This window comes from Triticum aestivum, chromosome 6D (assembly GCF_018294505.1).
Source record: "Triticum aestivum cultivar Chinese Spring chromosome 6D, IWGSC CS RefSeq v2.1, whole genome shotgun sequence".
In the NCBI taxonomy this organism is placed as follows: domain Eukaryota; kingdom Viridiplantae; phylum Streptophyta; class Magnoliopsida; order Poales; family Poaceae; genus Triticum; species Triticum aestivum.
Window position 1 is genome coordinate 422,094,063 of NC_057811.1, and position 72,089 is coordinate 422,166,151.

The following is a 72,089-nucleotide window of genomic DNA, read 5'->3' on the forward strand; positions in this document are numbered from 1 at the left end:
AAAATAAATAAATAAATACTAAAAATAATTCATAAAAATAAATAAATAAATAAATAATAAAAATAATAAATTAATTAATAAAAATGTAATTAATAAAAATTATTAATTAGTTAATTAGTAAATTAATTAAGTTAATTAGTCCTAATTAAATTAATCTAATTAATTAGTTAATTTAATTAAACAGTAATTAATTAGCTAAACGCTAATTAAGCTAAGAAGTGTACATGCGGGACCCACCCGTAGTTGACCCAGTCAAATGCAAAGTTGACTGCTGACGTCAGTATGATGTCATGCTGACGTCATATTTTACTGTTCTGGATAATGTTGAATAAATTAATTAAATAAATCCTTAAATGATTTAAATCTTTAAAAATTAATATAAATTAATCTGTAGCTCGAATGGAAAAACTTTGTATATGAAAGTTGGTTAGAACGACGAGACGAATCCGAATACGTAGTCCGTTTGTCAGCCACACGTCCCTAGCATAGTGAACCTGCAACATTTCACCTCCGGTTCATCTGTCCAAAAACGTGAAACACCGGGGATATTTTCCCGGATGTTTCCCCTCTTCGCCGGTATCGCTTACTACCGCGTTAGGGCATACCTAGCACCGCGTTTTTGCCTCCTTATGTTTTGTGATGCTTTGTTTGCTCCGTATTTACTGTTTCTTCCCCCTCTCCTTCTCCGGTAGACTACGAGACCGACGCTGCTGCTACCCAGTTCGACTACGGAGTTGACGACCCCTCCTTCTTGCCAGAGCAACCAGGCAAGCCCCCCCCCCTTGATCACCAGATATCGCCTATTCTTCTCTATACTGCTTGCATTAGAGTAGTGTAGCATGTTACTGCTTTCCGTTAATCCTATCCTGATGCATAGCCTGTCTTTGTTGCTACAGTTGTTATCCTTACCTGCTATCCTACTGCTTAGTATAGGATGCTAGTGTTCCATCAGTGGCCCTACACTCTTGTCCGTCTGCCATGCTATACTACTGGGCCGTGATCACTTCGGGAGGTGATCACGGGTATATACTTTATACATTATATACATGACACATGTGGTGACTAAAGTCGGGTCGGCTCGTTGAGTACCCGCAAGTGATTCTGATGAGGGGGCTGAAAGGGCAGGTGGCTCCATCCCGGTAGAGGTGGGCCTGGGTTCCTGACGGCCCCCGACTGTTACTTTATGGCGGAGCGACAGGGCAGGTTGAGACCACCTAGGACAGAGGTGGGCCTGGCCCTGGTCGGCGTTCGTGGTTACTTAACACGCTTAACGAGATCTTGGTATTTGATCTGAGTCTGGCCATTTGGTCTATACGCACTAACCATCTACGTGGGAGTAGTTATGGGTATCCCGGCGTCGTGGTATCAGCCGAAGCCTTCTTGACGTCAGCGACTGAGTGGCGCGCGCCGTATTGGACTGGAACGCCACTAGGCTAGGTCTGCTTCCGGCCGCGTACGCAACGTGCAGGTGTGCATAGGGCGATGGGCCCAGACCCCTGCGCGCATAGGGTTAGACCGGTGTGCTGACCTCTCTGTTGTGCTTAGGTGGGGCTGCGACGTGTTGATCTTACGAGGCCGGGCATGACCTAGAAAAGTGTGTCCGGCCAAATGGGATCGAGCGTGTTGGGTTATGTGGTGCACCCCTGCAGGGAAGTTTATCTATTCGAATAGCCGTGTCCCTCGGTAAAAGGACGACCCGGAGTTGTACCTTGACCTTATGACAACTAGAACTGGATACTGAATAAAATACACCCTTCCAAGTGCCAGATACAACCGGTGATCGCTCTCTAACAGGGCGACGAGGAGGGGATCGCCGGGTAGGATTATGCTATGCGATGCTACTTGGAGGACTTCAATCTACTCTCTTCTACATGCTGCAAGATGGAGATGGCCAGAAGCGTAGTCTTCGACAGGATTAGCTATCCCCCCCTTATTCTGGCATTCTGCAGTTCAGTCCACTGATATGGCCCTTTACACATATACCCATGCATATGTAGTGTAGCTCCTTGCTTGCGAGTACTTTGGATGAGTACTCACGGTTGCTTTTCTCCCTCTTTTCCCCTTTCCTATACCTGATTGTCGCAACCAGATGCTGGAGTCCAGGAGCTAGAGATCCCGAGGATGATTCTACATGGAGTTCGGCTTCGAGGAGTAGTTAGGAGGTCCCAGGCAGGAGGCCTTGCCTTTTCGATCGTTGTTACTTTTGTGCTAGCCTTCTTAAGGCAAACTTGTTTAACTTATGTTTGTCCTCAGATATTGTTGCTTCTGCTGACTCGTCTATGATCGAGCACTTGTATTCGAGCCCTCGAGGCCCCTGGCTTGTATTATGATGCTTGTATGACTTATTTATGCATTAGAGTTGTGTTGTGATATCTTCCCGTGAGTCCCTGATCTTGATCGTACACATTTTGCGTGCATGATTAGTGTACGGTCAAACCGGGGGCGTCACACACGGTGACCTTGGTCCTACCGTCCTGCTGGTCTTGGTCTCGTTACACCGATATGGAAACCTTTGCATGATGCCTCGGGACTCCTCGCCTGAGCTTGCCCCTTTAGCACCAAAGAGGAAACGAGGACACTGCGCACGCTGGCGCCTGCCCGGCTCCAGTCGTCATGGCTTGCATCCCAGGAACCTCGCGAGGTGTCCCTTGCCTTGATATCTCCGCCCCTCGTGAGCCAACCTGGTGAGGCCACTCCTGAGGAGGTCTTGTGTCGTCCGCCTCGCGAGGCTTGGCCCCTTGCGAGGGTCTTGAGTGTTTGCTGGTGAAGATGGGCCGTATAGGGCCGCTGGTGGAGCCACGCCGTGGGCCGCAGGCAGGCAAGTCTAGGGACCCCCGTTCCCAGGACGCCGACAGTAGCCCCTGGGCCCAAGGTGCGCTCGGACTTGGGCTTCGAGGCGAAGCCAAAGGGCAAGTGCGGAGCGCCGCGGGCCCCAACAGCCCGCGGCCTTGGTCGACGCGTGGCGATTGATTGGACGTGGGCGTCTCCGGTTCAACACGCTATCTCGGCAACTGCCCGACTTGACGAGTCCCTGCTGCATGCAGAAAAATATCATCATTACCTGTGATCGTGGGGATCGCCGGTTGGCCTTCTCTTGCTATAAATGAGGAGGGGGAGGAGCCCCCGTTGCTCATCTCTTCCTGCTCCGCTCGCTTCTTCTTCCTCGCTCCGTTGTTAGCAGCGACATCCATGGCGCCTGCGAAGAGGTTTTCGGCCGCGGAGAAGGGGAAGGCTCGCCAAGAGGGCCCCGGCTCCCCGCCGCCCAAGCGCGGGCGCGACCGTCCCCGTAAGCACACAAAGACCCCCGCCGTGGCCGGCCGCGGCCGCGGCGGCGCCCCTTCGCGCGGCGGGAGTCGCCCATGTCGTGGCAGCCCGATCGATGAGGGGAGACGCGCCATGGTCGCACGGCCTCCCCGGCCGTGCTGCCGGAGTTCGTCGTGTGGTCGGAGAACCCGGCCGGCACCTGGCTTCAGCTCCCGCGTTTCTTCATCGGCGAGCTGCCAGCGACAGGTCCAGGCGGGCTCTGGCTGCAGGCGGACGGCTTCTGCAGCAGAGCTTCCTTGGTCACGGTTGAGGTCTCCGTCGCGGGCAACGCAGCCCTAGCCTGCGGCTGGCAGACGTTTGCCCGTGCGCGCGGCTGGGCAGGCGGTGCACCCTCCACTTCAAATACGCCGGCAACGCGACCCTCTACGTGAGGGTGTTTGGAGAAGATGGCCGCCGCGTCGAGTGCTGCCCTGAGGACAACGACGGCGACGAGGTGCTCGGCCTTGGCGACGGTCATGACGAGGACGAAGGTGGACCCGCCCTCGGCGCCGATCACGGCTCGCCAAGCTATGATGGCTCTTCCTCCGGCGACAGCTCCACCAGCGGTGGCTATGACCAGCCGCCACGCCGCCGCGCCCGCTTCGAGGGCAGCAGCGGGTCATCTTGTCGTCGCGCCCCGGTGAAGCGCGAGGAGGGGTCTGGCTGAGCCCAGGAGAGCGTCATGGATCCATCCTCGCGAACTGCTGCAAGGCACACGTCGCTTTTGTTTCGTTCTTCCTTTCCTTCCTGCATTGAGAGAGAGAGAGACAAGTATGGGGCCCCGCGGGGGCGTGCAACAAACTATGATTTCCAAGTTGTTATGTTGTGTTTATTGTTCCTGTGTCGCGTCGCAATATCAATGTTTTATATAGGCACATAAGAATAACTTAGCTTGATGCGCTTGAAGTAGTTTCCGCCTCACGAGGTGCGCATTTCTCAGTACCTGGCGAGGCGTCTAGGAACTGCAAAAATTTGTTAGGAGATCCCGAGCCCTGGTCGCAGGCGCCGCTGGCCATGACCCAGCGCCTCGCATCGCGGTACCCGAGGGGCACAGATTGAGAGAGGTGCGCCGGCTTGCGGCTCGAACAAGGGTGCCTCGCGAAAAAATAGACAAGACGCTCACGAGGGCACCTGTCCAGCCCCCTCGCGAGGGACGCGCGAGAGAGTACAGGTCAAACAGAGAACCGAAGGCAGAAACAGAGGCAGAAGGCGATGGAACAAGACCGGCAAGGGACACCAAAAAGCAAATTTCGATTAAAGACGGGCAAGCCAACTACGGAAAGCAAATGAAAAGCCGCGTCCGGCACCTAGTCTTGTCTTCTCACCAGCGCAGAGCTAAGTGCTGCCACTAGGACGTGGGAGGGAGCCCCAGCGGCCCGAGGGGCGGCACTCCTGAGACTCCGGGCGTGTACAGCCCCACTCATTATTATGTGAGTGTCATGAGCGGAGACCTTCACAGGCATTGGGCCTTCTTCACAAGCGCTGGGCCTTTCCTCATGGGTAGAACTTCCGGAGGTGCTGGATGTTCCAGGCGTTCTGGATGGGTACCCCGTCCTGCGTCTCCAGGCGCGCGGCGCCAGGCCTGGAGACGTGGGCGACCCTAAACGGGCCCTCCCACATGGGTGAGAGCTTATGCAGCCCTTCCCTGGAGAGCACCCGCCTTAGGACGAGGTCACCCACCTCGAGCGTCCTGGAGCGGACGCTACAACAGTGGTACCGTCGCAGCGCCTGCTGGTATCTTGTCGCCCATAGCGTGGCTTCACGGCGGCGTTCCTCCCCCAGCACGAGGTCCATCCCCCGCATGGCGTCCTGCTGCGCCTCATCAAACGCCAGGACCCGCGCAGAGTGATGCTTGACCTCGTGAGGGAGAACCGCCTCTGCTCCGTAGACGAGGAAGAATGGGGTCTCGCCCGTTGGCTTGGTGGTGGTGGTGCAGATGGACCACAACACGGACTGGAGCTCGTCATGCCAGCCCCTGCCGCAGGCCTCGAGCTTCTTCTTGAAGGTCCTAGTCTTGAGGCCTCTTAGGACCTCCGCGTTGGCGCGTTCGGCTTGACCATTGCTCCGGGGGTGCGCCACCGAAGCGTAGCAGATCCGCGTTCCAAGGTTAGCACAATATGTCTTGAAGAGATTGCTAGTGAACTGCGAGCCATTATCGGTGATGATGCGGTTGGGGACCCCAAACCGGCTCACGAGACCTTTGATGAACTTGACCGCGGAGCTGGCCGGGATGGTGCGAACGGCTTCTACCTCCGCCCACTTGGTGAACTTGTCGATGGCGACGTAGAGGTAGCGGTAGCCCCCAGACGCTCGAGGGAACGGGCCCAAGATATCCAGCCCCCAGACCGTGAATGGCCACGAGAGTGGGATGGTCTGGAGGCCTTGAGCCGGCGGATGGATCTTCTTGGCGTGGAACCGACAGGCCTCACAGGACTTCACCAGCTCAGTCGCGTCGTTGAGTGCCGTAGGCCAGTAGAATCCGCTGCGAAACACCTTGCCGACGAGGGTCTGTGACGACGAGTGGTGCCCGCAGTCCCTGCCGTGTATGCTGGCTAGCAGCTCTTTCCCCTGCTCCCTGGAGATGCAACGCAGGGAAACGTCATTTGGCCACTTCCTGTATAACTCACCGTCCTAGATGCAGTATGCGGTGGCCTACCGGGCCACACGCTCCGCGTCCTCCTCCTTCTCCTGCAGTGTCCCTTGCGTCAGGTATTCCTTGAATTCCTTGGTCCAGCACCCCTCCTGAGGCTCGAGCGCCAAGAGTAAGCACACTCCTGAGGTCGGGCCGCAGACCGGGGCTCCCGAGGCAGGTGGTTGAGGGAGCTCCTCCCGAGGCAGCGCAGTTCTTGAAAGTGGTGGTGTAGCCGATGGCTTGAAGAGCCGCTCCTCGAAGACGCCAGGCTCTTGGGGTAGCCGCTTCGATGCTCTCCTGGAGATGTCGTCGGCTTCTTAGTTGGTGCCACGGGGCACGTGCTGCAATTCCAGGCCCAAGAACTGCTTCTCCATCTTGCGTACCTCCGCGAGTTACGCCTCCATGTGCTCGTCCTTCGGCTCATATACCTTGTTGGAGAAGTTGTTGAGGAGCTGCGAGTCGCCCTTGATGGTGAGACGCTTCACCCCCAGGGCCACCGCAGCCTTGAGACCAGCTATGAGGCCTTCGTACTCTGCTATGTTGTTGGAGACCTTCTCGCACTGCTGGAAGCAGAGCTGCACGGCGTAGTAAAGCTTGTCCTGAGTGGGTGAGATGAGCACTGCTCCAGCCCCGCACCCTGGCGCGCAAAGGCACCATCGAAATACATAACCCAGCCGTCTGGCGCTTCACTCCCCGGTGAGAGGGACCGATCCTCGCCTTCTTCAAGCCCCGGGGCGTCCGTCCATTCTGCCACGAAATCAGCGAGCGCGGCTCCCTTGATGACCCTGGTTGTGCTGAACTCTAACTGAAATGCCTGCAGCTCGATGTTCCACTCAGCGACTCTCACGACAGAGTCGAGGCTCCTGAGCACCCTCTCCAACGGGTAGGCCGAGACGACCTTGAAGGGGTGACCTTGAAAGTAGTGTCGCAGCTTACGCGAGGCCACCAAGAGCGCGAGCAGGAGCTTCTGAGGCATGGGGTACCGTGCCCTCGCGTCTCGCAACACCGTGCTGACAAAATACACAGGGTGCTCGACGAGGGCGGGTGCATTGACGAGGCTCACGGCTTCCGGAGGTTGGGGCACCTCCTGAGATGACGAAGCCCCCAAAGCCTGGTCGCTCATTGGGGCCTCCGCAGGCCCAAGTGCGCCGTCTTGCTGAGCCTGGTCCTTTGCTGACGTCATCGCAGCCCTCGCGGTGCCCTCTGGGTCTTGCGCCGGCTCGGCTGAGGGAGCGGCTTGGCGCGACGCATCCCTGACCCGGCGCTCCTCCCGGACCGCCACCAGAGCAGCGCTGGCGGAGTAAGGGGTGGCGGCAAGGTACAACACCAGGGGCTCGCGAGGTCGGGGTGCCACCATCACTGGAGGGCAGGTCAGGTATCTCTTGAGGTCTTGAAACGCTTGGTCGGCCTCCGGGGTCCACTTGAATGGGCCCTTCTTCTTCATCAGCTTGAAGAATGGTAGGGCGCACTCTCCCAGCTTGGAGATGAAGCGCCCCAAGGCAGTCATGCGACCGGCAAGCTTCTGCATCTCTTTAAGGGTTTGTGGTGGACTCATGTATTCGATTGCCTTGACCTTCTCTGGGTTGGCCTCGATCCCTCTGTGGGACACGACGAAACCCAGCAGCTTGCCAGAAGGGACACCAAACACGCATTTCTCTGGGTTGAGCCGCAAGTCCACCCGGCGCAGGCTTTCGAAGGTCTCCTCCAGGTCCTGAATTAAGGTTCTCGCCTCCCGAGACTTTACCACAATGTCGTCGACGTAGGCTTCAGCGTTCCTCCCGAGCTGCTGACCCAGGGTGATGTGCATCAGCCATTGGAAGGTCGCGCCCGCGTTGCGCAGCCCGAACGACATGCAAGTGTAGCAGTATACCCCACATGGGGTCAGGAAGGCCGTCTTCTCGACATCTTCTACCGCCATCTTGATCTGGTGGTATCCTGAAAACGCATCCAGGAAGCACAACAGGTCGCACTCGGCAGTGGAGTCGACGATCTGGTCGATGCGAGGAAGTGGGAACGGATCTTGGGGGCAGGCCTGGTTGAGGTTGGTGAAGTCGACACACATGCGCTCCTTTCCGCCTTTCTTGGGCACAACGACTGGGTTTGCCAACCATTCAGGGTACCGGACCTCGCTAATGACACCTGCTGCCTCCATCTTGCGGGTTTCTTGGACGATGAAGGACTGCTTCTCCGTGGACTGTCGTCGCGCCCTCTGCTTCACAGGACGTACATTGGGGCACACCTTCAAGTGGTGCTCAATCACTCCTCTTGGGACCCATACCAGCTGATCGGGCTCCCAGGCGAATACTTCCTTGTTTGCGCGCAAGAACTTCACCAGTGCCTCCTCTTGATCGGGGTCAAGGTTGGCACCTATGGTGAAGGTGGCCCCCGAGGACCCATCTTCCTCGACCGACACCTGCTTGGTTTTCGCCCGGTCTTGAGTGAACAATTGCTTCTTCTTGGTTGGTGCGGCTTCCTTAATTCCGGAGGTGTCTGCGTCGGCCGGTTGCACCGTCGCGGTGGTCTTTAGAGCAAGCTTGAGTGCCAGCAGAGCCTCCTTGGTATCCCCTACTACGGTGAGGACGTCCTTGCTCCCAGGCATCTTCATGAGGTTGTAGGCCGGATGGGTCGCCGCCATGAACTGAGCCAGAGCCGGGTACCCGAGAATGGCGTTGTACGGGAGGCCGATGTGGGCGATGTCGAAGTCGATCAGCTTAGTGCGGTAGTTGTCGCGAGTGCCGAAGGTCACGGGCAGGCGGATCTGCCCCAGAGGACTGGCCGAGCCCCTGCCGACTCCAGAGAAGGGCTTGCTAGGGCGAAGCCGCTCGAGTGGTACGTGAAGAAGGCTAAAAGCTTCCACAGAGAGCACATTGAGGTCGGCACCGCCGTCGATAAGGGTCTTGGTGACAACTACGCTGCAGATGGTGGGCGTGCAGAGCATTGGGAGCACGCCCGAGCCGACAGTGGTGACAGGGTGATCCCCCCAAGTCGAAGGTTAGGTCGGCCTTGGGCGCCGCCCAACCCGGGGGAGCCCCCTGCCGCGTGGAGGTGGCGCCAATCTGGCGGAAGAACGGCTTGGTGTGGCGGTCCGAGGGCGGCGCTTGCGAGCTGCCGAGGAGGGCCGCGACCGCGTGGGGCACCGGTGCCGCGAAGCGCGCGGCGAAGGGGCCGCACAACTCCTCCCAAGATGCCACCGTGGATCCGGGGAGGTTGAGCAGCTAGGCACGCGGCACGCCAGTAAGGGCCATGGGAAGCCAGTTGGCCATGACCTTGTCGTCGTCCCCAACCTTAAGGACGGCCTCCTCGTACGCCACCAGGAAAGCCACCGGGTCCGGCGCGCCGTCGTACCGCGGTGGCATCTCTGGCTTGAACTTGGGCGGCCACTGCACCTGCCGTAAGGTGGGGGCCGAGGCTCGGAGTCCCCTGGCCCCGCCACTGGCACCAGTCGTCGGAGCCGGAAGCGCGACGCCTGCCATGGGGGCGAAGCGCGGTGGTGGCAAAGCGCAGATCGACGGAAGGAAAGCTCCGGCGCACCCCTACCTGGCGCACCAAATGTCGGATTTCGGGTTCCGGCCAAACCCTTGAGGTTCGAACACTGGGGTGCGCACGAAGATCTCTCCCTACCTAATCACGCCCTCAGCCTCACCACGATCTCAAGGCCTAACTCAACGAACCCGCAACACAAGAGACACGAGATTTATACTGGTTCGGGCCACCGTTGTGGTGTAATACCCTACTCCAGTGTGGTGTGGTGGATTGCCTCTTGGGCTGATGATGAACAGTACAAGGGAAGAACACCCTCTTGAGGAGAGGTGTTCTTGTGCTTGGTAGGCTTGTGTGGGTGAGGATGATCTCAATCAGTTGCCTCCTATGGTGGTGGCTAGTCCTATTTATAGAGGCCCTGGTCCTCTCCCCAAATATTGAGCGGGAAGGGAGCCAACAACGGCCAAATTCGAAGGGAGACAGTTAGTACAAGTTATCCTCACTAAAGGTGGTCTTCGCCTGCCAAAGGCTCTGGTGGTGACGCCGTCTTGGGCTCCATGGTGACCTTCGTCCTACTGGTCTTGATCTCGTTGCACCGATATGGAAACCTTTGCCTGATGCCTCGAGACTCCTCGCCTGCGCTTGCCCCTTTAGCACCAAAGAGGAAATGAGGACACTGCACGCGCTGGCGCCCGCCCGGCTCCAGTCGTCATGGCTTGCGTCACAGGAACCTCGCGAGGTGTCCCTTGCCTTGATCTCTCCGCTCCTCGCGAGCCAGCCTGGTGAGGCCACTCCCGAGGAGGTCTTGCGTCGTTCGCCTCGCGAGGCTTGGCCCCTCGCGAGGGTCTTGAGTGTTTGCTGGTGAAGATGGGCCGTACAGGGCCGCTGGTGGAGCCACGCCGTGGGCCGCAGGCAGGCAAGTCTGGGAACCCCCGTTCCCAGGACGCCGACAGGTGCTACTCTGCAGTGGGGGTTGAGTGGTGTGGGTTCGCGACCCTTGAGTCTCGACCGGGACAGCGGAGGCTCGACGCGGTAATAGCGGCGAGGCGTGCGGTGCGCACGGGACATGGTGACGGGCCAGGGCTCTGGTGGTCATAGATGTGGTGAGACCACTGCGAATTTGACTTGGGATGACTACAAGCAATGGTGAAATTCCTTCAAGTTTCAGACGGGCGGTCAAGAAAGAAGCGGTGATGTTGAGTTCAGATAACTCTTATGTGTGACACCCAATATGTGAGTTTTTCACTTTCACGCAGGTCAGTGATCAGTGTGTGATGTCATTAGACTGATACTCTGAAAGTTGGGAGCACAAACTAGAGTAATAAGAAACTTAATTTTGCTCGAGTTTTGACTGTGATCAAGAAAAGAAGGGACTACAAGTTGCAGGTGGCGTCATATGAAGTCTTTGGAGTAGTGGCGGTACTCATGGGATAAGCTCAAGTCCAATATACATGGAAGTTTGACGCAATGACAAATTCAAGACGGTGGAGAATATTCGCCAGGGTGGAGTTTGTTAGAGTTGTGTCGAATATTGTGTACAAGGTAGGTTACAGTTGGACTCTGAGTAGTATTGTGTTTAGATAGGATATGGAGTCGTGTCCTAGTAGGACACTTGTATCCTAGGCCTCTCATATATAATGGGCGATGTAACCTATGCCAACATAATAACACCGGAACGCAGGGGAAGCCGGCGGCATGTGCCGGTGTCCAGGACGACCGGGTGCAGTATTGTGACGGTGTCATGGGGAGGAGCGCCCATAGTCAGGCTCCGGGAAGTAGCCATATCGATGAACCTCGTTAACAAATCTCGGTGTCGTGCTCGTGTGGTTGCTTGGTCCTCGGATGATCGACGGTATGCTTCGGATTTATTCTAACAGGGATTGCCCAAGTCGACTCGTCCTTTTGCGCGTGTCACGACATCGGTTACTGTTCAATCTCCTAAGCCCTTTTGGGGTTGGGGTGGGGGGTGTGGGGGAGGGGGGGGGGGGGGGGGCAGATATGGCGCTTGGCTAGCCTTTTTGTTTGCGCGAGTACTATTTTAAGTGTTACAGCTCGTCCAGTCCACATATTACAGTGACCTGACACAGAACGTGGTCTCTTCCATGCACCGCAAGCTGCCCGCCGTGGTGCGCGTGCACCGCCGCTGGCTCCACGAACCACACATCGCTGCGCGTGGTGTACGTACCGACGCGCGGGCGGCATTCGGCTGCCGGTCCCGCCACGCCCAGACGGCCGGGGTGGATCGACCTACTACGTCTGCTACCTGCAGATAGGGAAACTGAATTTTGCTTCGTGATTGAACCGAGGCCACTAGCCCTAGCGGGGAAGACGGCCGGCCGAACTAACCAAGACCGAGCTTACGGCAGCCACAGTGGCGCATGCGCGCACGCACGCTATTAATTCCTTCTCCTAGCTAGCTAGTGCTCGCCAGGTGCAACGGCCGGGCCGGCCGGCCGGTCCCTGACTTTCGCGCGGCGGCGCGTTACATCGCCAACCACCTTATCGTCGTGGTATCTCGACCGGCCATACGTCCGCGAGCGACGAGTCATCACGCGACCACTTGCCGAAAAGCTTTCGCCCATTCTCGGTGTGTATTTTTCCAATGGATAATTGGTCACAGAAAGGATGCATGGGCAATCGGCGATATGGTTTAGCTATAGCCTACAGGTAGGATATGCCTACGTCTCACCAGTAACTCGGCGCTCATCATTTGTACGTGTACGATCGGTCACTCGCCCCGTAAGATCGTCCATCGACCATCCTGTTCACTGCAGGGCGCGGATGCTGATCGTTCGAGTTTTGTCCGTCTCACCTGCCACGTGCCGTCCTTGTCACCGGCGAAACCATGCAAATTGGGCGCGCACGGAGCGAAATCGATCGTTTCCTTCGAGGGATCTCCTTTGGAGGCCACCTGCTCCCAGCGCAAGCAAAGCCAAGAGAAAGAAGAAAATATACCCAAACTTTGATAGGAACTCGAGAGGTTCGGATGAATATATGTCGCCATCGTCTTTGTCGTGCGTTTTGAAGGGCCAAGTCAATTGTTTCCTGGAACCGACAACATGAGTACAAGGTTATGTCCTCTCGCAAGGCTAATTAATTAAGAGCATCTCCAACAGCCGCCGAACGCGCCACGCGCTAAAAACTACTTTGCCGCGTGTCCATCGTCTGATTTGGCGCGGCGGGCAGCGCTGGCTCCAGCAGCCGCGCTAAAATGCAGCGCGCGCGACTCTCGCATAAACACCATATGCATTCCAAAACAGAAGCAAAAAGATCAAACACAAACAAAAATAAATCAAAATAAATAGTTCAATTTCATTATTACAACTCAAACAAACAGTTTATTGTTCAATACAACAAATAGTGCAATAAACAGAACAAATAGTTCAACAATACAATATCGAACGCACAAATCATGATGCTCTTTGTTGTCCATTCCATGCCTACCACTCCTCAATGAGATCCTTCTAAAGATCATTATGCGCTGCGGGACGTCGAATGGCATGATAGGAGCCAACAAAACGGGCCACCCTTTCAGCCCTCCGTCGCACTTGCACGGGATGTCCCAAGAGCTCATACTGAGAGTAGTCTAGGCCACGCTCATTCTCGATGATCATGTTATGCATGATCACACAAGCGTGCATGATGTACCAAAGCATTTTCTGATCCCAAAATCTAGCCGGTCCTCTCACAATAGCAAATTGGGCTTGCAAAATCCCAAAAGCTCTCTCCACATCTTTTCTAGCCGCCGCCTGAGCATTGTGGAAATCAAGATTTTTCTTACCTTCCGGCTTTTTCAACGGCTTCACAAAGGTTTGCCACTTTGGATAGATGTCATCCGCTAGATAATAGCCATAGTTGTATGTACGGTCATTTGCTACAAACTGCACCGGTGGCAAATCACCATTTGCCATCAGTGGAGACCGGTTGACAACATTTATGTCATTCAAAGATCCAGGCATTCCAAAGAATGCATGCCAAATCCAAGTCTCTTAATCGGCCACCGCTTCAAGGATTATAGTGGAACCCTTTTGGAATTGCCCATGCCATGCCTTTGGACAATTCTTCCAACTCCAATGCATGCAATCTATTGAGCCAAGCATACCAGGAAAGCCGCGAGCTTTGTTCATCTCCAATAGCCTTGCGGCATCTTCAGCATTGGAAGATCTCAAATACTCCTGGCCAAACACTTGCACAATTCCGACTGCGAAGCGCTTGACACACATGATGGCTTGGCTCTCACCCATAGCCAAGTGATCATCAACTAAATCAGACGGGATACCGTATGCCAACATACGCAAAGCGGCTGTCACCTTCTGAAAGGTGCTATGCCCGAGCTCTCCGGCGGCATTCCTCCTTTGCTGAAAAAACCAGTCATGGCTCGCTAGTTTCTCTGCAATGCGCCTGAACAACTCGGTGCTCATCCTAAACCGGCGACGAAAGTACGACTCCGGGTATGTGGGATTCTCCATGAAATAGTGCCTCATCAATCTGTTATGGGCATCGATCCTATCCCTCCAAATTTTCTGCCGACCCATAACCAAACCATTGTGCTTCGGTTTTTTATTGATGTGCATAGCCACTAATAGAAAAAGGGCCATTTGTCCCGGTTCATAAGGCCCATCTGTCCCGGTTGGGGAACCGGAACTAAAGGGTCGTTACTAATGCCTAGGCCTTTAGTCCCTGTTCTTACACGAACCGGGACAGATGAGCCTCCACGTGGCCGGTGCTGCGAGCCCAGGCAGGAGGCCCTTTAGTCCCGGTTGGTGGCACCAACCGGGACCAATAAGCATCCACGCGTCAGCTGTTCAGGGGCTAGGGTTTTTGGTTTTTTTTCTGAAAGAGGGGTTGGATTTGGGGGTTTTGTATGGTTAATTAAGGTGTTTCATATATTGTGTTAGGTAGCTAATTAATTAATAGAGAGAAGTGTCCTCTCTTATCTTCATGCTTGGTCGACGCTACGTACTATACGTATAGAGAGGCCCTCGACACGCTAGCTAGTAAGAAAATGAAGGAAACAATTAAGTACAAAAGTTCGTCATGCATACCGAGAGAAGTGATCGACCTCTCCTTCTCCGAGAGATTGGTCGAACAACAAGTTTTCGTATTATCTATCCGACGCTACTAGCTACATACATGTACAATATGTAAGATCTCTTACAATCCCCTAGCATCTGAACTCAAGTTCCACATGGTATTCTCCGGCTTTATTGATGACGTGGTCAAGAAAGAATCCCGCCAATTCCTCTTGAATTGCTTTCATGCGATCTTGTGGTAGGAGTTCATTCCGCATCTACCTCGTCTAATTTGAAGAAGGGGGTTAATATATGAATGAAACCCAACAGAAATGATGGTGTAATAAAATGAAATTGTAAATATTATTGCTTACGCACTTCATATTGTCTTTTAGAGTAGCCCCGCTTATCTTTGCAAGTCGCGTTGTAGATGAACTCGCATACGTAGTATCCACAGTAATCATTCCCTTGTTCCTGCCACAAGCACTTTACGAGAAATAGAGGTCAATCAAACTGATAATGAAGCATTATAAATGGCATTGATGAAAGTAGCTAGAATCAACGGGAGATGCGCGCAACTAGCTACCTAGTAGTACTTACTTTCGGGTATGTATATCGCAGCTCCTTCGGCAGTCCCGGAGCTTCTGCGGTGAACTTTTTCCAAACCCTGGAAGACAAAGAAAATAATTATTACTTGAGATATCAGGAAATGAACAAAAAGTTGCCGATATGGTGCGATAATGATCGATTGAACTTACTTGTTGAGAATTTTAGTCATGTCCGCATAGGTCTCGGGATCTTTTCGTCTCGAGTCTAAGACGGTTACTAGTCCATGCTCAAGCTTAATCTCCAGGAGAATATAGTGGAAGCTGCGCACACATGCATAACTCATCAATTACATTACTATAACCTCACTCGAGTAATAAGGGAAACCGAATATGCACACGACAGTAACACTCACTCGAAGTTGTAAGGAAAGAGTATTAATCTTTGTTTTGATTTATTATCAATGATTTGAGCAAGTTGGCCTCGGCATCTTGGCGCTCTTTTTAACCTGAAATTCATCTATGAGATTTGTGTTAATGAACCCAATATCATACATTTCTGCTTTTCTGCACTCGACGATCTTCAATCTGCATAATATAGTGAGGATAATTATAAATACATGCAATGAAAGAGCTGAGCTATATATAGAGACTTAATGACAGAAGTAGTACTTACAGACAGTAGCAAGTGACCGTTAATTTATCGAGGGCCTTTTGATTGAAGAACTGGAAGAACTCCTCAAATGGAACATACAACAGATCAATTCCAACGAGGTCGTGCTCCTCTTTAACTCTCAGATACAAAGTATCCGTCCCCCCAGACTCTCTGCAGGTTTTCATGTACCAATCATGGAATCTTCGCATTATCGTTGTTAGAGATTTTTCATCTTTGACGAGAGGCTTCCCGTACTCGTATCTGTGTTCGTCCACCTCCAAGAAATCATAATGTACATTGCCGGGCAGGTAATCTCCAAGATTGTTATCACCGGGCACCATCCCCGGATCATTAGCGACGATGTCGCTAGACACATTGAGCGGGGGGCACGATTGGTTCGCTTGTTCGCCGAGCTGGGCAAATTTTTTCCCAGCTGCTCGTCGTTCTTTTAACCTTTGATCACTGACAGTACTTCCCGACTGCTCCGCTTCGAGATATACCTTTTCAGTAATGCGCTCATAGTTGGTTTTCGGCGGAGACTTTGGTGGTTTCCTCAGGGCATCGATAGTGTGCTTTGCTTTCACCGGATCTACCTTCTCCTCCGGAGGTGGATGTCTCTCTGCTTTCACCCCTTCAAAGAAGTCCTTCACTTCTTTTTCCACGATCTTCTTGTTTTCTTCCACGGTCCTCTCGTACGGTAACTTCTCTAGAGGCTTGAGAGGTGGACCGTATCTGTATTGCCTCCCGCCTCTGGCTGTACTGCTAGAAGCCGGAGCAGATGGAGCGGCTGCGGCTGTCTTCTTTCGTGCTTGCTTACGAGGCGGAGGAGAAGGACTACGACGCGCCGGAGCAGACGGGGCGGCGGCGGGTCTCTTCCGCCCTTGCTGGCGAGGCGGTGAAGGAGGAGGCTGGTGGCTGCTCGGGCGTGCCGGCGCAGGCGGAGAAGGAGGCGGAGTGCCACCACGCGCCGGAGAAGGAGGCTGAGTGCCCTGATCACTCGCTGGAGGAGGAGGCGGTGGAGGAGGCGGAGTGCCCTAACTCGCCGGAGGAGGAGGAGGAGGCGGAGGCGTCCAGTTCGGAAGGTTGATGAGCTCCTTCCGCCATAGGCATGGAGTCTTCAGACAAGAACCCAGCCGAGTCTTCCCGTCACCCGTAGGGTGGTCAAGCTGGAGGTCCTCAAATCCTTCTGTGATTTCATCCACCATCACCCTAGCATATCCTTCTGGAATCGGCCGGCAGTGAAAGTTGCGCCAAGTTCAGGAGGTGCAACAGAGCCAACAACCGCCTTGACTTTCAATTCCATCCACTGCGTCATAAGGTGGCAATGCTGAGACTCCGTGATAGCATCCACGGGGTAGCTAGCAGGAGCCGTGAAGACAGGCTCCTGAAGCAGCTCCGTGGAAGCCACGCTGCTTCTCCGCTGAGATGGCGGGGTAGCTTCGGGTGTAGCTTCGGCAGGTCGCGTGCTGCGAACTGCGTCTCGTTCCTCTAGCGCTTGTACCCTTGCGTGCAGCGCCTGTAGTTGGGTCAACTCCTTTTTCTTCTTCCTCTCCCGGCGTTTGTAACCGCCTGCGTCGGGAAATCCAGCCTTCCACGAAAGGGAGCTTGGCGTGCCTCGTGTCCGTCCGGGGTGCTCAGGATTCCCGAGGGCCTCTGTGAGCTCGTCGTTCTCTCTGTCCGGAACGAACGTCCCTTGCTGCGCTTTTTCGATATACTCCTGAAGCTTCTCGATGGGTGTGTTCAGCTGCTCGTTGGTCCAAACGCACTTCCCTGTTACAGGGTCCAATTTTCCCCCAACCCCGAAGAACCAAGTCCTGCAACGGTCTGGCCAGCGTCGCGTCTCTGGTTCGATCCCTTTATCAATGAGGTCATTCTCAGCCTTGTCCCACAACGGCCGGGCTTTCAGGTAGCCACCTGACCCCGTGCGATGGTGATGCTTCTTCTTTGCAGCATTTTTCTTGTTTGTCGCTGACATCTTCGCTGCTCTCTCAGATTTCTTTTTGGTGACAAATGCGGGCCACTGATCTTTGATCTTCTCAAATCGGCCGATGAATTCTGGAGTCTTGTCTTGGTCGACAAACGATGATTTCAGCTCATTCTTCCACCTCCTGAATAGCTCAGCCATCTTCTTAAGAGCATAAGCCTTGATCATTGGCTTTTTAACTGGATTCTCTGGATCCTCCTCTGGCGGGAAGGTGAAATTTTCCTGCAGCGCGGTCCAAAGATCAGCTTTCTGCCTATCGCTGACATAAGACACCTGAGAGTCTTTGTCCTTAGGCTTCAACCATTGCTCGATGCTGATCGGGATCATGTCCCTAACTAGAACCCCGCACTGAGCATTAAATTTTTGCTTGGTCCGGAGGGGTTCAATCGGTTGGCCAGCGCGATCAATTTCGATGATCGTGTACCTTTCATCCGCGCGCAACTTCCTCTTCGGGCCTCGTCTCGTTACCGAAGTGTTGCTCGATCCGGAGGGCTAGAAAAGAAGAAAAAGAAGAGAGTTAATATGTGTACATACAAAAAACAATTAATGCATCAATTAGCTATAGTCAGCACATGCTTAATTAATTAATATATATACCGGCCGGACTCCGTTCGGTCATCGGAGCCGTCATCATGGTGTCCTTCCTCCTCCATTCGGTCACCGGAGCCGTCATCACGGTGTCCTTCCTCCTCCATTGTTTGATCATCGTCGTAGCCTGCTTCTTCATCCTGTCTTTCCAGACCATCGGTGCATGTGTCGTTGAGAAACGACAAGACGGCATCACTTCCGTGTGCGATTATCTCCCCCAACACCGCTTCTTTTGCTTCGTCTCGGGGGTGCGGATCCATAGTTTCTGCAAATATTTACAACATGGCAATTATTATTCAAACATGACAGATGGATATATTAGTGGCAAACGTAGAACTAGCTAGCTAAGCACAATAAGGAATCATATTAGTGGCCTGGCCTCGACGCTTCTCTAGGGTTTGGGGTGGCCTCGGCAACGCTTCAAGGGTTTGGGGTGGCCTCAACAACGCTTCAAGGGTTCGGGGTGGCCTCGACGACAACGCTCTTTTAACTTGGTAAATTTGGGTGGCCTCAAGAGAGTTTGTCGATCGGGTAGGGGCGCGGCGGGAGGGGGTAGGAGACCGACATCGTTTTTTCTAGGGTTTGGGTGTCCTCGAGAGTTTTGGTCGAGCGAGAGGGCCGGGGGTGCTCCCGGACGTCCCCCTCACTTTAACAAAGAACTACCTTAAAAAAGACTTGCTTCGCCGCGGGTGCTCGATCGGTGCGACGTGGACTCGGTGGAAACACTTTATGAAAATGCGGTGGTGGCCGGGCCGGGCGGTTTTCTTTTCCTTCTTCATTTTTCCTTTGTTTTTTCTTATATGTTTGTTTTCGTTTTCATTCTACATTTTCGTACATATGAAAAAATAAAGTTTCTATACAAAAGTGCATAATTTTTATGAACAAATTACAACATCTACATTAACTATACATCTAAATAAATATAACTATACAACTGAAATTTTCCTAATCTTAAAACTAAACTAAACATAAACTAAAATAATCTAAAAAACATGTAAAAACATGTAAAAACGTCTAAAAATAGCATCTAAAAACATCTAAAAAACATATAAAAACATGTAAAAATCTAATAGCTAGCACGGCGTAGGGGCGGAGGGGCACGGCGCAGGGGCCGGCGCCGGCGGGGCAGGGCAGGGGCGCAGTGGCGCGGGACAGGGGAGGGACGCGAGAGCAGGCTGGTGCTCACAGGGGGCGGCGGGGCACGGTGGGCGGCGCGTCGGGGCCGGCAGGGGCGCGAGGGTCGACGCCGTCGTCGGGGCAGAGGGCGTTAGCGGCGGCGGCGACATTGAGCAGCCTGACGGCGTCGGTGGCGACGGCGACGACGACGTTGAGCAGCCTGATGGCGTCGGTGGCGGCGGCGACGACAAGGTGGACTAGGGGAGTCAGGCGGCGACGGCGAGGAGGAGCAGGGGCGTCGGGGGAAGAAGTGATGGATTTGGTCGAAACTGCTAAGTGTTTTCTTATATACCCAGGGCATTGGCACCGGTTCGTGGCACCAACCGGGACGAATGCGACCTTTAGTCCCGGTTGGTGCCACCAACCGAGACCAAAGGCCTCTTTTCAGCAGCCCAAAGGGCGGGAAGCGGCGGCCTTTGGTCCCGGTTGGTGGCACCAACCGCCAACCGGAACAAAACGGGGGGCATTGGTCCCGGTTGGTGCCACGAACCGGTACCAATGCACCCCTTTAGTCCTGGTTGGTGCCACCAACCGGGACCAAAGGACTTGCACAGCGGGGTGGTGGTGGGAGTTTAGTCCCACCTCGCTAGTTGAGAGGGACGCGCAGTGGTTTATAAGCCCCACTGCCGCACCCCTCTCGAGCTCCTCTTCATTGCAGGCTTACGGGCCTAATTGTGACTGCTATACCTGATGGGCCTACTGGGCCTTCTGCGGGCCTGAATCCTGGCCCATGGATGAGTTTCTAGTCGTATTTAGGCCGTGGTAGCCCAGTAGGTGGCAATTTTTTTATTTTTCCCTAGTTTTTTTGTTTTCTTTTTTGTTTTCTTTTTTTGTTTTGTTTCTACTTACAACAAAATACTTACTTATTTTATTTTGTTTCTAATTACTTATTTATTTTATTTTATGATAATTATTTTTGCTATTAAAGTTTCTAACAAAAAAATTTCTTTATGAAAATTCTTTTTGCTTTTAATGATTTTGAACAGAAAATACTTTGATAATTTTAGTTGCATCAATTTTATATAATTTTAGTTTCATAAATTTTAGAGGTTGCTTATAATGTTTTGAATAGAAAATACTTTGATAATTTTAGTTTCATAAATTTTATTTATGTTATTAAAGTTTATTTTATTTTATTTTATTTTGTTTCGACTTATATATTTTATTAAAGTTTATATTATTTTGTTTCAAATCACTTATTTATTTTATTGTATGATAATTCTTTTTGCTATTAAATTTTCATGCATTTACTGATTATTTTGAGCTATAAGACCCTGAAATTGAAAAGCATTTCAAATGAACTCTGAAAAGGTTAAAAGTTGGCATGGTATCATCATTTCACCCACATAGCATGTGCAAGAAAGTAGAGAGTGTTACGGCAAAAACTGGATGCACTTCGTGTACAAAACGGACAATCTCTTTCGAAGTATCAGGTTTCATACGGAAACTCGTCTGTTACAAAGGGATTTCATTTTTTTGAACTTATTTGAACTCCATAGTTTTTCTGTGTTCAAAATGCACCATTCAAAGCCACATCATCAATTTTCAACCCTTTCTGACTTCATTTGTTATTTTTCATGCATTTACTGATTTTTTCCAGCTATAAGACCCTGAAATTGAAAAAGCACTACAAATGAACTCTGAAAAGGTTGAAAGTTGGCATGGTGTCATCATTTCACCCACATAGCATGTGCAAGAAAGTAGAGAGGCTTACGGCAAAAACTGGATGCACTTCGTGTACAAAACGGACAATCTCTTTCGAAGTATCAGGGTTTCATACGGAAACTCGTCTGTTACAAAGGGATTTCATTTTTTGAACTTATTTGAACTCCATAGTTTTTCTGTGTTCAAAATGCACCATTCAAAGCCACATCATCAATTTTCAACCCTTTCTGACTTCATTTGTTATTTTTCATGCATTTACTGATTTTTTTCAGCTATAAGACCCTGAAATTGAAAAGCACTACAAATGAACTCTGAAAAGGTTGAAAGTTGGCATGGTATCATCATTTCACCCACATAGCATATGCAAGAAAGTAGAGAGGCTTACGCCAAAAACTGGATGCACTTCGTCTACAAAACGGACAATCTCTTTCGAAGTATCAGGGTTTCATACGGAAACTCGTCTGTTACAAAGGGATTTCATTTTTTTGAACTTATTTGAACTCCATAGTTTTTCTGTGTTCAAAATGCACCATTCAAAGCCACATCATCAATTTTCAACCATTTCTGACTTCATTTGTTATTTTTCATGCATTTACTGATTTTTTTTCAGCTATAAGACCCTGAAATTGAAAGCACTACAAATGAACATGGATAGATAAGTGAACAAATTAATAGTAGTTCATCATCACATTAAAACCAAAGTACATACATAGTTCAAATTGAACAACATATAGCTCTCCAGAGCATCTAGTTAAACCATACATGAAACTATGTAAAACCTTTCAATGCAACAACAAATGCGATCATAATCACAACTAAGGTAACAATTGATCCAACGACATAATGATATCAAGCCTCGGTATGAATGGCATATTTTCTAATCTTTCTAATCTTCAACCGCATTGCATCCATCTTGATCTTGTGATCATCGACGACATCCGCAACATGCAACTCCAATATCATCTTCTCCTCCTCAATTTTTTTTATTTTTTCCTTCAAGTAATTGTTTTCTTTTTAACTAAATTTAACCTCTCGACAATAGGGTCGGTTGGAATTTCCGGTTCAACCACCTTGTACATAAATAAAATTTATGTCACGTTGGTCGGCATAATTGTCATAAACAATAAATGAACCAAATAGTTATAAAAAGATAATATATACCACATCCGAATCATAGACAGGACGAGGGCCGACGGGGGCGGATACCAGAACCATCGCACTATATAATAACAAGGAATAATAAAAGTAAGAAAATTAGACAAGTATCTATCTTAAGTAAGAATTTTTTCTTTCAGAAAGAAGATAAGAACAAGAGGCTCACCACGGTGGTGCCGGCGACGAGATCGGCGCGGGCGATCGACGGCGGTGAAGACGGGGACGGGACGTGACGGACCGCTAAACCTAGAAAAATCTCGGGGAAAATGGAGCTCGGAGGTCGAGTTTCGAGAGAAGAAATATTAACTAGTGTGGCTCGGACATTTCATCGAACACCTCATGTGCATAGGAGGTGAGCTAGAGCACCCAAATGCCCTCCCCTCGCCGGCCAGCAAAAAACAGAGCAGTGTGGAGTGCTCTGCTCGCCGGCGATGGGCTATATATAGGCAAATCATTTGTCCCGATTCGTGGCTGGAACCGGGACCAATGGATGTGGGCCAGGAGCGAGACCCATTGGTCCCGGTTCGTGCCTAGAACCGGAACAAATGGGTCCAGACGAACCGGGACCAAAGCCCACAAGGCCCCGGCCGACCACCTGGGCTCACGAACCGGGACGAATGCACCCATTGGTCCCGGTTCATATAAGAACCGGGACTAACGGGCTGGCCAGGCCCGAACGAAAGCCCCTTTTTCTACTAGTGAGCTAGGATCATTGCAAGATCCTCCTCCTCTTCCATATCAAATTCTTCTTCGGAAGAATCATACGATGAACTCATCTACAATGTTCAATACTATGCTATAAAAACTACAATCAACATGCACCAAATTCATGAAGTTTCAGCAATACATACCTTGCAGGCGTTTTGTCGAACACCTTGCGGGCGCCGAGCGGCAGCGAGCGCCCGGGCGCTGTTCGTCGGAGGACGGAAGCGCGCGAGGGGCGGCGGTGACTAGAGGGGGCAGACGAAGCCACCGCAGCGCGGGGATAGGCCGGGGAAGCGCCGGAACGGTCGCCGGCGGCGCCGCGGCTGGAGGGGGGGAGGGGTGAGTTGCGAGCGAGCGCGCGAGAGTCCAGCGCGCGGGAGCGGGCGCAGCAAATAAGCGGCGCGCGATGGAGTTTCGGCCCGCGCGCTGAACTAGATATGCCGCGCGCCCGATTTTTGGGCGCCCGCTGGAGCCACTATACCGGTTGCGCGTGAGCTAAAATGGGCAATTCTACGGCGCGGCGCTAATTTAGCGCGACTGTTGGAGATGCTCTAAGGGGCGCGAGGCGCATCATTCTGCAGTGATCTGACGAGAATTGATGAATGTAAACCCTCGGCGTGCGAGAGATCATTCCCTGCCCCTGGGGCTTTGGCTTGCAAAAATCATTCCGCTGCGGTTCTTCCATACAGACTCCGCCAAGCATATATACACCATCGCTCCGGTGATATCTAGGCATCTAATAATATATCTATAGCTCTAGCTTGGTTCTATTCGTTTGGCTCCACGTACGTACTCGATTAAGACTTTCAGAGTACGCATATGTAGCAGTACTATAGTTTATGCATGAGGTCGTGATCGAGTAGATAAGTCATTTTCCGTGATACAAGAGAGCATTTAAGCCACTATATAATTGTCAAAGGTTACAAGAATCAAGACAAAATCCGCTTAAATATGGATTGTTACAGTCAATGGTATGGCTTGGTATAGCACATAGCGCGTTGCATGTCGTATACGGTCACGGCCAATGCATGCCAGGACTAACTACCAATTTATGTTCAAGTGACGCATCCCATTTTTTTCTCCAAGTCCAAGCCAAAAAAACATTTACGTACGTACCAAGGATATGACTTAATTACAGTAACAAGGTGTAGCATTAGACACTTGGGAACTATACACATGTTTGCGAAAATAAATAAAGGAATGAACTAAAGTAGAGAAAGGGTCCATGGCCCTTTGGTCTCCACTTGAGGGGTGTTTAGGAATCCTATGAAAGTTGAACTATTTCTATAAAATGCTTGTATTGTGAATTTTTTTGCTTGTTCAATCATGGTATTTTATGAGGGCACTAAAAAATCTCCGTTAGTTTTGTTTGCATGGGTCCTTCTTTTTTTTCGCAGACGAAAGAGTCGAGTATTTTAACATGCTAGCGGACATTAGATAGTTAGCTAAATTGTTGAGAAGGACATCGAGTGCACATAGTTATGACCTTGTATATGCATCAACGGTGTTCATGTGTTAAGGATACCATCGGCGTTTATCCCGAGGCAAGATTGAACTCTCCGTGTTTGAGCACAAAGAGCAACCAAAGCAACTCATCAGTGAGCTAGTTTTTTACAAGCATTTCAGCAAACACCTTGTGTGATGTAGGAAAACTGAAGCATATGATGAAATTCGCATGCATCAAGCTATATATCCAATGTTCACCATCACAAGATACTTGCAAGAACATGTTGCTACAACATGAATGACATAATATAGTTATCAACATATCAAAGAATAGATGTATGTCATCTCTCCAATGTCAAAACAATACCAAACTTGCGCAATATGTATCAATAACAAGTAAGGATTTGATCAGCAAAAAATATGATGAGAAGAACACCAAATCTAGGGGGCACAATAATTTACGTGCAAACCCCTTGCAAAGAAAAACCAATAGCGGGGTGAGCGATCTTTCACTATAAAGATGAATCAGGTACAAGGTAGAACCCAAGAACTAGGGGAGACTCCAAAACTACAATTTTAACACTCGAATTTGAATGGATTAATAGATCAAATGGCCTCACTTCTATCCCTACCCTAGAACTATCACACGAACATAAAAGAAACTCAACTCCCACACTAGTTCTCAGGTTGGGAAAGAGACATATATTTATTGCTTTACCAAAAGCTCCCTCACTCACTAGACATATTGCGCAACCAATTTTATTGTTAAGTTCCTTGCGCAGTAACTTAATCACCGTGATTTTGAATGATGAGATAAGAGGCGCACTATATGACACAATGAGATTCATGGTTGCATTACTTGTAACTTCTTATGCATAGACAAAGTGGATTTCTAATTGTCTTTCATTTCAACGATAACTTGTATTCATGCGCTTCATATTATTCAGATTAGTTGTATGGAGCTTGCCACCAGTAGTATAGCCAACCCTACCCTATTATATCACTCCCACAAGCCTCTTATCCATTCCCTTCCATCATACTCCCACATGAGAGTCCCTTCCTAGACTAGATGGAAAGCTTATCTCTTTCATCTCAATTTATCAATTTGCGAAAGATTGCCAAGCGGAGGCATAGCAAGAAATGCAACTCCAATCTATCCACTTAGACATTTTTACATCAATATTGCACGTATTAGCTATCTCACCAACAGAGTAAGTGAACAAAACAGTATCGATAGCGGATAAGGCTTTTCAAGTCTAATCTCTGGTAGCCGCATGTCAATTCTGCTTCGAAACCACACAACATCATCGATGAAACCGTTTCGAGTCGAGATAGGGACTAAATACAGCCAGTTCCGAAATTTAGGTGCAACTTATCTTATTTTAAAGTTGAGTTACCAAAACAACACCATTTTGACAAGTTGAGTGAAAAGAAAGGACGCCGATAACTGCCACACGTGTGGTGTATCGGGTGGTTGTGCCGCACGCCCTGTGTGGCACGGAGACGACCCCGCCCGCACGACCGCGTACGGGCGCGCGCAGCCACAGCCCGCACGTCCAGTGCAGCGCGATTGCCACCGCACGAGCACGTCCGGGCGAGCGAGCGCGCGGCCCGCACGACCCGTCTCGGCCGTCGCCCCTCCCCGCCTGCGAGCCACATGCCCCGCGTGTCAGTAACCACACGTCCTGCCGCGATTGCCATGGTTCGGACCTCTTTGGTTGCCATGTTGCCATGTTGCTGAACTGCAGTTGCCATGTTGCTGAACTACAGTTGCCATGGTTGCTCAACTGCAGTTGCCATCTTAGGTCAAGTGTCGGATGCCATTTTTGGGCAACTGCAGCTGTTGCCATGTATGGTCTGGTCTACTACAGATACCATGATTTAAAAAACTTTAGGAGTTGCCACCTACTAACACTGGACAGTTGCCATGTAGCACTAAAAAACATGGCAAAAAACATGTTTCGGTAAAAAGAGAGTTGCCATCTGCTTACAAGCGCGCTAGGGCAGTTGCCATGTACCCTGCAAAACACATGGCAACTGATAGCTTTTGGTGTGTGGGAGAGGAGACGGGCTTGTGGGCGATGGTGGTATCTTTAGGAGTTGCCACCTACTAACACTAGACAGTTGCCATGTAGTGCTACAAAACAGACGTGGCAACAATAACATGTTCGGGGTAAAAAGAGAGTTGCCATCTGCTCATGCTCACAAATAGGGCAGTTGCCATGTACCATTCCAAAACATGGCAAATGACAGCTTGGGTGTGGGAGAGTGGGAGAATGGGCAGTCGTAGGAGATGGGGAACAGAAGTAGTGCGCGGCGTGCGGGCGCGACAGCAGTTTCATCGCACGCCCCGACTGGCGAAACGTTGACCGCGGAGAGAAACCGGCGTGCGGGCGAACTCCCTCACACCCACACACACAAGTTGTCCTACGTGGCACACAAAATCAGCCTTTTCATGCCGAGATTCATGCAAAAGGCGCTGGACGATAATGAAAACGTGTGGATGAGTTGTCTAACGCCCACACGTGTGGGCGTTAGTGTTTTTGAAAAGAAAACAAACTTTTCTTAATAAATCCGGTATGCGTGTTCCGATCCTGTCCGAGGAAGAATTAGAAGACGTACCGGTGATTCGTTCGGAGCTTATGTTTCGCTTCCGCATGACAAGGAGCTCCATGATTAAGTCAACTCTTGGTTTCCGTATCATGGGGAGTTCTCGAAAGACCTCCTTAGAATCGAGAAGATCTGCATGGGTAGAAGCTAACGTAAATTTGTGCACATGCAGCTCCATTGTCAACTATATACGACCATCGTGGCTTCATGCGAGGGAAGGTTCCTCGGTCACTAAGATAATCTCTCCTCCATGTTTAGCAATTAACTATGTAGATGTACTACTACTACTATATACAGTATATGTATACCTGGTAGTACCTCCCGTATTGTGTACTATAATCAGTAACGTGCGCGTTGCTTGCATTTGGTCATTTGGGTTACATGCGACGTGGTTGCGTGCGGCCGAAGGTCTGCCGCTCCGGCGCACCAGCACGCACCGCGGCGTTCGGCTGCTGGTCCCGGCTCGCCCGGCCAGCACTCCCGTATAACGGTGAAGTATAGACCACGTACGAAGAGATTGCGTACAACGAAAAATAACCTGCAAAGGATAAGAATTTTTGTCATTAAAAAACAGATCATTTCTATATAGTCAAAGCGACCATAATAAGGCATACGCTCAATCCTTATTAGTGTTTTAAATCTATAAGGAATATCGTCCAGCCAATGACCAAAAATATTGGCAATACCTATGGATGGATAAAGATTAAACGCTATTTGGATGATTGACCATGTAGGATGCGCAAACTTGCACTGAAAAAAGAGGTGTCTGATTGTCTCGTCATGAGTACAAAAGCCGCACTTCTTGCTTTCTTGCTAGTTGCGACGGGTGAGGTTATCTTTGGTTAGCACCATTCCCTTCCGAAGATACCACATGAAGATCTTAACTTTTAGCGGAATCTTCGATCTTCAAATTTTCTTGTTAATCTCCACTTGGATCAATGATTTAGCCCCGAGTCAATTGCAAAAAACCACCACATTTGTGGCTAGGTTTGCAGGAAACTACCAAGTCGTTAATCTGTTGCAAAAAACACCGTAAAATCTCTTAACCCGTTGCAAAAAGCACTGAACAACCGTTTAGCCTCGTTTGATCTCTTTTCCGACAGGTGGGCCGCGAAAACGCTGACGTGGCGTGCGGAAAGGCAAACGGCGCCGTTAGGAAGAAAACGGTCAAGACGCCGCGCCGGTCGGTCCTGTCGGTGCTCGCCAGACAGATGCCCCGCGCCCTCTCTCTCTCGCCCCTCTCCTCTGCCTCCTCTCTCTGGCTCTGGTCGCCGTCGGTGAGAAGCCAGCTGGCCGCCGTCCGCCATGGTTTCGTGGAGCGACGACAGCGAGGAATCGGGCTACGAGTACTCTTCAGGCGGCTCCCCTATCAAGGTCAGTGATTTGAACTCGTAGCTAGGGTTCTTTGAGCAAGGGTTTCGGTTTGGGGATTTTGTTTTTCCTGCTCGATTTGAACCCGTGAGATGGATTTTGTGCGTTTCTTTTGTTGATGTAGATCCCGGCTACAATCGAGGACCCGAACTACTCTGGTGTTGATGATGAGGTGATGGTGATGTGTGAGCATGGCCAGCCGGCGAAGAGGCATGTTTGCTTCGAAGGGATTAGCACTGGGAGGAGGTTCATTGCCTGTGGACTTGATGTGAGTGCTAGCAAAAATCTGTAGTTTGCTCATTTTGTGAAGAAACTATAAATTGTTCATATGCACTGTTCATTGTTCATGTTCACTGTTCATTGTTCATGTTCACTGTTCACCTAGTAGTTTAGTTAAAGGTACTGTCATGTACCATACCATAGTGACTGAGTGAAGTAAATGAATTGTTCATACATATAAATGAACAACACCACAGTGATATAAATGAATTAAATTGTGCTATTAAAAATTAAGTACAAAGATATAAAATTAAGGTATCCATAGTGACTGAGTGAAGTAAATTGTGCTGTTAAAAAGTATCATAGTGCATTGTTCATAGATATAAATGAAGTAAATGAATTGAACTGAATCGTATTGTGCTGTTAAAAATTAAGGTATAAATGAAGTAAATTCAGTGTAGTATGCTGTTAAAAATTCAGATATAAATTCAGAGTTGAGCTGAATTGTGCATGTGCAGTATACTATAGTTGTTTTGTACTTGTACTTGTTGTTTGCTAATAGACTGAATAGAATTGCCAGCAGTTGTGGTGTTGTTCATTGGGTAGATGAGGAGTGGCCAGAATAGAAGTGAAGTGAAAAAGGAAGTAAATGCATTTGTACTTGTTGTTTTGCAGGAAGCAAGCAGTTGTGGTGTTGTTCATTGGGTAGATGAGGAGTGGCCAGAGCATCTGCAGAATGCTCTTCACAAACTATGGCTTTTGTATGAGGATTGCCAGCGTGCTAATAGGATGGCATGTCTGGAACATTCATCACTTGTCCACAATCTCACATCACAGAAGAACAAGCTACAGGAGACTTATGAGAAGCTTGTTGAGGATGTGAACAACCTACTTGATACCCAGGGCAATATTCCCAAGGAAAATGAAGTCCAACAAGGTGAACATGAGGAGATCACTCCTCCTTTGGACAACAATATTTCAGCTTTGAAGGAACAGCTGGGTGCAATGGATGCTGAGAACAAAGAACTGAAGCAAAAGGTTGACCAGTTGAAGAGCATTCAGGTTGCCCAAGGTAATGTGATTAGGAATCTGAAGTTTGCTCATTTGAAGGAGAAGGAAAAGTTGAGCACTGAGAGGAGGAATTTGGAGTTTCACATTGATGATCTTGTCAAAGCTAGTGACAAGAACAAGAGAAAGCTGAAGGACATCAAGGATATTTGCGATGAAGAGTGATTTGTAATCTAACCATGTGGGTCATTATCTTAAGTTTCAAGCATTAAACTATGGCTTGTAATGTGTGAACTAGTGGCAGTTTGCAGTATTTGAAGTAGGGTGTAGCCTTGAACTATGTCTTGTAAGCTTTGAACTATGGTGTCATGATGTTAACTATGTTGTTAACTAGAGTTGTTAAGTATGATGTTAACTATGGTGTCATGATGTTAACTATGTTGTTAACTAGAGTTGTTAAGTATGATGTTAACTATGGTGTCATGATGTTAACTATGTTAGTGACTAGAGTTGTTAAGTATGATGTTAACTATGTTAGTGACTAGAGTTGTTAAGTATGATGTTAACTATGTCATTGATGTTAACTATGGCACCCTAAATGATGGAATGAGGATATGTTGGATACTGTCGATGTCGAGGCACCCTAGATGATCAAATTAGGTTATCTTGGATGCCGTCGACGCCGAGGCACCCTAGATGATCAAATTAGGTTATCGTGGATGCCGTCGACGTCGAGGCACCCTAGATGATTAAATTAGGTTATCGTGGATGCCGTCGACGCCGAGGCACCCTAGATGATCAAATTAGGTTATCGTGGATGCCGTCGACGCCGAGGCACCCTAGATGATCAAATTAGGTTATCGTGGATGCCGTCGACGCCGAGGCACCCTAGATGATCATATTAGGTTATCGTGGATGCCGTCGACGCCGAGGCACCCTAGAAGATCATATTAGGTTATCGTGGATGCCGTCGACGCCGAGGCACCCTAGATGATCATATTAGGTTATCGTGGATGCCGTCGACGCCGAGGCACCCTAGATGATCAAATTAGGTTATCGTGGATGCCGTCGACGCCGAGGCACCCTAGATGATCATATTAGGTTATCGTGGATGCCGTCGACGCCGAGGCACCCTAGATGATCATATTAGGTTATCGTGGATGCCGTCGACGCCGAGGCACCCTAGATGATCATATTAGGTTATCACACTTATTAGCAAACAATAACCAGAAAGTACTCAACCAAAATAAAGATGTTTTGAACATCATCAGCTCACCACAGACCAACAAGTCCACTAGGTACCTTACATGAAAGTACTCATGACAACCAGAATAAAGATGTTTAGAACATGTTTAGAACATGAAAGTACTCATGACAACCAGAAGCAACACAAGTTTTGACCACAAATTAACACAACTTCACCTGCTCCCTTGAGAACAGTTGAACCACTCAGACATCTTAAAGGATGGCTTCCTCACTCTTCCACTACCTGCAACTCTTGGGGGGATGAACTTGTTTCTTCCTCTTGGCCCAGCAGCAGTAGAGGAACTTGGACCAGCACCAGCAGTAGAACTTGGACCAGCACCAGCAGTAGAAGTTGCAGTCCTTATAGTTTTAGCTTTCTTTGTTGCCCTTGTAGCAGGAGGAGCAACAGCTGCAGTAGGAGCAGAAGGAGCTCTCCTTGGTGCACTGGGAGCTGAAGCAGGAGCAGAAGGAGCTCTCCTTGGTGCACTGGGAGCTGAAGCAGGAGCAGAAGGAGCTCTCCTTGATACCCTTGGAGCCCTTGGAGCTGGTGGAGCTGGAGCTGCAGTTTGAGCAGCAGCAGGAGCAGAAGGAGCACTTCTCCTTGGTGGCATGGGAGCAGGAGCAGATACAGTTCTGGGTGTATCATCTCTCCTGTTTTCCTGAAATTATAGCATACAAATGTTAGAAACTAGTATGTGAAATTGTACAAAAACCTACAACAATAGTTACCTGGTGCTGGTTCATTCTCATAGCTAGGGATGGTTTAAGAGCCTGCTTGCAACTAGTGTATCTATGCCCAGTCCTATTGCAATTGCTACAAGTGATAGTTCCCATCCTAGATGTATCCTTTGGAGCTGGCTTTTCAAACTTGCTCTTTCTCCTCTTTGTCTCTTTGTTTCCTGGCTTTTCTTTGAACACTGGTGGTTCAATGTCAGGGGTTCTAGTCTTTGGCCACAAATCAGGCCCAGGCACAGGGAAAACTATTGGACTATAAGCTGCCTTATACATTGGTTTCTTGAAGAAATCATGAACAAAATCTTCTGGCTGTAGTTTTGCCTTGTTGATTGCAGAAACACCATGATTGCAAGGTACTCCACACATGTCCCACTTCCTACAACCACATGTATGTAGCAACAAGTTAACTGCATATGTGCTTTCTCCACTTGTCACCTGGAAGAGATCAGGTCCAGCTTTGATAGACTGACAAAACCTAGAATGATGTTTTGCTTCCTCTAGCTTCTCAGCATATGTTGGGCATATCTCCCACTTAGCAGTCTCAGTCTTTGTCCTATTTGCATTGAATTTCACTAACAGCTTTGTCCTGATCCCATCTACCATAGTTCTAATGGGTTTGGCTCTGACATCAAGTATCATCTTGTTAAAAACTTCACTTATATTGTTCACTACCAAGTCAGTTTTGCAATTGTTGTCCATGGCATGCCTAGCCCATGTATGTTTTGGTATCCTAGATAGCCATTTCCAAGCTGGCTCACACTCCTTTTTCATGCCTTCCATTGCAGTTACATAACCATGCTCAGTATAGGAATAACTTGCCTGATACATGTATTTCTTCAACTCTTCCCCTCTAAAACCAGCAGTTTGAAAGTTCTGATAAATATGTCTAAGGCAGAATCTTTGTTTGCAATTGGGGAATACATTGTTTATGGCTGTAAGAAGGCCCTGTTTGAATGAACTACAGTTTGAGAATACTACAACAATGCCATGTATGAAATTAATAAACAAAGACAATTAATAAGCAATGCAAGCAATGATTAGAGTAGAGATAGTAGTACCTTTTGCCTGTCAGATATAATAGTGTAGTAGCCAAACTTGCCTGACTCACCACCAATGGCATATTTTAATTGAGTAAGAAACCAAGACCAGCTTGCTGTGTTTTCCTTGTCCACTATTGCGAAAGCAATGGGAAATATGTTATTGTTTCCATCTCTTCCAGTGGCAGCCAAGATTTGCTGCCCTGTTGTCAACTTTATGAAGCAACCATCAACACCTATCATACAAGATCACAAGTAGATTACCAACAAATTAGTGGGTGTGCACATATAAATGTAGAGTCACTAGTTAATTAGTAGGTGTGCACATACCTATGAATGGTCTGCAACCATTAAGGAAACCCTCTTTGCAAGCATTGAGGCAGATGAACAAGCCATGGAATCTTGGGTTTTTGCTTGGATGTAGTTTCAGGTGCTTTGTTGTGACAATGCATCTACTTCCTGGATTGGTTTCTAGCACAGCTTCTAGGTAATCCCTTATCCTATGATATTGTGCCTTCTGATCTCCTAGGACTACATTTTTAGCTAGCTTTCTTGCCCTATAGGCCATATGTATAGATACCTCTATTCCATGCTTTTGCTTCAAGTTTGAAATTATAGTCTGGACAGGTGTGTTGGGGTCTGTCCTCAACTGTTGCTCACATTCATGTGCCAACCACTTAGCAGTAACTTTTGTGCTCTCTCCTACTACTGGGCAGCTGTGGTGCAAGTTCAGTTTCTTTATACAAAATGTCTTCTCATGTGCTATCTGAGAAGCTGCAATGAAAAATGGACAATTCTCAAATTTGCAGACAGCTATAATCCTGTCTGGACAGTTCCTGTGGAAGGCATGGTTCCTATTTTTTGAGATGTGAAAATTAAGAAGTGCCCTCCTGAACTGGGTCACATCTAGGAAACAAAGCTTCTTCATAAATTGCTCTTCTGGGTTCTCCCTTTGCTCATCATACCAAACTCTAGGCTTCCTCTTTTTAGCCCTGCTCTTCCTATCAGCTGGAAGCTTCACACATGGTATTTGAGCCCCATCATTGTCCTCCTCACTTAGGTCACCAGGGTTGCTCTCCTCATCAGATGAAGGAAACCAATCTTCCTCAATAATCTCATCCAAACTAGAATGAGATCTTGTAGTTGGCCCCTTTCTTTTACTTCCTCCTATGCTGCTCCCTTCCTCCTCCTCCTCCTCCTCTGGTGCCTTCTCCTCCTCCTCCTCTGGTGCCTTCTCCTCCTCCTCCTCCTCATCTGCTTCATATGGCTCATCCACATCAGTGTCCCCTTCAATATGATGAAGTGGATCATCTCTATGCTTCTTCATTGCCTCAAGCCTAGCAATTATATCCTCATCTGCTAGTAAATCTGTGTCACTGTCACTATCAGTGAAATCTTCAGCCATTAGCTCTGGAAGTTTTCTTTTAGCTGCCTTGTATTTCTCTTTTTCTTTCCCCTTTTTCCTGAACTTCTCAATCTCTTCATTCCTCTTCTGATCCATCAGTTGCTCAATTTGCTCTTGATCTTGGTCTTGCTCCATTGCAAATTCTGCTACTGGTGCACACTTCTGCTTCAAAAATGTACTCTCCTGTGTGTTAATGACCTGCACTGGCACTTGTTGTGGCTTTGTTGGGCTAGGAAACAGTACTCCTGCTGTATCTATCTCATACACCACTGGCACACCTATTTCAGATAATGGAACCTGCTCCTCACAAACTGGTCCAATGTTCAAATCACTAGGTCTTGGAGCATCACTTCTGATGACTGTTATGTTCACCACCTTCTGACCTTTGATAACTAGGTCATCCAACATTTCCTCCACCTTATCATCATCTGTCAGTTCTTCCATACCTGAAACCCCAACACCTGGATCTCTGACATAATACATAAAGTCTGTCATCCCATATCCTTCAAGCTCTGTTAGTGCAATCAGATTGTAAAATGTGATATCATCCACATTTAGGCTTCTTTCAAGATTATCTCTGTCATGGAAATGGAATCTGACTTCCCACACTTCATCATTCAATCTACAGTTCAAGTAAAGCAATCCAGTTAAAAGTTCAGTTAAAAATACAGTTTCAGTTAAAAATTCAGTTAAAAGTTCAGTTAAAAATTCAGTTAATGTTTAGGTGCCTACTACATACACTTAGAACCCTAGAACTACATAAACACTTCACTTACATGTCTGACCACATAAACAACCTACAACAACAATAATGGCGACGGTGCCTACTACATACACTTAGAACCCTAGAAACCAAATCGGGGTATGGAAAGAGAAAACTTACGAGACACCGCCGAAGGAGGATGCGTAGTGATGGCTCCCCTCTGGATCTTCCTTCACGGCCTTGGCGAATGCCCTCGCCGCCGCGTACTCAACACAGTAAGACGACGACGGCGGCTGTGGAAGAGGCGGAGCCTGAGATGGGTTTGAACTGCCACAAACCTCTGTTGGATCTGCAGGAGCACCACTGCCACCAGATGCATCGCCAGCACCACCGCCACCGCCATCATCACTGCCACGCCAGGTGGCCATCACCGGCGGCAAGCAGGGGCGAGAGAGGAGAGGGGAGCGGGGCGAGAGACAGGACAGGGGCGCGGGGAGGGGGGGGGACTGTCTGAACCGGACCGACCGGCGCGGCGTCTTGACCGTTTTCTTCCTAACGGCGCCGTTTGCCTGTCCGCACGCCACGTCAGCGTTTTCGCGGCCCACCTGTCGGAAAAGAGATCAAACGAGGCTAAACGGCTGTTCAGTGCTTTTTGCAACGGGTTAAGAGATTTTACGGTGTTTTTTGCAACAGATTAACGACTTGATAGTTTCCTGCAAACCTAGCCACAAAGGTGGTGGTTTCTTGCAATTGACTCTTTAGCCCCTCCCCGAGAGATCATTCCCCAGGGCATTGCCTTTCGAAATCATTATGTTGAACTTTTTCCACTCTTAACTAGTATAAGAATCCACCAAATATTATAGATCATTGTTCCGGTGTTATCTAGGCATCTATAATGAACCTATAGCTCTTGGGATATATTCGTTTGGCTGCACGCAAGTACTCCATTGAGACTTCCATAGTACGCATACAGTGCACTAAAATACTATAAGGCCATGATTGAGTTGACACTGAATAATTAAAGGCTACAAGAGTTGAGACAAATCTTCTTAAGTATGGTTGAATTTGTACACAACTATTGCACACACGTTTACGATAGTGAAAAAAAAGTGAAGTAAAAAAGCAGAGAAAGGATCCAGCGGTACTTTTGGGTCTCCCTTTGAAGGACATATATATGTTTAGGTATCCTGTGAAAGTTGCACTATTATCTACTACTGCAAGATTATTGTGAAATTTCCGCGCTTGTTCAATCATGACATTTTTATGAAGCAACTACATTTTTTTTCTTTTCTTTTTTTCGCAGACGAAAGAGTTGACTATTTTAAAGTGGTAGCAGCCGTTTTTTTTTTAGAACTGCAAGGCTGCAAGCAGCCGTTGGGTTGTCGGATAAACTGTTGAAAAGGAGACGAGTCATAGTCATAGGTATCCTTTTCTGAATCTGATCGGCGGAGGGTAGCCGGCCCCTGAAAGCCTGCCAGAGGAAAATTTTGATCTTCGGAGGAATCCTGGCCTCCCAGATTTGCTTAAACTTGGAGGAAGTGGTATCAGTAATAATCCGAGGATACAAAGACTTGACCGAGAACTACGTATGTTTTTTCCTTCTTTTATTTTGCAAGACGAAAGACTTGACTATTTTGATGTGCTAGCAGCCGTTTTATAAGAACTGCAAGCTGGCCGTTTTTATAAGAACCGCAAAGCAGCCGTTGGGCTGCTGGATAAACTGTTGAAAAGGAGACGAGTCACAGTCATGGTCTTGCATATGGATCATGATTCATGCAATGTGTTGCGCCACCCGGGAAGTGGTATTGGTCACGAGGAGCCACGAAATTGCAAGTGACCAACATATCCACCCACTCAATTGTTGGGAACAAAAGGAGCTTCGTGGCATCGTCTTCTCGCTGTCATTTACTCATTCAACAGACTGATCGCTTCACGGTCAAGACTCACAGAGAGGCCGGCCCCTAACCGTTTGACATCTCGTGCGTGCGTGCTGATGCAATCAGCAGTGCATCGTATCTACCGCGTATAAATACGCAGGGGGCCTGGGCCTTGCTTGGACTCACAGGTAGGTTGCCCCGGCTACCATTCCAAGCACATATTCCCGCGGGCATCCCGCCACCTAACCGCCTACCTTGCACCGCAATTCATCCTCCATTCAGCAAACCCAAAATAGTGGAGCAGCTAGCCATCCCCGATCTGAATCCTGTTACATACGGTTACAGGGCGTAGCCGGATACAGCTAGCTAGCTGCAGGCGCCATGATGGGGGTGAGGGTGTGCAATGGAAAGGCTGTGGCGGCGCTGGCTGCGGTGTTTGTCATCTGCGCCGGGGTGGTCTCGCCGGCGGCGGCGAGCGGGCGCGAGGAGGCCCACCTGGTGCCGGCGGTGTACGTGTTCGGCGACTCCACGGTGGACGTGGGCAACAACCAGTACCTGCCCGGGAACGCCGCGCTGCAGCTCCCCTACGGCATCGACTTCCCGCAGTCGCGGCCCACCGGGAGGTTCAGCAACGGATTCAACGTCGCCGACTCCATCTGTACGTAGTCCGCCCGCATGGCCGGCCGCCCCGCCGGCATGCACTTGGTTTCCATTTCATTTGTCAGATGAATGAAGCTAACGCACGGTGCAAACGGAAATGCAGCGAGGCTGTTGGGTTTCAAGAGGAGCCCGCCGGCGTACCTGTCGCTGACGCCGGAGACGAGCCGTCAGATCGTCAGAGGCTACCGTGGCGTCAACTATGCCTCCGGTGGATCCGGCATTCTCGACACCACCGTGAGTGCCGCTGCCTCGGATTGTGCGCCTCTTTTTTGTTCCAAAGACATATCTTAAATTCTTAACCAGTTGGAGTTACTTTCATACGAGTTTTATATTCACATTCATCTGTCTTTTGCTCGGCATAAAACAACATATTCACACGTCTTTTTCTGAAAAATAAACTATTCACATTTGTTCATCTTTTCCGTGTTATTTTTACTAATTTTGGTTCATGTCTGCATCGAACGATCGACCGATCAGGGGAACACCCTCACGTTGACCAAGCAGGTGGAGTACTTCGCGGCCACCAAGTCAAAGATGACGGAGAAGAGCAGTGGCATCGACGCGCTGCTGTCCAAGTCCCTCTTCCTCATCAGCGACGGCGGCAACGACTTCTTCGCCTTCCTCCGGCAGAACCTGACGGCCAGCGACGCGCCGTCCTTCTACGCGGACATGCTCTCCAACTACACCAAGCACGTCCAGACGCTGTACCAGCTGGGAGCGCGGCGGTTCGGGATCGTCGACGTGCCGCCCATCGGCTGCGTGCCGGCGGTGCGGGTCACCTCCCCGGACGGCGAGACCGCGTGCGTCGAAGCCGCCAACGCCCTCGCCAGGGGGTTCAACGACGCGCTGGGGAGGGCGATGGCCAAGCTCGCCGCCGCGCTGCCCGGGATGAGGTACTCCGTGGGGAGCTCCTACAACCTGATAACGTTCATCACGGAGCACCCGGAGGCCGCCGGGTTCAAGGACGTGGCCAGCGCGTGCTGCGGCGGCGGGAGGCTCGGCGCGCAGGCATGGTGCGGGGCACCCAACGCCACCTACTGCGCCAACCGCAACGACCATGTCTACTGGGACGAGGTGCACGGCACCCAGGCCACCAACATCAAGGGCGCCAAGGCCATCTTCGCCGCCCCGGTGAAGCTCGGCTTCGCCGCGCCCATCAACTTCAAGCAGCTGGTTTCTTCTTGATCGGGTCAGAGGCATTGCACCGTACGGAGTTGTGAGTGTTCACTGTTTGATTGAGGGAGGGAAAAAGATGTCGTGCACCTTTTGATTCTTTTGTAGATCGGTGGAGATGCAATAGAATCATAGAGAGGGTGTCGTGATGCATGCGATTTTATGTTCAAACAAAGCGGCCAAATGGCCCAAAAATACACTATTGAATAACAGTTTGTCTAATTCACATCTAAATGTTTTGATGTCACATCTAAGCTCCCACAACTATATAATGCAGCAACAAGAAAAAAAATAGGACAAAAAAAAGATCACAAATAAAGTGAACATCAGTTTAGATGTGACATAACTATGTCACATCTAAATGTGTCCTAGATAGACTCATTGAATAAAAGAAGTGAAGCTGCAAAAAACAATATAAATGGGCGCGTTGTGTGATCAGTGAACTCACTAAGCTCGAGTTTGCAATTTGGTCAGTGAACTCGTCCGAGTCCCTTTTAAACCCATGCCGGCACACTTATCGGAGATTGCGAAGTGAGTTGAGTAATAGACCACGTATAAGCGTCATGGAGGGGCCTTTAAAAAATAAAATAAAAAATAAAGGACACCGATATCTGCCGAATGTTCAGTTTCGGGACCTCCCAGACCGAACTAACGGTTCGGTACAAAAGGCTCTCACCTCACGAACGCTTTCGTTTGGTAGTAGAGGATCAAAAGCACAAACGTCCTCCCAAGGCCTCTACAGGGCCTCTTTCATTTAAAACAAAAGGAAAAATGCCATCAATTTTAGAAGCAGAAAATTACCATAGAAAATTCCAAAGAAAAATGTCACTCGAGTTTGACCAAACTATTTTATGATTTGCCATGCTATAATTTTACAATGGCAAGGTTTACAACATATTTGATTCCTAGGAAAGCATGGCAAAGCTACCATGGCAAAAATTCAAAAACACCATGGGAAAAATAATTCCCATGACGCATACACTAAATTTGCCATGGTTCCGTACAATAGAAATTTGCCACGTCGCAAAAAAGAGAAGAAATTTGCCATGGTACTTATAGTAAAATTGCCATGATCAGTATACTACATTTTCCATGCTACACCACCACCCCTAGCACATGCGCCGCCGTTCCTCTCCGCTGGCGCCGTCACCGCACACTCCCTGGGCGGGCGCCTCCACTTTGTGCTCATGCAACACCTCATGCATCGCCGGAGCCGCTCGAGCATGACTTGAGAGCACTGTGCTCGCGCTCCGGGAGCATCTCCTCCGCTCCTCTCTGTCGGGGTAGGCACGCACGAGCTCCTCCACCCTGCGGTCTCCAGGCAGGCCGCCAGAGCATCCACCCGCACAAACTCCTTCGTTGTGTTGCTGCCAAAAAATTGCCATGTTTTATGACAAGAAGCTCATCTTGAAAGTGACATGCACCAGTAATAAATCAAAAATCATGGCAAAATTGCCATGGGTAAGAACCAAAAGAAGTGCACGATTGGCCGTGCTACTATTTTCAGAATTTGCCATGTTTAGGAACTTATCTCAATTTTGCCATGTACCATGATAAATCAATTTCAGAAAGTTGTCGTGTTTTTTGTAGCTGCACATGGCAAACTGGTATGGAAAATGAGGGATACACATGTCAAAACATGATGTGTAGCTGTGAAAAAAGGGATTTGCAGAAGGAAATGAAAGACTACTATCTGCTACACTCCTATCCTTACTCACTGTATCAACAGGCTATGATCCACAGGAAGCACTTACTTGAGAACGACATGTTCGACTTCTGGAAATGCCAGCAACTAGTTTTTGTTGTACTATGAAGAAAAATGCCATCAACTTTAGAAGCAAAAATTACCATGGAAAATTCCAAAAAAATATGACATTTGAGTTTGAACAAACTATTTTATGATTTGCCATGATATAATTTTACAGTGGCAAGGTTTACAACATATTTGATTCCTAAGAAAGCATGGCAAAGCTGCCATGGCAAAAATTCAAAAATACCACGGCAAAAAATAATTCCCATGATGCATACACTAAATTTGCCATGGTCCCATACAATAGAAATTTGCCATGTTGCAAATGTTAGACTTAGAGATAAATTCTATTGTAATCTCAACAGACTTCTCTCTCCCGTATCTATCCTCTCTTCAAACTATCTCGTGTAACAGCTGCATCCTAGCGATCGGCTGCTTTCGTGTAAGCCACAACAGAGGCGGTTTCTGTCCTCAATCAATATAAGGCACGCGGGTCCCTCACGAGGGAGTAGGAACGCTTCCAAACTTACATGGTATACAGAGCCAAGTCTCTTCCCGATCTAGCTACCAGAAGCCATCCCCATCGCCATGTCTTCCACCTCGGCACAGGTCGTCCTCAACCTCGGAACTCCACCGGCCGAGAAGCTCACCAAGGGGAATTTTCTCCTGTGGAAGGCCCAGGTCATGCCCGCCCTGCGAGGAGCGCAGGTTACAGGGCTCCTGGATGGAACCGACGCAGCGCCCCCATCCATGGTGGAGCAGCAGCAGTCGGACAAGACCACGGTTGCGGTGCCAAATCCGCTCTACGCGCCATGGCTCTCGAAAGACCAACAAGTCCTCAGCTACTTGATGAATTCCCTCTCCAAAGAAGTCCTCGCCCAGTTCCTCGGTAAGGAAAATACGTATGATCTGTGGACCGGCATCACAACTCTCTTTGCATCGCAGTCCCAGTCCCGCATCACGAACCTGAGGATCGCCATCACCACAACAAAGAAGGGCGCCATGTCCAGCACCGCCTACATCTCCAAGATGAAGAGTCTTGGGGATGAGCTTGCGGCGGCAGGACGTCCGGTTTCTGACCCTGAGATGGTGGACTACGTGCTCGTCGGGTTGGATCGTGACTATGATCCCGTGGTAGCGGCCATTGGCGCTGTCAAAAGCTCCATCAGCGTTGACGAACTTTTTGCCCAGATCGCCTCTTTGGATCAGCGCATAGAGATGCTGGGAGATAGCAGAGAAGGCGGCTTCAACACATCGGCAAATCTGGCGTACAGAGGCCGTGGTCAGTACAACTCCAAGGGGCGCGCTCGTGGCTGCAGGGGCCGCGGTCGAGGGAGGCGCTCCCCTTCTGCTCCAAGTAGCGGCAACAGGGGCCCTCGAGGAGGTCGTCCCCAACAACATCAACAGCAACGTCCACAGCACCAGGACTATCCTGAGTGCCAGATCTGTCTCAAGCATCACCGCGGAGGCGCCCGTGAATGCTGGGATCGTTATGAAGAAGATGATCAGTACGAGGAGAAGGAGGCTCATGCTGTCACCGACTCGTACGACATCGATACAAACTGGTAGGCAGATACCGGTTGCACAAATCACATCACAGGGGAGCTCGACAAGTTGACGATCAGAGACAAGTACCGTGGACATGACCAAGTACACACCGCAAGCGGTTCTGGTATGGAAATTACTCATGTTGGTAGTTCAATTGTTAAAACCCCCATGAAAAATTTGCATCTCAAAAAAGTTCTTTATGTGCCCGAAACATCGAAAAATCTCCTTTCTGTTCATAGATTTACCCTTGATAATCGTGTTCTAATCGAATTCTACCCTTACTTCTTTTTGGTTAAGGACTTGGACACGAGGAGGGTATTTCTTAGGGGCAAGTGTGTGGGAGGTCTCTACCCACTCATATCTTCGTCATCATCATCAAATAAACAGGCGTTTGTTGCGGTCAAGCCTTCTTCAGCAAAGTGGCATAGTCGATTAGGTCATCCTTCATCAGTTATTGTTAAGCTTGTTCTTAGTAAAAATAAACTTCCCCATTTTCATGAGTCTAGCATTTAGTCTGTTTGTGATCCATGTCAGCAAGCTAAAAGTCATCAGTTGCCTTACCCTATCTCTATTAGTATTTCTACTGCACCCTTACAACTTGTATTCTCAGATGTTTGGGGGCCAGCTCCTACTTCAGTTGGTACATACTCATATTATGTAAGCTTTATTGATGACTTCAGCAAATTTACTTGGATTTATCTTCTTAAGAAACGATCTGAAGTGTTTCAAGTCTTCATGAATTTTCAAAATCTTGCTGAACGAAAACTAAACACTAAGATCATTGCCATGCAAACCGACTGGGGAGGTGAATACGAAAAGTTGAATCTCTTTTTTCAGCAACTTGGGATATCACATCACGTTTCGTGTCCTCATGCACATCAACAAAACGGTTCTGCCGAAAGAAAACATAGCCATGTTGTTGAGGTAGGACTAGCCCTCCTAGCAAATGCATCCATGCCTTTAAAATTTTGGGATGAAGCATTCTTGACTGCCACATATCTCATCAACTTGATTCCTAGCAAAGTCATCAAATTTGAGACTCCCATCACACGTCTTTTTGGTATTACTCCTGATTACAAATCACTTCGTGTGTTCGGTTGTGCTTGCTGGCCCAATCTTCGTCCATATAATACACGAAAAGTTGCATTCCGTTCAAAGAAGTGTCTTTCTTGGATATAGTCCTATTCACAAAGGAGTTAAATGTCTCGATGTCTCCACCGGTAGGGTATATATCTCTCGAGATGTTGTGTTCGATGAATCTGTTTACCCTTTTGAATCTCTTCATCCTAATGCCGGAGCACTTCTTAGGAAAGAAATCCTTCTTCTTCCACATAATCTTCAAAACTCAGATCAAGGGGGCGACAATTGTACTAACCCAACTGATGATCCTACTAGTGCTGGTGTTGTGCTTCCTCCTGTGCAGGATCATGCAGAAAATGATCCAAATTTTGGTGAAAATGAGCCAATATTTTATGTGCCAGAAGAGGACGAGCCTGGCGCGGAGCACGCAGATGGTCCAGCAGCACCTGGAACTCCTGTGCGTCAGAGTTCCTCTGATCACGCGCAGATCTGCTCTGGATCGCGCGTCAGGCGGCAGAGCATCTCAGCCGCGCCAATCAGCTAGCGTCGTGGCGCATGCAGAGCCCCCGCGCCAATCAGGAGGCGTCACGGCGCATGCATGATCTGCCTCGCGTCCCACGCGCGGGCCCGCGACAGCAGCAGCGCCTGATCCCCAATCATCGCCCCGCATGCATGCGCGCAGCATGGGATCCTCTGCGCCTGCCGAGTCTGATGCAGCGGCCACACCGCAGACTACTGAATCTGAACCGGGATCTGCTGTGCAAAGTGACTCCAGGATTGTGTCAGGATCCTCTGTGTCTGGCTCGGCTACAGCAGCTTCTACACAGGGAACTACACATCATGTTGAACCTGTTTCACGTGTTATGACTCGACTACAAAAAGGTATAAGAAACCCAAAGGTTAGAACTGATGGCACTATTACATATGGCATGCTGTGTGTTACAGGAGAACCGGCAAAATTAGAGGATGCATTAGAAGATCCAAAGTGGAAAAATGCAATGGATGAAGAATACCTAGCGCTCATGAAAAACAAGACCTGGCATCTTGTGCCTGAGCAAAGAGGTAAAAATATCATCAACTGTAAGTGGGTTTATAGAATCAAAAAAAGGGCAGATGGCTCGGTTGACAGGTATAAAGCACGCCTAGTTGCAAAAGGTTTTAAACAATGTTATGGTCTAGATTATGAAGATACCTTCAGTCCTGTTGTTAAAGCTGCAACTATCAGGCTTGTGTTAGCTATTGCTGTGTCCAAGGGATGGAGTTTGAGACAGCTAGACGTACAGAACGCGTTTTTGCATGGTGTTCTAGAAGAGGAGGTCTACATGAGACAACCACCTGGGTATGTTGATCAGAAGGCACCTCGTTATGTATGCAAACTTGACAAGGCACTTTATGGTTTGAAGCAAGCACCGAGAGCATGGTACTCCAGGCTGAGTTCTAAGTTAAGGTGCCTTGGTTTTATTGCATCTAAGGCAGACACCTCACTTTTCATCTATAACAAAGCAAACACAGTCATATTTGTCTTGATATATGTTGATGACATTATAGTTGCAAGCTCTTCACAAAGTGCCACTAATGCTCTTTTACATGATTTAAGTTCAGAGTTTGCTTTGAAGGATCTTGGTGATCTACACTTCTTCCTAGGCATCGAAGTGAAGAAGATTCAAGATGGCATAGTGTTGAGTCAAGAGAAATATGCTAATGAACTTCTAGCTCGCATGGGGATGAAGGATTGTAAGCCTTGACCAACACCTTTGTCTTCTTCAAAAAAACTTTCAGCTTTTGAAGGAGAGCCACTTAAGGAAGAAGAAAGCACAAAGTACAGAAGTGTTGTAGGAGCCCTACAGTACTTGACACTGACAAGACTAGATATATCATTTGCTGTTAACAAGGTTTGTCAGTATCTACATGCACCTACTACCATACATTGGACAGCTGTTAAAAGAATTGTGTGGTATATAAAATACACTGTGAGCTTAGGTCTCCAGTTCAGACGTTCTAATTCCACCCTTGTTAGTGCTTTCTCTGATGCTGCCTGGGCAGGATGTAGTGATGGCATAAAGTCAACTGGAGGATTTGCAGTATTCTTTGGCTCAAATCTTATTTCTTGGAGTGCCAGAAAACAAGCTACAGTTTCAAGGTCAAGTACTGAGGCTGAATACAAGTCATTAGCGAATGCTACTGCTGAGATCATTTGGTTGGAATCATTGCTTAGAGAGTTGGGAATTAAACATCGTGTGTCATGTTTATGGTGTGACAATCTGGGAGCTACTTATCTCTCTGCCAATCCAATTTTCCATGGAAGAACCAAACACATTGAAATTGATTTTCATTTTGTGCGAGAAAGAGTTGCAGGAAAAAAACTTGACATACGGTTTATTCCTTCCAGAGATCAGGTAGCAGATGGTTTCACTAAAGCCTTATCATTCAAGCCATTTTAAGAGTTCAAGAAGAATCTTAATGTAGGATAGTTGAGATTAAGGGAGGGTGTTAGACTTAGAGATAAATTCTATTGTAATCTCAACAGACTTCTCTCTCCCGTATCTATCCTCTCTTCAAACTATCTCGTGTAACAGCTGGATCCTAGCGATCGGCTGCTTTCGTGTAAGCCACGACAGAGGCGGTTTCTGTCCTCTCAATATAAGGCACGCGGCTCCCTCACGAGGGAGTAGGAACGCTTCCAAACTTACAGCAAAAAAGAGAAGAAATTTGCCATGGTACTTATAGTAAAATTGCCATGATCCGTATACTATATTTTCCATGCTCCATGATAGTAAATTGCCATGACCCAAAATAAAAAGAAATTGTTGCCATGTTGAAAGGAAATTGCCGTGATCCATAAAATACATTTGCCATGCTCGAACAACTTAATTTGCCATGGTCCAATAAAAATTTCCATGGTATTAAACGAGAAAACATGAGGAGTTAAGTCCTTTTTTTTGCCATGGCCAAGTCAACTTTGTTGGGAGTGTTTCTGTATACACTATATTTCCCATGGTGCATACACTAAAATTGCCATGGTCCCGTACAAATAGAAACAAATTTGCCATGGTAAAAAAATTGTCGAGGTGCAACAAGAAGAATTGCCATGGTCCATAAAGTAAATTTGCCATGGTTCATGAAATAGATTTGCCATGATGCAAAAAAAAGTAATTTGGCATGGTCCAAAAAACAAAATTGCCATATTCTACAATAATAATGGCAAAACGCCTTCTTGGATCATGGCAAATGTTGAGTAAACAGAAAAGGTTTGGAATTTGCAATGGCCACACTGGTAAGTTTTAAAGAAAATTTGCTCTAAAAAGACATGGGAAGTTTTTGAGGAAATTGTAAGGGGCAAATGGCAAAAAGATAAGGAATTTGCCATCAAACAAATGGCAAGTTTTGGGAATTTAGTTCTCTAGACAAGAAATAGCAAGTTTTTGACGAAATTGTAAGGAGCACATGAAGGAAATATGCCCTAGAGGCAATAATAAAGTTGTTATTTATATTTCCTTATATCATGATAAATGTTTATTATTCATGCTAGAATTGTATTAACCGGAAACTTAGTACATGTGTAAATACATAGACAAACAAAGTGTCCCTAGTATGCCTCTACTTGACTAGCTCGTTAATCAAAGATGGTTAAGTTTCCTAACCATAGACATGTGTTGTCATTTGATGAACAGGATCACATCATTAGAGAATGATGTGATGGACAAGACCCATCCATTAACTTAGCATAATGATCGTTTAGTTTTATTGCTATTGCTTTCTTCATGACTTATACATGTTCCTCTGACTATGAGATTATGCAACTCCCGAATAACGGAGGAACACCTTGTGTGCTATCAAATGTCACAACGTAACTGGGTAATTATAAAGATGCTCTACAGGTGTCTCTGAAGGTGTTTGTTGAGTTGGCATAGATCGAGATTAGGATTTGTCACTCCGTGTATCAGAGAGGTATCTCTGGGCCCTCTCGGTAATGCACATCACTATAAGCCTTGCAAGCAATGTGACTAATGAGTTAGTTACGGGATGATGCATTACGGAATGAGTAAAGAGACTTGCCGGTAACGAGATTGAACTAGTAACAAGATTGAACTAGGTATGTTGATACCGACGACCGAATCTCGGGCAAGTAACATACCGATGACAAAGGGAATGACATATGTTGTTATGCGGTTTGACCGATAAAGATCTTCGTAGAATATGTAGGAGCCAATATGAGCATCCAGGTTCCGCTATTGGTTATTGACCAGAGATGTGTCTCGGTCATGTCTACATAGTTCTTGAACCCGTAGGGTCCGCACGCTTAACGTTCGATGACGATTTGTATCATGAGTTATGTGTTTTGGTGACCGAAGTTTGTTCGGAGTCCCGGATGAAATCACGGACATGACGAGGAGTTTCTAAATGGTCGAGAGGTAAAGATTCATATATTGGAAGGTTATATTCGGACATCGGAATGGTTCCGAGTGATTCGGGTTTTTTTTCGGAGAACCGAGGGGTTACCGGAACCCCCCCGGGGAAGTGTTGGGCCAACATGGGCCTAAGGAAGAGAGAGGGAAGCCCGAGGGGGGGTGGCCGCACGCCCCCCTCCTTGGGAGTCCGAATAGGACAAGGAGGAGGGGGCGACGCCCCCTTCCCTTTCCCTCTCCCTCTCCTTCCTATTCCCTCCGGTGGAAGAAAGGAAAAGGGGGGGGGGGGGCGAATCCTACTTGGACTAGGAGTCTGATGACCCACAAGTATAGGGGATCTATCGTAGTCCTTTCGATAAGTAAGAGTGTCGAACCCAACGAGGAGCAGAAGGAAATGATAAACGGTTTTCAGCAAGGTATCCTCTGCAAGCACTGAAATTATCGGTAACAGATAGTTTTGTGATAAGGTAATTTGTAACGGGTAACAAGTAACAAAAGTAAATAAAGTGCAGCAAGATGTCTCAATCCTTTTTGTAGCAAAGGACAAGCCTGGACAAACTCTTGTATAGACAAAACGCTCCCGAGGACACATGGGAATTATCGTCAAGCTAGTTTTCATCACGTTCATATGATTTGCGTTCGGTACTTTGATAATTTGATATGTGGGTGGACCGGTGCTTGGGTGCTGTCCTTACTTGGACAAGCATCCCACTTATGATTAACTCCTATCGCAAGCATCCGCAACTACAAAAGAAGTATTAAGGTAAACCTAACCATAGCATGAAACATATGGATCCAAATCAGCCCCTTACGAAGCAATGCATAAACTAGGGTTTAAGCTTCTGTCACTCTAGCAACCCATCATCTACTTATTACTTCCCAATGCCTTCCTCTAGGCCCAAATAATGGTGAAGTGTCATGTAGTCGACGTTCACATAACACCACTAGAGTCGAGACAACATACATCTCATCAAAATATCGAATGAATACCAAATTCACATGACTACTAATAGCAAGACTTCTCCCATGTCCTCAGGAACAAACGTAACTACTCACAAAGCATATTCATGTTCATAATCATAGGAGTATTAATATGCATAAAGGATCTGAACATATGATCTTCCACCAAATAAACCAACTAGCATCAACTACAAGGAGTAATCAACACTACTAGCAACGTACAGGTACCAATCCCAGACTTAGAGAGAAGAATTGGATACAAGAGATGAACTAGGGTTTGAGAGGAGATGGTGCTGGTGAAGATGTTGATGGATATTGACCCCCTCCCGATGAGAGGATCGTTGGTGATGACGATGGCGATGATTTCCCCCTCCCGGAGGGAAGTTTCCCCGGCAGAACAGCTCCGCCGCAGCCCTAGATTGGTTCCGCCAAGGTTCCGCCTTGTGGCGGCGGAGTCTCGTCCCGAAAGCTTGCTTATGATTTTTCTTCGGACGAAAGACTTCATATAGCAGAAGATGGGCACCGGAGGGTCACCAGGGGGCCCACGAGGCAGGGGGCGCGCCCAGGGGGGTAGGGCGCGCCCCCACCCTCGTGGCCAGGGTGTGGGCCCCCTCTGGTATTTTCTTCGCTCAGTATTTTTTATTATTTCCAAAAATAACTTCCGTGGAGTTTCAGGACTTTTGGAGTTGTGCAGAATAGGTCTCTAATATTTGCTCCTTTTCCAGCCCAGAATTCCAGCTGCCGGCATTCTTCCTCTTCATGTAAACCTTATAAAATAAGAGAGAATAGCCATAAGTATTGTGACATAATGTGTAATAACAGCCCATAATGCAATAAATATCCATATAAAAGCATGATGCAATATGGACGTATCAACTCCCCTAAGCTTAGACCTCGCTTGTCCTCAAGCGGAAGCCGATAACGATAAATATGTCCACATGTTTAGAGATAGAGGTGTCGATAAAATAAAATACGGACATGAGGGCATCATGATCATTCTTATAACAACAACATATATGGATATTGTCATATTATTTCTTATGCTAAAGTAATAATCTATTCACAATGCAAAGTATGAATCACAAACTTCATTGAGAACTAACAAACTATATTCTCAGTCATTGAGGCAATTGCAATTTATCATAACATCAAAAAGAGTCTATGTAAGAGCTTTTCAGCAAGTCCACATACTCAACTATCATTTAGTCTTTCACAATTTCTAACACTCACGCAATACTTGTGGTTACGGAGTTTTAACCGGACACAGAGAAAGATAGGGGCTTATAGTTTCGCCTCCCAACCTTTTACCTCAAGGGTAACGTCAACAATAATAGTTCATGCTAACTTACATCCAATTGGATATATATATCAGGATCTTTCCAACACACTGTGCTTGCCAAAGGATAAAATGTAAAAAGGAAAGGTGAAGATCACCGTGACTCTTGCATAAGGTAGAAGATAAAAGTAAAAGATAGGCTCTTCGCAGAGGGAAGCAGAGGTTGTCATGCGCTTTCAGGGTTGCATGCACAAAATCTTAATGCGAAAGAACGTCACTTTATATTGCCACCTGTGATATGGACCTTTATTATGCAGTCCGTCGCTTTTATTTCTTCCACATCACAAGATCGTATAAAGCTTATTTTCTCCCACACTAATAAGTCATACATATTTAGAGAGCAATTTTTATTGCTTGCACCGATGACAACTTACTTGAAGGATCTTACTCAATCCATAGGTAGGTATGGTGGACTCTCATGGCAAAACTGGGTTTAAGGGTATTTGGAAGCACAAGTAGTATCTCTACTTGGTGCAAAGAATTTGGCTAGCATGAGGGGGAATGGCAAACTCAACATGTTAGATGATCCATGACAATATACTTTATCTCAGATATAAGAAAACATAACCCATTACGTTGTCTTCCTTGTCCAACATCAACTCTTTAGTCATGTCATACTTTAATGCGTGCTCACAATCATAAAAGATGTCCAAGATAGTATATTTATATGTGAAACCTCTCTTTCTTTATTACTTCCTATTAATTGCAACGATGCCCAAAACTATGTTTGTCAACTCTCAACAACTTTTAATCATCATACTCTTTATATGTGAAGTCATTACTCTCCATAAGATCAATATGATATCTTTGTTTCTTTTATTCTTTTCTTCTTTTTTTCCCCTCAAGATCATGGCAAAATAATCAAGCCCTTGACTCAACACTAATCTTTATTATATATAGCTCGCGGACTCGATTACATAGAGGGATCATAAAGCAAAACTCAAAACTAGATCATACCAAAAACTTTCTTCTACTAGATCAAGATATTACCAAAAGGATCGAACTAAGAAAAATGGTAAAGATAGGAATGTGATGGTGATACGATACCGGGGCACCTCCCCCAAGCTTGGCAGTTGCCAAGGGGAGTGCCCATACCCATATGATTATATCTCCTTTGCTGGTGAAGAAGATGGTGGAGTTGTTGATGATGTGGGCTTGTCGTCCATCTTCCAAGGCATAGGCTCACCATCATAGAAGGATGATCTAGTCTCCGGGATCCTCAAATCTGCAGCCAAACTCATCCTCTTGAATCTATATTCATACTCATAGTTTTGGTTTTGCAGGTCATAGATTTGGGCTTGGAGATGCTCGATCTTGTCGTGAAGCTTGAAGATGGTTTCCCCAATGTTATTGGCATCCATCTTGTGGTTGTTGGTGAACTCCGCGATCATCATGTGGTTGGCGTTGAGTCCACGTTCCACCATCCCCCAGCACTTGAAAACTTGTTGCTCCATTGCTTCGAGCCTCGTCTCCACGCTTCCTATCCTCCTTGGTCCCTCAACATCGCGGATGTGCAACAACCCATCACGCATCTCAATGGTTTGAGGGTGTTGCAGCACTTCCGCGAGGTAGGGGTTGATGACCTTCTCGAAGAACTTGTCCTTGGGGGCGCTTGGAGACGTCATGGTGATCTAGATCTGTCAAAAAAACAGCTCAAAACGAAAACAGAGGATATTTGCGTGATACAGGAGTCAAAACCTTCGGGAGATTATATAATGAATTTTTACCGACCAAAATACGTATCATGCAAGAAAACAGAGTCCGGAGAGCGCACAAGGTGCCCACGAGGTAGGGGCGCGCCCAGGGGGTAGGGCGCGCCCTCCACCCTCGTGTCCTTCCCGGACTGCTTCTTATTTTTCTATTTTTCTAAATATTCCAAAACGGAGAAAAATTGTCATTAGAACTGTTTTGGAGTCGGTTTACTTACCGTACCACATACCTATTCCTTTTCGGAGTCTGAAACATTCTAGAAAGTGTCTCTTATATATTCCTCCGGGGTTACGGTTTCAATGATATTGGTTTCAACATTTATGGGGTTACCTGAGATATAATGTTTGATTCTTTGACCGTTCACCACCTTTGGATTTGTGCCTTCGAAGTTGTTGATTTTTATAGCACCGGAACGATAGACTTCCTTGATAACGTAAGGACCTTCCCATTTGGAGAGAAGTTTTCCTGCAAAAAATCTTAAACTTGAGTTGTATAGCAATACATAATCACCTACATTAAACTCACGCTTTTGTATCCTTTTGTCATGCCATCTTATAACTTTTTCTTTAAACAGTTTGGCATTCTCATAGGCTTGAGTTCTCCATTTATCAAGTGAGCTAATGTCAAATAACCTCTTCTCACCGGCAAGTTTAAAATCATAGTTGAGCTCTTTAATAGCCCAATATGCCTTATGTTCTAGTTCGAGAGGTAAATGACATGCTTTTCCATAAACCATTTTATACAGAGACATACCCATAGGAATTTTATATGCAGTTCTATATGCCCATAATGCATCATCAAGTTTCTTGGACCAATTCTTTCTAGATCTATTAACAGTCTTTTGCAAAATTAATTTAAGTTCTCTATTACTCAATTCTACTTGACCACTAGACTGTGGGTGATAAGGAGATGCAATTCTATGATTAACATCATACTTTGCCAGCATTTTACGAAAAGCACCATGAATAAAATGTGAACCACCATCAGTCATTAAATATCTAGGGACTCCAAACCTCGGAAAAATAACTTCTTTAAGCATCTCAATAGAAGTGTTATGATCAGCACTACTAGTTGGAATAGCTTCTACCCACTTAGTAACGTAATCAACAGCAACTAAAATATGTGTATATCCATTAGAGGCAGGAAACGGTCCCATATAATCAAAGCCCCAAACATCAAATGGTTCAATAACAAGTGAATAATTCATAGGCATTTCCTGACGTCTACTAATATTACTAATTCTTTGACATTCATCACAAGATAAGACAAACTTACGAGCATCCTTGAAGAGAGTAGGCCAATAAAAACCGGATTGCAATACCTTATGTGCAGTTCTATCTCCAGCGTGGTGCCCTCCATAAGCTTCAGAGTGACACTTGCGTAGGATCTGTTCCTGTTCATGCTCAGGTACACAACGTCTAATAACACCATCTACTCCTTCTTTATAAAGATGTGGGTCATCCCAGAAGTAATGCCTTAAATCATAGAAAAACTTTTTCTTTTGTTGGTATGTGAAACTAGGTGGTATAAATTTAGCAACAATGTAATTAGCATAATCAGCATACCATGGAGCAGTACAAGAAGCATTTATGATATTTAATTGTTCATTAGGAAAGCTATCATCAATAGGTAGTGGGTCATCAAGAACATTTTCTAACCTAGACAAGTTGTCTGCAACGGGGTTCTCAGCTCCCTTTCTATCAATAATATGCAAATCAAATTCTTGTAGCAAGAGAACCCATCTAATAAGTCTAGGTTTAGCATCTTTCTTTTCCATAAGATATTTAATAGCAGCATGATCAATGTGAATAGTTACTTTAGAATCAACAATATAAGGTCTAAACTTATCACAAGCAAATACAACTACTAAGAATTCTTTTTCAGTAGTAGCATAATTTCTCTGGGCATTGTCTAGAGTTTTGCTAGCATATTGAACAAGATTTAATTTCTTATCAACTCTTTGCCCTAGAACAGCACCTACAACATAATCACTAGCATCACACATAATTTCAAAGGGTAAATACCAATCAGGTGGCTGAACAATAGGTGCAGAGATTAATGCTTTCTTAAGTATTTCAAAGGCTTCTACACAATCATCATCGAAGACAAATGGTACATCTTTTTGTAATAGATTAGTCAGAGGCCGAGAAATTTTTGAGAAGTCCATAATGAACCTCCTATAAAAACCGGCATGACCAAGGAAACTTCTTGTACCTTTGATGTCCTTACGACACGACATCTTTTCAATAGCATCAACTTTAGCTTTATCAACTTCAATACCTCTTTCAGAAATTTTATGCCCCAAGACAATACCTTCATTAACCATAAAGTGGCACTTCTCCCAATTCAAGACAAGGTTAGTTTCTTCACATCTCTGCAGAACTCGATCAAGGTTGCTTAAGCAATCATCAAAAGAGGAGCCATAAACGGAGAAATCGTCCATGAAAACCTCACATGTCTTTTCACAACAATCAGAGAATATAGCCATCATGCATCTTTGAAAGGTAGCAGGTGCATTACATAAACCAAAAGGCATACTTCTATAAGCAAAAGTATCGAAAGGGCAAGTGAAAGTGGTCTTTGATTGATCATCAGCTGACACAGGTATTTGAGAGAAACCAGAATAACCATCTAGAAAGCAAAAATGTGTATGTTTGGATAGCCTTTCTAGCATTTGATCAATAAAAGGTAAGGGGTAATGATCTTTTTAGTAGCTTTGTTTAATTTGCGGAAATCAATTACCATCCTATAACCTGTAATAATTCTTTGCGGAATCAATTCATCTTTATCATTAGGAATGACAGTAATACCTCCCTTCTTAGGGACACAATGGACAGGACTTACCCACTGACTATCAGCAACGAGATAGATTATACCTGCCTCAAGGAGCTTCAATATTTCCTTTCTTACCACTTCTTTCATCTTAGGATTCAGCCGTCGTTGATGATCAATAACTGGTTTGGCATATTTCTCCAAATTTATTTTGTGTTGGCATAGAGTGGGACTAATGCCCTTAAGATCATCAAGAGTATATCCAATAGCAGCACGGTGCTTCTTCAGAGTTTTCAATAATTTTTCTTCCTCCTTCTCTGAAAGGTTAGCACTAATAATAACAGGAATATCTTCTTTTCACCAAGATAAGCATATTTAAGGGTATCAGGCAATGGTTTAAGCTCGAATACGGGATCACCCTTGGGTGGAGGAGGATCCCCTAGAATTTCAACAGGCAAGTTGTGTTTCAGAATAGGCCCCTGTTTAAAGAATACTTTATCTATTTCCCTTCTTTCATTCATAAACATATCGTTTTCATGGTCTAGCAAATATTGTTCTAAAGGATCATTAGGAGGAACAACAATAGAGGCAAGACCAATAATTTCATCCTTACTAGGCAATTCCTCTTCATGGTGTTGTCTACGAAGTTTAGAAAAGTTAAACTCATGAGACATATCACCTAGACCTATAGTAACAACATCCTTTTCGCGGTCTATCTTAGCATTAACAGTGTTTAAGAAGGGTCTACCAAATATAATGGGACAAAAGCCATCTTGTGGGGAACCAAGAACAAGAAAATCAGCCGGATATTTAGTTTTCCCACACAAGACTTCAACATCTCTAACAATCCCAATTGGTGAAATAGTATCTCTATTGGCAAGCTTAACGGTGACATCAATTTCTTCTAACTCAGCGGGCGCAATATCATGCATAATTTCTTTGTATAAGTCAATAGGTATTGCACTAGCACTAGCACCCATATCACACAAGCCATGATAGCAATGATCTCCTTTTTTAACAGAAATAACAGGCATGCCTACTACAGGTCTATGGTTATCTTTAGCACAAGGTTTAGCAATTCTAGCAGTTTCATCACAGAAATAAATAACATGCCCATCAATATTATCAGCCAAGAGATCTTTAACAATAGCAATATTAGGTTCAACTTTAACTTGCTCAGGAGGTGTATAAGTTCTAATATTACTTTTACGAACCACAGTTAAAGCTTTAGCATGATCCTTTATCCTAACAGGGAAAGGTGGTTTCTCAACATAAGGACTAGGAACAATAGGATCATTATAAGTGATAGTCTTTTCTTCAACTTTAATAGGTGCAACTACTTTTACTTCTATGGGAGGATGATATTTAAACCACTTCTCCTTAGGGAGATCAACATGAGTAGCAAATGATTCACAGAAAGAAGCTACTATCTCAGAGTCAAGTCCATATTTAGTGCTAAATTCACGGAAAACATCGGTATCCATAAAAGATTTAACACAATCAAACTTAGGTGTTATACCTGACTCCTTACCCTCGTCGAGATCCCAATCTTTAGAGTTGCGTTTAATTCTTTCCAGTAAATTCCATTTGAATTCAATAGTCTTCATCATAAAAGAACCAGTACAAGAAGTATCGAGCATGGTGCGATTGTTGTCAGAAAGCCGAGCATAGAATTTTTGAATAATCATTTCTCTTGAGAGCTCATGATTGGGGCATGAATATAACATTGACTTAAGCCTCCCCCAAGCTTGAGCGATGCTTTCTCCTTCGCGAGGCCAAAAATTATATATATAATTATGATCACGATGAAGAAGATGCATAGGATAAAACTTCTGATGAAATTCCAATTTCAATCATTTGTAGTTCCATGATCTCATATCATCACATAGCCTATACCATGTCAATGCATCTCCATTCAAAGATAAAGGGAAGACCTTCTTCTTGATAACATCATCGGGCATACCTACAAGCTTAAATAATCCACAAACTTCATACACATAGATTAGGTGCTCATCAGGATGTAATGTTCCGTCTCCTGCAAAAGGATTAGCTAGCAGTTTTTCTATCATACCCGAAGGGATTTCAAAGTAGACATTTTTATTTTCAGTAGGTTCAGTAGGTTGAGGAGCAACTCTTTGCTCTACTGGTCGAGGTGAAGATACCCCGAACAAGCCCCTCAGAGGATTAGTTTCCATAGTAACAAGTGACAGTAAATTTCAGCACACTATATAAATTTTTCCTTACCAAATTCCACCTACCAAAGGCGCTTCACTCCCCGGCAACAATGCTAGAAAAGAGTCTTGATGACCCACAAGTATAGGGGATCTATCGTAGTCCTTTCGATAAGTAAGAGTGTCGAACCCAACAAGGAGCAGAAGGAAATGATGAGCGGTTTTCAGCAAGGTATTCTCTGCAAGCACTGAAATTATCGGTAATAGATAGTTTTGTGATAAGGTAATTTGTAACGGGTAACAAGTAACAAAAGTAAATAAAGTGCAGCAAGATGGCCCAATACTTTTTGTAGCAAAGGACAAGCCTGGACAAACTCTTATATAGAGAAAAGCGCTCCCGAGGACACATGGGAATTATCGTCAAGCTAGTTTTCATCATGTTCATATGATTCGCGTTCGGTACTTTGATAATTTGATATGTGGGTGGACCGGTGCTTGGGTGTTGTCCTTACTTGGACAACCATCCCACTTATGGTTAACTCCTATTGCAAGCATCCGCAACTACAAAAGAAGTATTAAGGTAAACCTACCATAGCATGAAACATATGGATCCAAATCAGCCCCTTACGAAGCAACGCATAAACTAGGGTTTAAGCTTCTGTCACTCTAGCAACCCATCATCTACTTATTACTTCCCAATGCCTTCCTCTAGGCCCAAATAATGCTGAAGTGTCATGTAGTCGACGTTCACATAACACCACTAGAGGAGAGACAACATACATCTCATCAAAATATCGAACGAATACCAAATTCACATGACTACTAATAGCAAGACTTCTCCCATGTCCTCAGGAACAAACGTAACTACTCACAAAGCATATTCATGTTCATAATCAGAGGAGTATTAATATGCATATAGGATCTGAACATATGATCTTCCACCAAATAAACCAACTAGCATCAACTACAAGGAGTAATCAACACTACTAGCAACGTACAGGTACCAATCCCAGACTTAGAGAAAAGAATTGGATACAAGAGATGAACTAGGGTTTGAGAGGAGATGGTGCTGGTGAAGATGTTGATGGAGATTGACCCCCTCCCGATGAGAGGATCGTTGGTGATGACGATGGCGATGATTTCCCCCTCCCGGAGGGAAGTTTCCCCGGCAGAACAGCTCCGCCGGAGCCCTAGATTGGTTCCGCCAAGGTTCCGCCTTATGGCGGCGGAGTCTCGTCCCGAAAGATTGCTTATGATTTTTCTTCGGACAAAAGACTTCATATAGCAGAAGATGGGCACTAGAGGGCCACCAGGGGCCCACGAGGCAGGGGGCGCGCCCAGGTGGTAGGGCGCGCCCCCACCCTCGTGGCCAGGGTGTGGGCCCCCTCTGGTATTTTCTTTGCGCAGTATTTTTTATTATTTCCAAAAATAACTTCCGTGGAGTTTCAGGACTTTTGGAGTTGTGCAAAATAGGTCTCTAATATTTGCTCCTTTTCCAGCCCAGAATTCCAGCTGCCGGCATTCTTCCTCTTCATGTAAACCTTATAAAATAAGAGAGAATAGGCATAAGTATTGTGACATAATGTGTAATAACAGCCCATAATGCAATAAATATCAATATAAAAGCATGATGCAATACGGACGTATCAGAGTCCAAGTAGGACTCCCCCATGGCGCGTCCCTCCTAGCTGCCGGCCTCTCTCCCCCTCCTTTAGCCGTGTGCGGTGCCCCCCTCCATAGTTTACCACCTCGGTCATATTGTCGTAGTGCTTAGGCGAAGGAATACTGGTGCAATTGCCTTGGCAAAGGAATCCAGATTTCACAAGAGAACCAAGAACATCAAGAGACGCTTCAATTCCATCTGCGATCAAATCAAGGAGGGAGACATAGAGATTTGCAAGATACATACGGATCTGAATGTTGCAGACCCGTTGACTAAGCCTCTCTCACGAGCAAAACATGATCAGCACCAAGACTCCATGGGTGTTAGAACCATTACTGTGTAATCTAGATTATTGACTCTAGTGCAAGTGGGAGACTGAAGGAAATATGCCCTAGAGGCAATAATAAAGTTGTTATTTATATTTCCTTATATCATGATAAATGTTTATTATTCATGCTAGAATTGTATTAACCCGAAACTTAGTACATGTGTGAATACATAGACAAACAGAGTGTCACTAGTATGCCTCTACTTGACTAGCTCGTTGAATCAAAGATGGTTAAGTTTCCTAGCCATAGACATGAGTTGTCATTTGATTAACGGGATCACATCATTAGAGAATGATGTGATTGACTTGACCCATTTCGTTAGCTTAGCACTTGATCGTTTAGTATGTTGCTATTGCTTTCTTCATGACTTATACATGTTCCTATGACCATGAGATTATGCAACTCCCGAATACCAGAGGAACACTTTGTGTGCTACCAAACGTCACAACGTAACTGGGTGATTATAAAGGTGCTCTACAGGTGTCTCCGATGGTACTTGTTGAGTTGGCATAGATCGAGATTAGTGTGACGCCCCCGATTCAATCGTACACTAATTATACACGCAAATGTGTACGATCAAGATCGAGGACTCACCGGAAGATATCACAACACAACTCTAGACACAAATTAAAATAAAACAAGCTTTATAATTACAAGCCAGGGGCCTCGAAGGCTCGAATACATAAGCTCGAAAACACAAGAGTCAGCGGAAGCAATAATATCTGAGTACAGACATAAGTTAAACAAGATTGCCTTAAGAAGGCTAGCACAAAAGTAGCAACGATCGAAAAGGCAAAGCCTCCTGCCTGGGACCTCCTAACTACTCCTCGAAGCCGAACTCCACGTAGAATCATCCTCGGGATCTCTAGCTCCTGGCCTCCAGCATCTGGTTGCGACAACCAGGTATAGAAAGGGGAAAAGAGGGAGAAAAGCAACCGTGAGTACTCATCCAAAGTACTCGCAAGCAATGAGCTACACTACATATGCATGGGTATATGTGTAAAGGGCCATATCGGTGGACTGAACTGCAGAATGCCAGGATAAGGGGGGATAGCTAATCTTGTCGAAGACTACGCTTCTGGCCACCTCCATCTTGCAGCATGTAGAAGAGAGTAGATGGTCAGTTCACCAAGTAGCATCGCATAGCATAATCCTACCCGGCGATCCCCTCCTCTTCGCCCTGTTAGAGAGCGATCACCGGGTTATATCTGGCACTTGGAAGGGTGTGTTTTATTAAGTATCCGGTTCTAGTTGTCATAAGGTCAAGGTACAACTCCGGGTCGTCCTTTTACCGGGGGACATGGCTATTCGAATAGATAAACTTCCCTGCAGGGGTGCACCACATAACCCAACACGCTCGATCCCATTTGGCCGGACACACTTTTCTGGGTCATGCCCGGCCTCGGAAGATCAACACGTCGCAGCCCCACCTAGGCACAACAGAGAGGTCAGCACGCCGGTCTAAATCCTATGGCGCGGGGGTCTGGGCCCATCGCCCATTGCACACCTGCACGTTGCGAACGCGGCCGGAAGCAGACCTAGCCTAGCAGGCGTTCCAGTCCAATCCGGCGTGCGCCACTCAGTCGCTGACGTCACGAAGGCTTCGGCTGATACCACGACGTCGAGTGCCCATAACTGTTCCCGCGTAGTTGGTTAGTGCGTATAGGCCAAATGGCCAGACTCAGATCAAATACCAAGAACTTGTTAAGCGTGCTAAGTATCCGCGAACGCCGACCAGGGCCAGGCCCACCTCTCTCCTAGGTGGTCTCAACCTGCCCTGTCGCTCCGCCACAAAGTAACAGTCGGGGGCTGTCAGGAACCCAGGCCCACCTCTACCGGGATGGAGCCACCTGTCCTTTCAGCCCCCTCATCAGAATCACTTGCGGGTACTCAACGAGCTGACCCGACTTTAGTCACCACATGTGTCATGTATATAAAGTATATAGTATATACCCGTGATCACCTCCCGAAGTGATCACGGCCTAGTAGTATAGCATGGCAGACGAACAAGAGTGTAGGGCCACTGATGGAACACTAGGATCCTATACTAAGCAGTAGGATAGCAGGTAAGGGTAACAACTGTAGCAACAATGACAGGCTATGCATCAGTATAGGATTAACCGAAAGCAGTAACATGCTACACTACTCTAATGCAAGCAGTATAGAGAAGGAATAGGCGATATCTGGTGATCAAGGGGGGGCTTGCCTGGTTGCTCTGGCAAGAAGGAGAGGTCGTCGACACCGTAGTCGTACCGGGTAGCAGCGGCGTTGGTCTCGGTGTCTAAAGAGAGAAGAGGGGGGAGGAAACAATAAATATAATGCAAACATAAGCATGACGATGCATGACAATGAGCGGTGCTAGGTGTGCCCTAACGCGGTAATAGGTGATACCGACGAAGAGGGGAAACATCCGGAAAAGTATCCCCGGTGTTTCGCGTTTTCGGACAAATGAACCGGAGGGGGAAAGTTGCGTGTTCGGTATGCTAGGGATGTGTGGCGGACGAACGGGCTACGTATCCGGATTCATCTCGTCGTTCTGAGCAACTTTCATGTACAAAGTATTTTCATCTGAGCTACGGTTTATTTTATATGATTTTCTAAAGTTCTAAATCATTTTTAGAATTGATTTAATTTATTAAATTCAACATTATCCAGAACCGTGCATGCTGACGTCATCATGACGTCAGTAGTCAACAGGATGTTGACTGGGTCAAACTGACGTGTGGGTCCAATGGGACCCACCTGTGATAGACTAAACATGTTAATTAGGGTTTAATTAAGCAGGATTGGATATGTTTAATTAAACTAGATTAATTAAGTTAATTAATTAACTATTTAATATTTTTATTTATTATTATCATTTTTTAAACCTTTTTTTCATTTTCGTTCTCAGGGGCGTGGGCCCCGTTTGTCATTGGCCCAGAAGCCATACAGGGCGCGGGCGACGGGTTACGGGCGCACGCCCAGGGGCACGCGGGCGTGGGCGCGGGCGGCCACGGCGCCGGCCAGGGATGGGCGCAGGGGCGCAACCCGCCCAGTGCGGGGCGAGGTTGCCGGTGACGGGGGAGGCCGCCCAGGAGGGCGCAGCTGTGGTAGCAGCCGAGATTGCGCGGGGGCATGGCACAGCGGCAGGGCCACCGCGGGGCGGAAGCGGGGCGAATGTAGGGCACTGCAGCGGGGGTCGCGGGCACGGCGAGCGCGGCCCCGGAGCGAGGCAGGGCGCGGGAGCGGCGTCGTAGCACGCGATGAGCGAAAACGGCGCGAGGCGGCGACGAGGCCACGGCTGGGTAGCGCGGCCGCAGATGCGATGTGGGGCGACGGTGCAGGGCAGAGAGGGGAAGAGGGGGCTCACGGCGGGGTGCAGGGATCGGGGCAATGATGCTCGTGGTGGGGGACGGGGACGACGGCGTCGACGTAGACGGGGAGGAAGACCGGCGATGGCGGCCTCCGACGAGGTAGCGATCCGGGCGGCGTCGGTGGCGAGCGCCAAGGCGCAGTCGTGGTCGGTACGGCGAGGGGCGTCGTCAAGGGAGAGGGGACGGGGGCGCGAGGCAGAGGGCAGGGGCCGGCGAGGCGGCTCCGGGCGACGGCCACGGGGTCAGCCCCTATCCGATCTGGATCGGGGGGGGGGGGGGGGGAGAGGGAGAGACGAGGGAGTGGGGGGGGGAGTGGGTGCGGGTCAGCGGTTAGGGTTTGGACGAGGCAGGCCATATAAGCTAGTTGGGTTTGCTGGGTGGGCCGGCCTGCTTGGATGGCCAGCTGGGCCGAGGCCCAGCGGTTGGGGGGGTCCTTTTGTTTTGTCCTTTTATAGTTTCTTTTTCATTTTATTTTTATTTTTATTTTATTTCTATAAATTACAAGAACTACACCTAATCTAGTAACACCAAACATTCCACTACCACAATAAATTTTGGTAGTCAACTAAATAGTTTACAGAAATTTTAATTATCAAGGGGCATCTACATAATTGTTTTAGTTACTGTTTATTTAGTTTGGAGCATTTAGTTACTTTATAAAAGTGTGGTTTATCAACCAATATTACCTATGCGTTATCCGGCATGACCCGAACATTTTAGTTTCATCATTTGAAAACTCTTGTTGTTTGCCTGATTTTTAATTTGAATTCAAATCGGTTTTGGACTAACGCGAGATTAGCAATAGTAATCGAGGTGACATGGCATCATTAACAGAGGTTCACTGTAGCTTAAGTATACGGGCGTGACAATTCTCCTCCACTAGAAGAAATCTCGTCCCGAGATTTAAGAGGCGTAAGGTGGGGAGGTTCTGGTTACGAAATTCTAACGATTCTTCCCGGTCTTGGTTGCTCTTCTCGAAGAGGTCGATCCATTACGTTGATGTCTTCATTTCTCTACTTCAGGTCATCATGATGAAGTAGGCATCCTTTCTTCGGGATCTTCATCGTACTTACGAAAGAATAAGGGGGTATACCGAAAGAATGGACCTCTGCAAGGTAGACTATTTGGTAGATAACATCGAGGAAGGTGGCAGAGAGTAACTCTCGAATTAAAACTTAAGAAAATATTGAGAGAAAAGTAAGGAGGTATCATGGTAAGTCTCAAGAGGGCAGACAATCGTTCGATGCCTGAAACAGGGCGTGAAAGGGGTTCCTAGCAACGGGAATAAGTATTGTGTCTAATACCAGAATTGATGATCTCATCGGAAGGTGACTCGGGAATTACATATGAGGCCACGCGGGAGGAATAACTTTGGGAATAGAGGGTGTACAGGAGAGTCAGGTTTCGATCCTGTGGAACTGTGGGTTATGGGCCCACCATGTGGGTTAAAAGTAGGAAGGGCGGTGATATCTTGCATGGTTATGATAGCAAGGTACGTTAGAGAATAACCTGTCAGTTATGTCGACAACAACGTTGGTACCAAGGGCGAGGGATGAGGAGAACCATCTTCTTGCTCGTTAAACGAGGCGGACCAATAGGCAAAGTTCTCATCCATCGGTGGTTACCGGGATGCTATCGACAAATGCAACAGGGTCTTACTGACACAGTTGTACACCAAGGTGTTTACATAAGCAGAAGAATATTACTGTTTAGATCATATGGATCACAAGAAAGGTTTAAACAAATCAATGGAAAGGAAAATGTGATCATCAGATCAAACAGAACAATGGAAAGAAAAATGTGTTTAAACACATATTTCAAGGGTATATCCTTCCCAAGGACAAGCGGAGCATGATATACATGACATGATATAATGTAGAAAACTCTTTAGGTAGGGGAGAGAATTTTCATGACATTACCCATACAGCGGTGTTTGGATAATTGAGGAGGAAACATTTAGCATTGGGCTTCAAATGTTCTTGTTGAAAATCGGAGTACCATAGACATGCTTCGAGATAGCATTGACATGGTCAGCAGGTGAAGAACAGACTTTGGAAAGACAAAGGATCCATCAGTAATAACTTGTAGAATAAGTCTGACAATTTCCTCATGGAAGAATGAATAGCCTTGCTAACAAGGAAACTATAACAATAGGTCCTCCGGCCAGGTGTACTAGGCATGACACCACCTTACCGGGTCATATAACGACCAATGTTATAACTCTTGGAAATATGTTCCAACCATCATATCTGACCGAGATTCAGATCTGATTGGTGTCAGGATAACGTAGACTCAAGATGCGTGAGAAGAAAGGTGCAACACAAATTGTCGAGATGACATTGTAAGATTCTTGGGAATTGAACTATGGAAGCGAGTTCCGAAACAAGAGTTCTTCATTAAATCAAGGAGAGGACGAGGAGGTGGCTGATGGACTCAGGGACAATTCATCGAGATTTCCAACAAGATGGATTTCCACAATTATGTGAACAAGGATATAACATTTGTCAGATCAAATGGTATAATGATGTATGCTCGAGGAAAACATACACCATTAAACATTGGTTGAAAGGTGCGCCCGAAATATGGGCTTAGGTAGTATGATCAATGTTAGAATGGTGATTCCAAAATCAATGGTCTAAGAATGAAATGTCGACCATTAACTTCAAAGCAATAGGGTTGCTAGAAGTTTTGAATTCGCACATCATAGTTCAATTGTCAGTTTTCCAGTTAGAACCAACACGAGGACCAAGAAAGAATGATGATGGTGAGAAGTATCACTATACCAAGAATTCTTAAGGGGTGGAGTAATCCTCACATCATGCTTGTCATAAAAGATGGTAATACTCCAAGCTAAAGAAGAACAAATGTTGGATAGCAAGGAACTCAAGGTATAACCCAGAACACGAACAAGTTTGTGTTGGAAGGAAGGCAATAAAGTGGTCGGTGACAACACAAATCATCGAGGGCAAGCATGGAATTTTTCATCATGAATTCAATTGATATCTCGGAAGAAGTTAAAATGTTGACGATGATCACGACACACTTGTCGAGAGGTTTCTTGAAGATGTAATCGATCAACAACGACATCAAGTCAAAGGAATGATGAAGCGGAAGGTTATTGGAACCATGGGTAGGACACAAACTTGAAATCAAGCTTGTTGTTCAAGGCGAAATGATATGACGAGGAAGATCGACGTAAGCTTAGCTCATCGTCGAAAATTGTGCTCCGGGAAGAAGGACCAGGTAGCACAGTTAAAATTTGGCACGATAATGATATAGCCGATCAGGCTAGGAATGACTTGAAGGATTAATAAACTCGTAAGCAACAAAAATTGCTTAAGAGTTATTGAATCGGAGTGCGGAATCGATTCACTTATCGGTGTTCTTGGTCGACAAACAACCCAAAACCCATCAAGTGGCAAAGACAAGGTAAGGTAGTACTTCATCAAATTTTATAAGATGTAGTGCAATGGCAAGATATCCTCGAGATACCAGGGGTAATACTCAAAGGTAGATCATAATAGAGGTTGGGCAGGCGTATTGACCTGCAGAAGACAAGTGATTTAACTTGTCCAAGAAATGGAATCAAGGAGAAAATATGGTCGAAACCACGTTTGCAAAGGATCGATTCACAGATACCAAATGATATTATATCAAGGAAATAGTTATTATTACAAGAAGCTTCCATGATAGGATCTACATCGTGTCCATGGGCATGAGCACAAAGGTTCAAGGTCGACTCCCACTTCTTCAATGCATAACCTTCCATTCACTTCTCGTTTTGATAAAGGAGAATGCAAAGGCATCAGATTATGGGAATAACTAACTAATTCAAATCTCAAATGCAAAGGAATTGCGATTTCCAAATCAAGGGATCAGAAGCAAACGCTCTAATTAAGGATGGATAAGTTGAGTAGACTTAGGGGTACAACCGACGGCAATTCGGTTGGTCGAGAACCAGTTCATGTTTAAAATGACGTCTGATCCGGAAGGATGAATTCTAGGATTTCGGCTGAGGATTGCGAGCATTCACCACATATCAAATCAAAGGCTGAAAATGACGATGACAAGGGATACTAATGAATATTGCTAGACATATGGAACGCAACCATAATGCAAGCAGAGAAGTATTTGCACAGCAACAGCTGGCAGCGAATTACCGGAAGACCGGATAGTATATCAATGTACCTTGTGGATCATATGATCAACTAGTAATGAACAGTTCCTCGATAAGGGTGAAGAATTATTCATAGGGGTATTCATGCGGCAAGGAACTGCGGGGTAGTAAGCATAAAGGATGCCTGGAACATCGGAGAGTATTTGAGGGCACCTTGTAATAACAAGGGCAACTGGGGATGAAGGTATGAACAACAAAAGTATGTAGTTATACATAAAGATTTATCGGTGGTAGGGATCGCAACGGCGAAGGGCACAAGGGTCTCGGGAAAGCATCAGAGAGTGTCTTCAGAATCTTCTAGTGCAGCAGGCGATCATCTGGCCTGAAGGGGCTCTCCGGGAGGAAGTATTTTCGAGAACCTAAAGTTAGATTTTAGCAAAATCATTTAACCCGAATAGAAGAGAGTTCAGAGTCCCAGAGTAAAGGTCGGGGAATAAAAGATCCTACTACCACCCAATGGCGACGTGGGCCCATGGGCTGCACAACCATGTTAGTAAAACAATTTTCATCGACTAGACTCAACTTCGGCCAAGGAGTTCAAAAGGGGGGCTACCTACAGGCAGTCGGCTCTGATACCAACTTGTGACGCCCTCGGTTTAATCGTACACTAATCATACACGCAAATGTGTACGATCAAGATCGAGGACTCACGGGAAGATATCACAACACAACTCTAGACACAAATTAAAATAAAACAAGCTTTATAATTACAAGCTAGGGGCCTCAAAGGCTCGAATACATAAGCTCGAAAACACAAGAGTCAGCGGAAGCAATAATATCTGAGTACAGACATAAGTTAAACAAGATTGCCTTAAGAAGGGTAGCACAAAAGTAGCAATGATCGAAAAGGCAAGGCCTCCTGCTTGGGACCTCCTAACTACTCCTCGAAGCCGAACTCCACGTAGAATCATCCTCGGGATCTCTAGCTCCTGGACTCCAGCATCTGGTTGCGACAACCAGGTATAGAAAGGGGAAAAGAGGGAGAAAAACAACCGTGAGTACTCATCCAAAGTACTCGCAAGCAATGAGCTACACTACATATGCATGGGTATATGTGTAAAGGGCCATATCGGTGGACTGAACTGCAGAATGCCAGGATAAGGGGGGATAACTAATCCTATCGAAGACTACGCTTCTGGCCACCTCCATCTTGCAGCATGTAGAAGAGAGTAGATGGTAAGTTCACCAAGTAGCATCGCATAGCATAATCCCATTTGGCCGGACACACTTTTCTGGGTCATGCCCGGCCTCGGAAGATCAACACGTCGCAGCCCCACCTAGGCACAACAGAGAGGTCAGCATGCCGGTCTAAATCCTATGGCGCGGGGGTCTGGGCCCATCGCCCATTGCACACCTGCACGTTGCGAATGCGGCCGGAAGCAGACCTAGCCTAGCAGGCGTTCCAGTCCAATCCGGCGCGCGTCACTCAGTCGCTGATGTCACGAAGGCTTCGGTTGATACCACGACGTCGAGTGCCCATAACTGTTCCCGCATAGTTGGTTAGTGCGTATAGGCCAAATGGCCAGACTCAGATCAAATACCAAGAACTCGTTAAGCGTGTTAAGTATCCGCGAACGCCGACCAGGGCCAGGCCCACCTCTCTCCTAGGTGGTCTCAACCTGCCCTGTCGCTCCACCACAAAGTAACAGTCGGGGGCCGTCAGGAACCCAGGCCCACCTCTACCGGGATGGAGCCACCTGTCCTTTCAGCCCCCTCATCAGAATCACTTGCGGGTACTCAACGAGCTGACCCGACTTTAGTCACCACATGTGTCATGTATATAAAGTATATAGTATATACCCGTGATCACCTCCCTAAGTGATCACGACCCAGTAGTATAGCATGGCAGACGGACAAGAGTGTAGGGCCACTGATGGAACACTAGCATCCTATACTAAACAGTAGGATAGCAGGTAAGGGTAACAACTGTAGCAACAATGATAGGCTATGCATCAGTATAGGATTAACCGAAAGCAGTAACATGCTACACTACTCTAATGCAAGCAGTATAGAGAAGGAATAGGCGATATCTGGTGAACAAGGGGGGGGGGGCTTGCCTGGTTGCTCTGGCAAGAAGGAGAGGTCATCGACACCGTAGTCGTACTGGGTAGCAGCGGCATCAGTCTCGGTGTCTAACGAGAGAAGAGGGGGAAGAAACAATAAATATAATGCAAACATTAGCATGACGATGCATGACATGACAATGAGCGGTGCTAGGTGTGCCCTAACGCGGTAATAGGTGATACCGACGAAGAGGGGAAACATCCGGAAAAGTATCCCCGGTGTTTCGCGTTTACGGACAGATGAACCGGAGGGGAAAGTTGCGTGTTCGCTATGCTAGGGATGTGTGGCGGATGAACGGGCTGCGTATCCGGATTCGTCCCGTCGTTCTGAGCAACTTTCATGTACAAAGTATTTTCATCTGAGCTACAGTTAATTTTATATGATTTTCTAAAGTTCTAAATCATTTTTAGAATTGATTTAATTTATTAAATTAAACATTATCCTGAACCATGCATGCTGACGTCATCATGACGTCAGTAGTCAACAGGACGTTGACTGGGTCAAACTGACGTGTGGGTCCAATGGGACCCACCTGTCGTAGACTAAATAGGTTAATTAGGGTTTAATTAAGCAGGATTGGATATGTTTAATTAAACTAGATTAATTAAGTTAATTAATTAATTAACTATTTAATATTTTTATTTATTATTATCATTTTTTAAACCTTTTTTTCATTTTCGTTCTCAGGGGCGTGGGCCCCGTTTTTCATTGGCCCAGAGGCCATATAGGGCGCGGGTGACGGGTTACGGGCGCGCCCCGTTCGGGCGCACGCCCAGGGGCACGCGGGCGTGGGCGCTGGCGGCCACGGCGGGGCACGGCGCCGACCAGGATGGGCGCAGGGGCGCAACCCGCCCAGTGCGGGGCGAGGTTGCCGGTGACGGGGGAGGCCGCCCAGGAGGGCACAGCTGTGGTGGCAGGCGCCGGGCGACGAGACTGCGCGAGGGCATGGCACAATGGCAGGGCCACCGCGGGGCGGAAGCGGGGCGAACGCAGGGCACCGCAGCGGGTGTCGCGGGGACGGCGAGCGCGGCCCCAGAGCGAGGCAGGGCGCGGGAGCGGCGTCGTAGCACGCGACGAGCGGCAACGACGCGAGGCGGTGGCGAGGCCACGGCTGGGTAGTGCGGCCGCAGATGCGATGCGGGGCGACGGCGCAGGGCAGAGAGGGGAAGAGGGGGCTCATGGCGGGGTGCAGGGATCGGGGCAATGGTGCTCGTGGTGGGGGACGGGGACGACGGCGTCGACGTAGACGGGGAGGAAGACCGGCGATGGCGGCCTCCGGCGAGGTAGCGATCCGGGCGACGTCGGTGGCGAGCGCCGAGGCGCAGTCGTGGTCGGCACGGCGAGGGGCGTCGTCAAGGGAGAGGGGACGGGGGCGCGAGGCAGAGGGCAGGGGCCGGCGAGGCGGCTCCGGGCGACGGCCACGGGTTCAGCCCCGATCTAATCTGGATCAGGGGGGAGAGGGAGAGACGAGGGAGTGGGGGGGAGTAGGTGCGGGTCAGCGGTTAGGGTTTGGACGAGGCAGGCCATATAGGCTAGTGGGGTTTGCTGGGTGGGCCGGCCTGCTTGGATGGCCAGCTGGGCCGAGGCCCAGCGAGGGGGGTCCTTTTGTTTTGTCCTTTTATAGTTTCTTTTTCATTTTATTTTTATTTTACTTTTATTTCTATAAATTACAAGAACTACACCTAAACTAGTAACACCAAACATTCCACTGCCACAATAAATTTTGGTAGTTAACTAAATAGTTTACAGAAATTTTAATTATCAAGGGGCATCTACATAATTGTTTTAGTTACTGTTTATTTAGTTTGGAGCATTTAGTTACTTTATAAAAGTGTGGTTTATCAACCAATATTACCTATGCGTTATCCGGCATGACCCGAACATTTTAGTTTCATTATTTGAAAAGTCTTGTTGTTTGCCTGATTTTTAATTTGAATTCAAATCGGTTTCGGACTAACGCGAGATTAGCAATAGTAATCGAGGTGACATGGCATAATTAGCAGAGGTTCACTGTAGCTTAAGTATACGGGCGTCACAATTAGGATTTGTCACTCCGATTGTCTGAGAGGTATCTCTGGGCCCTCTCGGTAATGCACATCACTATAAGCCTTGCAAGCAATGTGAGTAATGAGTTAGTTGCGGGATGATGCATTACGGAACGAGTAAAGAGACTTGCCGGTAACAAGATTGAACTAGGTATTGAGATACGGAAGATTGAATCTCGGGCAAGTAACATACCGATGACAAAAGGAACAACGTATGTTGTTATGCGGTTTGACCGATAAAGATCTTCGTAGAATATGTAGGAACCAATATGAGCATCCAAGTTCCGCTGTTGGTTATTGACCGGAGACATGTCTCGGTCATGTCTACATAGTTCTCGAACCTGTAGGGTCCGCACGCTTAACGTTCGGTGACGATCGGTATTATGAGTTTATGTGTTTTGATGTACCGAAGATAGTTCAGAGTCCCGGATGTGATCACGGACATGATGAGGAGTCTCGAAATGGTCGAGACATAAAGATTGATATATTGGACTGCTATATTCGGACACCGGAAGTGTTCCCGGTGATTTCGGAGAAAACCGGAGTGCTGGAGGGTTACCGGAACCCCCTCGGGACAACTAATGGGCCACATGGGCCTTAGTGGAGAGAGAGAGAGGGCCGGCCAGGGCAGGCCGCGCCCCCCTCCCCCTCTGGTCCGAATTGTACTAGGGAAGGGGGGCGGCGCCCCCCTTTCCTTCTCCGTCTCCTCCTTCCTTTCCGCCTCCTAGTAGGAGTAGGAAAGGGGAGTCCTACTCCTACTAGGAGGAGGACTCCTCCTCTCCTGGCGCGCCCCAAGGGCTGGCTGGCCTCCCCCTTACTCCTTTATATACGGGGGCGGGGGTCACCCTAGAACACACAAGTTGATTGTTTCCAGCCGTGTGCGGTGCCCCCCTCCACCATAATCCACCTCGGTCATATCGTCGTAGTGCTTAGGCGAAGCCCTGCGCCGGTAACTTCATCATCACCGTCATCATGCCATCGTGCTGACGAAGCTCTCCCTTGACACTCTGCTGGATCGTGAGTTTGTGGGACGTCACCGAGCTGAATGTGTGCAGATCGCGGAGGTGCCGTACTTTCGTTACTAGGATCGGTCGATCGTGAAGACGTACGACTACATCAACCGCGTTGTCATAACGCTTCCGCTTACGGTCTACGAGGGTACGTGGACAATACTCTCCCCTCTCGTTGATATGCATCACCATGATCTTGCGTGTGTGTAGGAAAATTTTGAAATTACTACGTTCCCCAACAGTGGCATCCGAGCCAGGTTTATGCGTAGATGTTATATGCACGAGTAGAACACAAGTGAGTTGTGGGCGATAATAGTCATATTGCTTACCAGCATGTCATACTTTGATTCGGCGGTATTGTTGGATGAAGCGTCCCGGACCGACATTACGCGTACGCTTATGCGAGACTGGTTATACCGACGCGCTTCGCACACAGGTGGCTGGCAGGTGTCAGTTTCTCCAACTTTAGTTGAATCGAGAGTGGCTACGCCCGGTCCTTGTTGAAGGTTAAAACAACACATACTTGACAAAAAATCATTGTGGTTTGATGCGTAGGTAAGAACGGTTCTTGCTCAACCTGTAGTGATAACCCACAAGTATAGGGGATCGCAACAGTTTTTGAGGGTAGAGTATTCAACCCAAATTTATTGATTCGACACAAGTGGAGCCAAAGAATATTCTCAAGTATTAGCAGCTGAGTTTTCAATTCAACCACACCTGAAAGACTTAATATCTGCAGCAAAGTATTTAGTAGCAAACTAGTATGGAAGTAACGGTAACAGTGGAAAAAGTAACAGTAGCAGTTTTGTAGTAATTGTAACAGTGGCAACGGAAAAGGAACTAAGCAAGGATCAATATGTGAAAAGCTCATAGGCATTGGATCAGTGATGGATAATTATGTCGGATGCGATTCCTCATGCAACAGTCATAACATAGGGTGACACAGAACTAGCTCCAGTTCATCAATGTAATGTAGGCATGTATTCAGAATGTAGTCATACGTGCTTATGGAAAAGAACTTGCATGACATCTTTTGTCGTACCCTCCCGTGGCAGCGGGGTCCTATTAGAAACTAAGGGATATTAAGGCCTCCTTTTAATAGAGTACCGGACCAAAGCATTAACACTTAGTGAATACATGAATGCCTCAAACTACAGTCATCACCGGGAGTGGTCCCGATTATTGTCACTTTGGGGTTACCGGATCATAACACATAATAGGTGACTAATGACTTGCAAGATAGGATCAAGAACTCACATATATTCATGAAAACATAATAGGTTCAAATATGAATTCATGGCACTCGGGCCCTAGTGACAAGCA

General features: G+C 47.2%; 2 protein-coding genes across 2 annotated transcripts; both read left to right on the forward strand.

The window, feature by feature from the left end:
- The first annotated feature begins 28,189 nt into the window (after positions 1 to 28,189).
- On the forward strand, positions 28,190 to 29,779 carry LOC123142653 (uncharacterized). The gene is made up of 3 exons (XM_044561470.1): positions 28,190 to 28,330; positions 28,452 to 28,595; positions 29,222 to 29,779. Exons 1-3 carry the CDS (start codon positions 28,262 to 28,264, stop codon positions 29,777 to 29,779), a joined length of 771 nt encoding a protein of 256 aa, XP_044417405.1. The 5' UTR covers positions 28,190 to 28,261.
- A 6,977-nt stretch (positions 29,780 to 36,756) lies between these two features.
- LOC123141824 (GDSL esterase/lipase At3g53100) lies at positions 36,757 to 38,636 on the forward strand. Its single transcript, XM_044560893.1, has 3 exons — positions 36,757 to 37,214; positions 37,320 to 37,450; positions 37,694 to 38,636. Exons 1-3 carry the CDS (start codon positions 36,938 to 36,940, stop codon positions 38,399 to 38,401), a joined length of 1,116 nt encoding a protein of 371 aa, XP_044416828.1. The 5' UTR covers positions 36,757 to 36,937; the 3' UTR covers positions 38,402 to 38,636.
- Positions 38,637 to 72,089: the final 33,453 nt, after the last annotated feature.

Excerpts from the sequence above, each read along its gene's own strand:
- LOC123142653 (XM_044561470.1), top strand. The coding sequence starts at position 28,262 with ATGGTTTCGTGGAGCGACGACAGCGAGGAATCGGGCTACGAGTACTCT. Across the intron at positions 28,331-28,451 it reads CAGGCGGCTCCCCTATCAAG|ATCCCGGCTACAATCGAGGA; the intron begins GTCAGTGATTTG and ends TTGTTGATGTAG. Across the intron at positions 28,596-29,221 it reads TCATTGCCTGTGGACTTGAT|GAAGCAAGCAGTTGTGGTGT; the intron begins GTGAGTGCTAGC and ends GTTGTTTTGCAG.
- LOC123141824 (XM_044560893.1), top strand. The coding sequence starts at position 36,938 with ATGATGGGGGTGAGGGTGTGCAATGGAAAGGCTGTGGCGGCGCTGGCT. Across the intron at positions 37,215-37,319 it reads CAACGTCGCCGACTCCATCT|CGAGGCTGTTGGGTTTCAAG; the intron begins GTACGTAGTCCG and ends ACGGAAATGCAG. Across the intron at positions 37,451-37,693 it reads CCGGCATTCTCGACACCACC|GGGAACACCCTCACGTTGAC; the intron begins GTGAGTGCCGCT and ends TCGACCGATCAG.